The following is a 68756-nucleotide window of genomic DNA, read 5'->3' on the forward strand; positions in this document are numbered from 1 at the left end:
TTCTTTGTTTTGTTTTGATTTTGGTTTCTTGAGATAGGATTTCTCTACATAGCTCTGCCTGTCCTGGACCTCCCTCTGTAGACCAGGCTGGCCTCAAACTCATAGAGATCCACCTGCCTCTGCCTCCCAAGTGCTGGGAAACAATAGTCTTTTAAAGTGGGTTCAGGTGACCTATTCTGAGCCCAGAATACAGGGCCCAGGCCCAGCTTCTGGCAAAAAGCCAGACCCTGGTTCAGCTTATAAAATTTGCCCCAGATGTCTGCAGACTCTGCAGGGCAGGCCGGGCCTGTTAACCTGATTTTTCTTCTACCCTGGACTTGACTATCAGCCCCCTTTCTCCTTTGGATGTCAGCAGTGCCCTTGTCCACTGTCCTGGACACTGAGGACAGAAGGAATCCAAGGTTAGTCTGACCACTCCCTTAAGCCTGTAGAGACTAGAAGCTATGTTTCCAACCTGGGAGCTTTTTTCCATGACAGCCTCCTTCCCCCTTATTTGTTTGTTCTTACTCTGGAGGCTTTCGGCTGTTCCCTCCCTCCTTCCCGCCTGGATGACAGAAGACCAGACAGCACAGCTAGCCTGATTTGGCTCTGGAATGCTAATCTCATTCTTGAGTGACCTAGCTTTGCCTGGAAGCTGTTCTCAACATCGGCCTCTCACTCCCTCTTGTGGGTACAGAGAAAACTGCAGAGAGTCTTGGCCTAGAAAGCCTGGATAAGGCACTCCATGCTTTTCCACAGAGAACTCACTATACTGCTTTCCTTTTGAATTTTCCAACAGGACTGTGGCTCCTTCCCCTGACCCCAGCAAAGCTTCTGCAATCCACTGTCCTCATCCGGGTCCCCGCTGCCTTGGAGCTGCTAAGATCTGGCTTCATGTGCTCATTAACAATTGCCACCCTTTCCTTGCTTTTCTGGCTGCCAGGGGACAGGAGTTGGTCAGGAGGGGGTTAATTCGATACTCTGCAACTGAGGTACAAGCTTTTAGGTGCTGAGCCATCCCTCCAGCCCCTCCTGGTCTCCACTGACCCCAGAGCTCCCCAATTGGCTAGCCAAGTGCCAAGAACCATGCTGTTTCCGCCCCACCCCCAATCTCCCAAGTGCTGCCTTCTTAAGGGCATAATGCCACCCCTGGTGCCCAGATCCTCCATGAGGACGCAGCAGGCACCTCACCCACCGAGCTATCACCCAGTACAGCTGACAGACTTCTAAGGGAGTGGAAACGGGTTTGCAAAATATGCTTACCCAATGTTGGCCCTCAGCCCTTCTGTCCTGTTCTTTGGTGTTCAGGCTTGCAGCATGGAGTTTGGGCCTTTGCAGCGAGTCATCTGAAGCTGGCTTTCCGGGAATGTCATTTAGAATCAGAACCAGCCACACCCGGCATGCAAAGATGGCCTTTCTCACTGAACTTGAAGAAGCTTTGGTCTGTGGCCTAACACAAAATCATAAACTTGTTTTTTTTTAAATACCTTCTGTTAGGTTTATATTTGTGTACGTGTATATAGGTGCGTAAGTCCATGGGTGCACTTGGGTGTGGAGGCCAGAGGTCAGTCTCAGATGGGCCTGCCAGTGAGCCCCGGGGATCTGTCCCTGGCTGCCAGTGCTGGGATCACAAACACACATCACACCTGAACTTTCTTTTATGTGGTTCAGGGATTGAACTCAGGTCCTCATGATCATGCTTCTAGCACTAACAGGGTGTTGATGTCTTTATTGACTGTCCTCTATTGTCTCACTGAATGGGAAGCTTGCTTTTGTCTACACTAGCTGGCCTGCAAGCTCTCAGGATCCTAGTCTCCAACCCAGACTAGGATCTGGCTTCTGCACAGCCATGCCTCGCTTCCTATATGGGTGCAGGGGATTCAAACTCAGGTCCTTGTGTTTCTACAGCACAAGCACTCTTACCCACTAAACCACTGCCCTCGATGTGAGACTTTTTTATTGTGGGACATTTGAGCATGAACTTTGCAGTTGGCAAGGCCATGTCTCAGGGTCAGAAGTTTGAACACACTTGCTCCTTTAGCTGCCTGAAATGCTGTCTTCAAAGCTAGACTAGTGTTGCTTTCCGTGAAGAGACTGCCAGGAAAGACATAAGATTCTTGCTCTTCCAAGACACCTGGAGGTTTCTTCTCTGGAGCCCTGAAGTCCTGGCCCTTCACCTGCATTGCTCCTGCTAATTTTCAGAGTTGTCAGGCAGGGGCTACCACAGACATGCTGGTATTTTAACCTGTGATCCCAGCTCTCAGAAAATGGTGGCAGGTTTCTGACATCAACTTGGACTACAAAGTGAAACTGTCAAGAAAGCATCTAACCAGAGGATATAAAGGTAATTGTTTCCCTAGTCTCAATTATTCTGTGGATTTTTGCTTGGTGGTGGGTAAGGACACGAAATGTATTTGATACCTTAAAGTTTAATGCGGTGATGCGCCATAGCTGTTTTTTTTTTTTTCCCCCTTCCTCCTCTGTATGTGGCCCTGGCTGTCCTGGAACTATGTAGACCCAGATGGCCTCCAAGCCAAAGAGATTTGCCTGCCTCTGCCTCCCAGTGCTGGAATTAAAGGCGTGCACCCCATACCCTGCTACAATTTCTATTTCTAATGTCAATTCAATTCTAACTGCTCTAAGTTGTACGGACTTTGGGTCTGGTTAATTTTTGGTGTGTGATGCTACTTACTTGCAAGGTTTTTTTAAAATAATAAAGCCTATAGAAACAAAAGACTAACCAGGATTGGGCAGATAGTTCAGTCGAGTGCTGGCTAGCAATGCAAGTTTGAGAGCCTGAGTTTGATTCCCAGTACCTATCTTAAAATACGTATGTATATTTATATCTTTAGAATGTATTTGTGTATCTTTAAGTAGACGTATAAAGGCCTACAGATACGGCTCAGCGGGTCAGAACACTAGCTGCTTTCCCAGGAGCCTGAGCCATTGCTGGCATCCGTGGGGCAGCCCTGGTATTCGAGCAGTGACAGTCCACAACCACAATGTCACCTGACCTGCCTTAGACCCAACCTGTCAGGTGACTGCAAGGATCCTATAAACAGCACGTTGCCTAAGTCTGCAGTGTGTCAGGCACAGAATTGTGAGTCAGAAAGGACAACGAAGTTGGCTTTTTCCCTCCTGGAGCAGGACTGCACTATGTAGGCTGGGCTGACCATGAACTCACGCCAACCCTCAAACCTTTTATTTTTGATGGCGTTAGGGATTGAACCTGATCCAGTCTCCTTTCTGTTACTGTAACAAACACCAGGACCAAAACCACCTGAGGGAAGGCTTATGCAGCTTGCAGTTGCAGGTCACAGGCTATCAACACAGGAAACTCCTGCAGCCTGCCTGCTGATCCACACACTACCTCAGACCAAGGAACTCGCTTCACAGCCAAACAGGGCAGGAGTTCACTGGCTTATGCAGAGCCACATTTCTGAAAGACGTGTTTTGTTGAAACAGGGTCTTACTACGGAGCTGTCTGGCTTGAACTATGTGGACCAGGCTGAGCGCCACATAAAGATCTACCTGCCTCTCCTCCTGAGTGCTAGGATTGAAGACATGGGCCTCCACACCTAGCTCCTTTATCAGTATTTCTGTATGGGTATTTGCATCTTTGTCCAGAGGCCAGAGGCATTGTAAGACCCCCTGGCATTGGAGTTACAGGCAGTTCTGAGCTGTCTGGCAAGTGTGCTGGGAACCAAACTAGGAGGCTCTACAATAGTACAGGCCCTTAACACAGCCATCTCTCCAGCCCCACAGCGAGCTTTCCAATACAGCCCAGAGCCAACGGCCAAAGCCTCCTTACAGCAATTAACAATCAAGACAACCCCCTACAGACTTGCCAGCAGGTACACACAATCTGGACAACTCCTCAATAGAAAAACTGCCCTTTCAGTTGACTAGACTGTGTCAAATTGCAATTGAGCTAAGCTCGACAGAATCTAAGTAACAAGCTAGAAAATGTCCTACCCCAGCCATGCCCTGAAGGATCTCAGGCTAGTTAGTGCTCTACAGCTGAGCTCCACCCCACAGCTCTCACAAGCAGAGACAAGGTCTCTCTGTTGCCTGGGATTGCTCTCAACTCTGCAGTGCAGGCAGGCCTTGACCCTCAGCGCCATCCTCTATGGGGTAGCTGGCATGACAGGCATGCTCGGCTCGGGACTTCTAAGCTTCAGAGGACTCTAATATGTGAACAGCCTCTAGCTCTTGAAATTATCATCATTAATTTGTATTTTAAAAGGTAAGGTCTCCCTACATATCCTCTGTTGGCTTTTAGTTCAATATGTAGACCAGTCTGGACTTGAAATCAAAGCTCCTCTGGTCTCTATGTCTTGAGGGCTGGGACTAAAAGTGTGCACCACCATGGATAGCCATAGACTGTTTCTAATTCAGTACAGTGTGGTGATGAGGCCCTTGAGTGAGCTGATGGGGAAGAAGAGTTACAGAGACCTGAAAAAAAGAAAATCGGAGTCTGCTTTATTGTCATCGTTAACAGACTAGCCAAAATTCAGAAGGGATGTTGATGTGGACAGAACACCCTCCATCAAAGCAAATTAAGACTCTCCCGTGCCTTCAATGACATGATGCGGAATAAGTTAGGGTGCTGCTGCTCCAGGCTCAAAACGCTCACTCACTTCATGTTCTTGACAAAGTCCTCGCCTTTCTTGATGGAGGCTTTCAGCTCAGGTATTGCCTCGGCAATCATTTTCTCCTCAAAAGGAGTTACTTTACCAATGCCCAGGTTCTTCTCCAGGCCCTTTTTCTGGAAGAGATTGGGGAGATGGTAACATGTGAAACCACATTTCTAGCTTGGTTTGGCAGCACAAGCCTGAAATCCTAGCACCCCAGAGGTCAAGCAGACAAGCACTCTACCACCAAGCCATCACCCCCAGACCTCACTGGAGGGTTCTAAGCAGAAGCAGCTGCATCTTAGCTATGCGCCAGGCCAGGAGGCCTTTTCTTTCAATGCTCATCTGGCTTTGACAGCCATTCATACTTGTACTGCCCTGTGATGCCCTGGCTCTACCATCTAAGAGTGGCTCTCCCTTCCCCAAAGCCAAGCAGGTACCAGGCAGTAGACACAGAGGGAAAAGCAGAGAGTGGAGCCCCAAGAAAAACAACCACAGCCACGCTCGCCCTGGATACGCACCCCCAACAGCAAGGGTGTGGAGAAATAGGTGCATTCTGTCTCCTTGGACTGAACAAAAGAACACTCAACAACTCCTTCCTTCCCGTTCATGGCATCCACAAGGGAGAAGACAAAGCGGGCTCCGGCATAAGCCATGGACAGCGTAGCAGAACCTAGGAGAGAATGGTGGGTCAGCACCGCCAGCACCAGACCCCAGAAACCAGGGGGTGTGAATGCTAGTAAAGAAGCTGCACCCCACAGGTCATGGAGAATCTGCGTCCACATCTTTGCAGTTCACGGTCTCCAACTGTCAAGTCACCCTCACCCCATGGAAATCTCAGCTGCCTTCTAGAACCTTCTCTTCAGACAAAGGCAGATACACCACGGAGCCCCACTCCCTACCCAGGGACAAGCAGTCTTTCTCAGACACAGGACCAATCCCGCACTCAGTGTCCCCAACCCCAGGGATGCTCGGCACTCCACCTGCTCCAGCCTTGGCCTTCACGACTTCTGTGCCAGCCTCCTGGATCCTCCCTGTGAGTGTGGCCAGCTGGTCTTGGGGAAAGTCAACCTTGGGGGTACACTGCAGGGCAAGCCAGGGACTGTGTGAGCAACTTCCTGGTCCAACCCCCGCCCCCCCCAACAGGCCTGACCCAATGGCCCCTCCACAGTATGTTGCACCCCAGCACTACTGCAGAACAGGTTCCACCACCCCCATTTAAACAGTAGTGGGGATGCAAACCAAGGTCTCCATAATGCCAGACAGAGGTCTCCAGCACTCAACCAGAGACCCCAAAACCCTTTTATACGGACAAAGGCAAAACCACTTTTTCAAGTTTTTTTTTAAGATTATTTTTAGGTTGAGACAGCTCTTATGTAGCCCAGGCTGGCCTTGAATTTACAATGCAGCCAAGAATACCTTTGATTTCCTAATCCTCCTGCCTCTACCTCCACATGCATGGCAACCATAATTACGTGTGTGCATACTAAGGCCTGAGGTTGACGGCTGAGGTCAGCTGTCTTGAGATCAAAGGTGTGCGCTACCACTTGCCTGGCCAATACAATTATTTTATTTTTGTTTACTACAGAGCTTTGATGTAGCCCAGGATGGCCTCAAACTTACTACATAGCTGATGATAACCTTGAACTCCTGATTTTCCTGACTGCATCTCCTGAGAGTGGTGATTATAGCTGTGCACATCTGTCCTCCTATAGTGCCAGCTTTGATCTCACGAGACATTTCCCACACTATGCTGGAGCCTGCTATTTCTGACTACATCCAGACCCATAGGCTGTTGTCATGAAAACCCTAGACAGCTGGGCTCGAGTCTGGCAGGGATCCCTCCATTACAGAAGCCAGTTAGACTTGTCCCAGACTGTTCTGAGGGCTTCAAGAAGGTGTTTGTGATCTTACAGTGTCCCGTGATCCATCTACCGGTGACCCCCATCCCCACACTCATCTCTCATAGTCACTCATACCTGAGAGATCAACGGGATGATTGTCTTCCCAGCATGGCCACCAATGACAGGCACATTGACTCGAGCTGGATCTAAACCCTACTGACCAAAGCAGGAAACGTGGTTAATTGTTAACAAGTTCTCTGAGCAGAAAACGAGTCACAGTGCAAACAAAGTGCACACTGGAATCCCAGATGGCTCAGAACCAAACCAAGAGGACCCAGAGTCTGGTCCCAGCTGTGTTTAGCGCTTGGGTCCTATCATTTGTCGCTGTGAGTAGGTGCAGGGAGGGACAGCTTGTGTAGGTCACCACAGGCTCCTCTGTCACAAGGCCAGACTGTGTTGTCCACCTCTAGTCACCTGACATCCTCATGGAGCCAGAAAATAGCAATGTTCCTTCCTAGGGCTAACGTCCTTATTCATGAACAGACACAAATAGGTGTCCCACCACTCTGTCCTAGAGAAAGAGTTCTCAACTCAAGAGAAATGAAAACTGCCCCATACACTGGAGCTGGACAGCAGAACCGAAAGGCAGAGGGCAGCACCAGACACTGGCTGATATGGGTCAGTGATTAATAGTGCTTGATGCTCGTCCAGGGGACCATTTTGGGTCCCAGCTCCCACAATGCATGGCTCACAACTGTAACTAGAGCTCCAAGAGGATGTGCCACCCTCCTGTGAATACCTACAGCACTGCATGCAAACTGGCACAATTCCATGTAGACCCAGCATACAATTAAAAATAAGATAAAATTGTATCTACTCATGCCTATATTAAAAAAAGGGGGGGAGCTGGCAGGATGTGAATCCTTCCAGGTAAGCTACTCTAGGTTATCCAACAAGAGGTGGCAGAACTAGAGGCCCTGGATGACAGGTCAGCTATTTCAGGATTTCTGGAACCTTCCTAACCCTTCGGCCATGTTTAAGGACTGGCAGGTAAATCTAGTATTTCCAAAGCACTGTTAATGTGGCAGGTGGTTACCATCCAAGAGTGGACTAGATACAGACTGAACCCTGATACATTGGGAAGACGTGAAGGGCAGAGAGCATGCTAACCCAGGCAGTAGCCTGCCAGTACGAGCCTGTGGATCTACTGCCTATTCTCCTACGAAAAGCACTGAAGCTGGTTACAAAGACTGAAACTTTAGGTTCACGTCTTCTGCCATCTTCCGTGCCTGCCCACGAGCAAGGCTGGCTGAGTAGTTCAAGAGCTGCCCGCAAGGCCCGCACCTTCAGCTCTGCCACAAATGTGTTCGCTCTGACAATGTCAAGGGTCGTTACACCAAAGATCTTGTTGGGGTTATACACGCCATGCTTCTTGAAAACTTCTGCTGTGATAGGGATGGTGGAGTTAACCTGGAAAAATAAGACGTTAGCTTAGAGCAGAGTCCAGTTAGCTTAGAGCAGAGTCCATCGGTAGCCCTTCAGCTCCCTCATGCATACAAGACCAGCCCTGACTGCTTGTACTCACCGGGTTGGCAATGATGCAAATCATGGCTTCAGGGCAGTGCTGGGCACAGGCAGCCGTCAAGGTGGCCACAATGGTAGCATTGGTGTTGAACAGGTCGTCCCGTGTCATTCCTAGGATGATCCAGGGTAAAAGAGGCACACAGAACATGATAAAATTAAAAATATTCTATTTTCATTTCTTTCTTTCTTTGTGTATGTACATGTCATGGTTTGTGTGTGAGAAAGCAAGAGGGAGGAAAGGGAGAGGAAGAGGGAGGGAATGAGGAAGGAAGAAAGAAAGGACAACTCGTAAGAGCTAGCACTCACCTTCCACTGTTGAGGCGCAGGAGTCTTTGTACTAAGAGAACTAGAAATATTAATCATGCAGGGGCCTCTTCTCAGTGGAGGAGAAAAAATACCCATCTTCCCACCCCGAAGGCTGGTGGACTGTTAATAACCTGGTCACCTCTCACCTCCCTAACTAAGCGTTACCCATCCTTGGGGAAGACATCACGTGGACTCTGTGGCCTTTCAGCTCGACAACCCACCCTCGTGGTCACATGTACTTGTAGAAGAACATAGAAGTTTCTATGTAGCCACACCGTAAGCTTTGCTGTGCACCTGGAACTGGACTCCTCGTTGCCTGGAAACCTCTTCCCCAACTGTACTGTGTTTTAAATATGCTGACAGTGGACCACCTGCCATCCCCGAAGTCTGATCCGGGTTGACCAAGTCCATCTGTATTGGAATTTTATTCTTATCTCTTATTGTTAACTTCCCTGACTGGCACCTGCAGGACCCTCAGCTGAAGCCCAGTGCTGGGCACAAGACCCTCCGAGAAAGTAGGAAGTTTTTAATTTTTCCTGGAGATTAGGGGTTAAGGAATCCGGGGCCTCTCACTAAAATGGGGTCGTAACCTTCAGGTGAAAGTGGAACTAAATATGGGCTCTTCTCAGTCCTTTGAGACAAGGCATTTTGTACAATTACTGAAATATTTCTTACAATCCAAAGAAATAAAACATGCAGACATATATATATTTTATACACACACACACACATTTATTACTAAAGTAAAGACAGCCTGTGAAAAGGGGTTAAAATACGGTCCCTGTCGATGTGGGTACTAGGAATTGATCTTGAGGTGTCAGGCCTGGTGGCAAGCACCTTGACCCACTAAGATACCTCCAAACTATGTACATAGTTTTGAAATAGGTACTAGTTGCTAATTATTAAACTCAGCATGAGCAGCGACCCCATTTCGAGTAAATCCGTCTTATAAAGAAAATACTACACTATGGCAAATGGCAGTATAGAGAGGTCTTGGGGTCTGGGGATGGGAGCGAATCAATGAGGAAGATCAGGGGTTAGCAGAAGTCCCAAGATCACTAAACAGAGTGACATTTAGTGTCAACTTCAAGTTTTGTAAGTAGCACCAGAGGCAGCAGACACCTGTAGACTTAACTTGGCAGGCGGACACGTGACCGTTTTACCTCAGACAAAGAGAAAACCTTTGGAGAGCTTTGGAACAGGAGGGGGAGTAATCCACACATGTCAGCAGAAAGCCTTTCTCAGCTATGTAAGGACACTCCAGGTAAGGCTTTTAGAGTATGTATTTACTAATACGTGTGCATGTTTGTATGTGGTGGCCTACAGAGCTACAAGTTTGAGCTGCCCAGTGGGGGACACTGGGATTGGCAATCCTCTTACACTGCAGGAAGTGCCCACACAGCTGCGTTCTCTGTCTACCCCCCCCCCCCCCCCAGGAGGCTTCCACACACAAACCTGGCTTCCTGGGCACTCCAGCTGGAATCACCACCACATCACAACCTTTTAGACAGTCTGGCAGCTGCTCAGGTCCGAGGTAGCCTGGGAAGAACACCCCATTAGAGCAGTGTCACCTTTATGAGCCCAGGGAAGCCACCACATCTAAGGGGAGGGCACAAAGAGTTGGTGGGTCCCATCTGTGAAGTGATAGCTACTGTCTAAGAGGAAGAGGACCCTCCTAAGTGCTCAGGATCCTCCTGTCTCCACTTCCTGAATGGTGGAAACTGAACCCAGGGCTTCGTGGATGCCAAGGAAGCACTCTACCAAATAAGCCACAGGAGACCCTTTGTTCAAGGTCTCAATATACAGCCCAGGGTGACCCTGAACCTGTTGCCCCTTCTGCCTTAACTCCTCCAAGTGCTGGGATACGTGTATATCACCGCTTCCTACTTCTAAACAAATGGTTTATTATTATGGGGTGTGTGTACATCACAGCGCATGTGTGGAGGACAACTCTCGGGAACGGTTCTCTCCTTCCACCTTCATGTGGGTTATGGGGAATGAACCCAGGCCTCCAGGCTTACAGAGAAAGTACCCACCCACCCCACCGCACCATCCTGACAGCCTCAGCTTCTACAAGACACCACAGTCATTTGTGAACTTGCACTCTCCAATGAGCCTGGAGGCTCCAGGCCTGTAACCGTCCAGGGTTATCTATGACCCTGTTCTGTAACTTGGACCCTTGCTTACTACAGGGACACAGTGGAGTGTCCAGGGCAGCCACGCCCAGTACCTTTCACGTTTGCTCTGGTCTCAATGTGACTCAGATCTGCTGCCACACCGGGCGTGTGGGCGATATCGTAGAGAGTCAGGCGGCTCACTAAGGGGCTGTTCTTCAGGAGGAGCGAAAGGGGCTGTCCAATGCCCCCAGAAGCTCCCAGAACAGCTACTTTAGCATTGCTCTAGAAAGAAACAAAGAGGTGACACTTAAGACAGAACCGACAGGACAATGCAAAACGTAACACGGGGCTACTTTGGATGATGAAATGCCAAAGAAAGACGAAGCAGCCCTTTCAACGTGCTTTACTGTGGTAGAACTCTGGACTTCCACCCCAAAGTTCAAGTTCAAGTGGAGAGAACACAAGCCAAGAGATGGCGGGATACAGGGGTAACACTCCAAATGTCTTTCTTCAAGATAAGGCAGCAGCTCCACCCAGGCAGCCAGCTGGAGCCGTGTAGAGCAGTCTGTCCTTTGATCTATAGTTTAATCAATAGTTTAAGAACTACCTACATTACTAGAGATCAGCGGCCCCTCACTGTTCTAGGACTGAAGTAGGCGAGCCGAAAAACAAATATTCCTGTCAGCACAGAGGGCTTGTTCCAGGATTTCATCCTACAGCAACCAGCAGCACTGCACAGTACTAACATGCATCCTGTTTCCTCTTTATTCCCCTCTTCCGTCTCCTCCCCACTGCAGCTTTTGAGGTACTGCGAATTGAATCAAGAGCTTTGTTCCTGTTATTCCCAGCCCCTCTTCAACTGCACTCCAGGTTACTTGTAGGCTGGCAAGATGACCCAGCGAGTAAAGGTGCTTGCTGGAAAGGTGAGGACTTGAGTTCAATCCTCAGGACCCACATGTGGAATCAACTCCAGAAAACTGTTCTCATCTTCATGCAAACCCACACGTAACAAATAAAAAATGAAATGATTACTTGAAACACTTACTACAATGTAAATATGCAGAGAGCTGTGAAGACTATTGTTTATGGAATAACGGCAAGAAGTCCGCACATGTTCAGTATGCACATGATTGTGCTTTTGAAAGATTTTTATTATTTTTACTTATACATGTGTGTTATGTAAGTATGTACATGTCCATGGAAGCCAGAAGAGGACATCTGACCCTGTAGAACTAGAGTTACAAACAGTTGTGAGATGCCCAATGTGGGTGCTGGGAACTGAATTCATTCCTCTGCAAGAACAGCAACTGCTTTTAACCCTTGAGCCATCTCTCCAGTCCCTGTTTTTTCCTTTTTGGACATTTTCAGTCCAAGGCTGCTGGACCTGTGGGCGGAAGCCACATGGATACCAATAGGAAGTAATAATGGGCTTCAGTTATCAAACACCAAAGCCCAAGGTCGGGGTGTGGCTCAGTGATAAGAGTACTTGCCAAGCACAAAGGAGAAGACCTGGGTTCCATTCCCAGAACTGGAAGAAAAATAAAAAGAAGTGGGCACACACCTGTAATCCCAGCATTCAGAGACGCTGTTCTTCAGAAGGGAAAGACAGGAAAACCTTGGGTTAGAGAACAGCATGGGCTACACTGGAAGGCCCTGTCTCAAAACAAACCTTAAAAGGAACCAGTGCATGAAGAACTCAGTCTCTCTGGTCTCCCCTTGGCCTGTCTCCCACCCTCCACTTAGGCACCTCCAACTTGCCCTCCATAAGCATGCTTCCATCTTTTCACTTCATCAGAAATCTCTGGAAGCTCCTGGTGCCTTAAAGCTGACAGGGCAGTAGTGCTTCCACTGAGGAAAGCACCAGGCGATCCCAAATGGGGAATAGAAGAACACCATTTCCATGGCTTCTGTTTATCCTGTTGCACCAAGACAGTGCCTGCTATGTAGCCATGGCTGGCCTGGAACTCACACAGGAGTGGCCTGGGTTCACTTGTCCCATGACACCAGCTTAAAGTCGGCTCTTTTTAGCTAACAAGTAAAAATCTTAAATGCTACCAAGCAATAAAATGAACTAGTGCCCACCCTCGGGTCTTTAGGTGGCCCCGTTCCACAGTATTGAAGGGAACCCAGTGCGGGGAAAGGAGGAGAGAGGTTTTTCTCACTTGGTCCTATGCTGTGCACTGAGGTAGACTCTTGTTTGTAGGGCACCAGCAACTTTGCTAATACACACCCAAACCTGGTCCTCAAGACAAGAGCTTTAAAAAAAATTACTACATTTGATTTTCTTCTAGTCAGTAGACAACTTGGAGGAGTGGCTCTATCCTTTCAGTGTGAGGGTATCTGAGTGAAAGGGAGGAGCACACTCAGGTTGACAAGCTTGGGGGCGCGGGAAATGCCTTTATCTTGAGTCATCCAGCCAACCCAGTGGGGTCTTTCCAAGGCACTATCACAGTGGGTCCTTCCAACCCCGCTGACCTTTGCTGAAAGCCCAGAGTCACCAGGACAGTCATTGCTTAGCAACTATTCTGAGGATGGACATACTGGAACACATTTCACTACATCTTTTGCTTTCAGAATTTCGAAACTCCTATGTTAGTGTTTCTAGTACATGGACACGCACATAGATCAGAAAAACATATGTGGGTGCGGAGGATACACTGTGGCCCTTGGCTACACTTTACCAGCAAAGTGCAGGATCAAAGCCTGGAGCCCAAACATGCTTGGTTCCAGTTGCCTTTGGACTTAATCCACTGTTTTCTCAAGAGCTACTCTGGATGCCCAACTGGCATTTTCTTTTTGTATTTAGCTTTTCTAAATCTATCCACTGCTGAGCAACTCACTCTTGCTACTAATCCAAACTTGCTCTCCCAGAAGTCTTTACTCTATCACTGAGCTACACCCAGATACCCTCACTGGGCATTTTAGGCAAGTGCTTGACCACAGAGCCTTCACTGGGGGATTCCAGCCAGGCACGCTACCACTGGGTGCTACCTCTAGCAAGCTCTTCCAGAGCTCTTCCTCATTTCAATAAATACCAGTAACACTGCCCCAAACCTTGGCATTACCCATGACTCCACTCTCGCTGTCATCTCAGCAGCAATTCGGTTAGTTCCATCAATTTTCCCCACATCAGCAGCTGTCAAGGAGATTACAATGACTCCTTACCTGGTCTCCAGCTGCCTAAGAAATTGCTCTGTTCAAAACACCCTAACTCTTGAGGAAATGTCCAAAGATTACAAGGCTTGTTGAATTCTCTCTACGTCCCCTGATGTTCTCAATTCCAGGCCTCCCTGCCCCACACACTGTACTCAAAGTCTCCCTGTCTGGAATTCTTTCTACATGTAATCTATGCTTTCTTCTGGTCTTCACTAATATGTCACATTCCTGATGGTGGGCCTGTGACTGTGAGAAGCAAGTAAAATCACTTGCCTCAAAAGCTGGAGGACATGAATTCAATTTCTAACCTTTCCCACATGCTGGAAAGAGAAAACAAGACTGCAGGAACTTGTCCTCTGCATTTCACACTGCTGTGGAAACACACACACACACACACACACACACACACACACATATGCACGCACGCACGCACCCGAACATACCTTACCCTTCCTCTAATCAAAAATAAAATCTCAACTTCCTTCCTTGTCAACCTCTTCTCTCTTACCTCTGAGGCTCGCAACTAACTGAGATATTTTATAACAAGGGAGAAACAACATATCTAAACAACAGAATTCAGGGGCTGATGAGATGGTTCACCAGGTAATGGAAATTGGTTACCAAGCTTGATCACCTGAGTTCAACTCACAGGACCTACCTGGTAGAAGGTGAAAACCAACTCCTGAAATATGTCCTGACCTCCATATGCAAATCATGGCAAGTGTGCGTGCATGCGGCTGTGCACACACACGCTAATGAATTTAAATTTTTAAAATCAAAATACAGAATTCTGTGCTGTGCAAGGTACATAGATGCAACTATCAAAATTCAAATGGAAAGTGGGCACAGTTGTGCAAACCCCAGCACATGGGAAGAACAGAAGCAGGCGGATCTCTAGTTTGAGGCCAGCTAGGTGTATGTAGAGAGGTCCAAGACAACCAAGGATGCACAGTGATTCATTCTAAAAATAAGAACAAACAAACCCAACTGGGCTGAACGTGTTATGCCATTGGGTGGTACATTTGCTTAGCATGCATATGGCCCTGAATTCCACCCTCAGGACCATAAACACACAGCAACACTGAGCCTCGTTATTCACTCTCTGCGGAGCTAATCCTACTCTCCTCCTCTGCACTCATCTTCATCACCACCTACCACAAACTAACTTACTTCTGGCCTACCCCAGACTAATTCTCATTCATCGCTGAACCTCTGAGCATCCAGGGCCTTGTATACGCCTAAGCAAGTGTATACCACTGAACTATGTCCCGAGCATTTTGTTTTCTTTTCAGACAAAGCTCTCCTAAATCATCCAGGCAGGTCTCAAACTTTTAATCTTCCTGCTTCTAACTCTTGAGTAGCTGGGATTATAAACATGCACCACCACACTCCCCATGTAAGTATTTTTATCGGTTTTCCTAGAGATTTGTAAAAATACAGACCCTACCCTCTGGACAGGATCCTGGGACCCCTTTCTTCATTGATTCTGGATGATTCTGACGTGAACTAGTTAAAGAGCCACTGTCCCAGCAGATGACTAAAAATAGCTTAGCTGTAAGTGTCCAAGGCCAAGTCTACCCAAAGCAGGGATGCTTCTCCAAGAAAAAAAAAATTTAAGAATAATTTTTAAGAGAAGGAAGGCTCCGGGGGAGATGGTTGAGTGGGCAAGAGCATAAGGACCCGAGTTCAAACTCCCAGTTTCCCAGCCTTGCAGGTTCAGTCAAAGACCTTGTCTCAAAGAAATATGCCCTACAACAGTGGTTCTTAACCTTCCTAATGCTGCAACCCTTTAATACAGTTACTCATTTTGTGGTGATTCCCCCAACCATAAAATTACTTTCATTGCTACTTCATTACGGTAACTTTGCTCTTATGAATTGTAATGTAGCTACCTGATATGAACCCCTGAGAAAGGGGCATTCAACTCCACGGTTGTGAACCGCTGGTCTAGAGTGAGGGAGCAAGGCAACGTCCTTCTCTAGCGTGAGCACAAACGTGCACATACACCATACACACAGAAAAAGGATTTTTGAGAAACGAGTGACGGTGCACGGCGTTAATCCCAGCACTGAGAAGGCAGAGGTGGATCTCTGTGAGTTCGAGGCCAGCCTGGTCTAAATAAGTAAATGTAAAGAAAGCAAGTCCTTACGTGTAAGGACACCGGCGGTGGTCGGTAGCGCTGAGTTTCAAACAATTCTGCCAAACCATTGTGACCATGGCTCAGTTCTCTACCCTCAGCTCAGGCTGTCTGCACTACGAAGCTAACGTTATACGTTATTTCTCCTATCCATGCATAGCTCACGTGGACACTACGAGGAGAAAAGTAGTTACGTCGAAGCAAGGCAAAGTTACATATAATGCAATCTGCTTCCGGACAGAGCCTTGGCTTCTGCACCTACCGGGAGGGCAGACTCTCTGGGGGAACTTGGGCTGGGCTTTGCCCCTCTTCCAGGTAACAGGCTGAGCCCGGCCTGTTACGAGCCCCCACGACACCGGGATGCTGGTGCCGCCCCCGGAGTTCCCGCTGGGCGGGCAGCCTCCCGTACCTGGGCCGAAGTGCTGAAGCCGCGGCGGAGAGCCGCGCTGGCAGGCCGGGCGAGAGCGGACAGCATGGCTAGGGCGGGGAGGGAACGGACCGTCAGCTGCCGCAGCCAAGGTAGACCAGTGACTCCAACGACCTCCACTGTGCGCAGTGCCCGCCCGGTTCGGAGCCTCCTGATCTCGCGAGAGCCCAGCCCCGCGTCAGCAAATCTTGCGAGAAGCGCCGCCTCGTCTCGCAGGAAATGACCCGGCCCACCTCCAAGATCTCGCGAGAGAATGCTACGTCACTCCCCTCTGTTGCCTAAACCAAACTCTCCGCCCACTTTCGAGATCTTGCGAGAGCGGCTGCTCCTATCAGGTCTCCTGCTTTTTCCCCTCTCCAGGCCGCAGACCCGGCGTTAGGCCTTGCCCACTTTTGGGACTTCCGGTTCGTTCGGCCACTTGGATTAGTGGGAACCTCGGGAACGCCCCTAGCAACCTGGTGTTTGGAAGAGTTGGGGAGCGCGCACCAAGAAATCCAAAAAAGTACCTCGCAGGTGGGGCTCCAGACAGATGTCCTGCCCGGGACCCTGACCGAAGTCCCACAGCAGGTCAGGCGGTCCCCGAGCCCCTGACCTCAGCCAGGCCCAGTTGTGTGGGAATTAGGATATAAACTCAGATCTTCTGCAAGAGCGTTACACATAGAACATAGAACCCTCTCACCAGTTCCTCATCGCTTTTTAAAATTGAATTATTAGAGGATGGAAAGATGGCTCAGTAACTAAGAGCATTTGTTACTCTTGCCAAGATTCCTAACACCCACATGATGGCTCACAGCCATCCATAACTCCAGTTTCAGGGGATCCAACACGGTCTTCAGGACTCCATGAGCACAGGCATTCACATGGTACACATACAAACAGACAGGCAAAACACTCAGTGTTAATATAAAGTTCCTGTGGAATGTATACAATTTACCCTGTTCGTTCACATGCTGATTTCTCTCCCCCACTTGGTTTCAGTCTGGACATTGCATTGTGATAAGCATCGCCTGTCTCAAGTCTGTGTGAACATGCCACCATCTGTTCTCTGTATTACCAATAAAACAACCAGCCAAAGCTGAGCAATAGAATAGGGTAGGACATCCTGGTCCAGAGGAGAAGAGAAAGAATAGAGGGGGAGGAAGATCAAAGAAGAGAGATCAGAGAAGAGGACCTAGAAATACCAGGAGAGATGAACCGGACCTAAGATATGACTAAAAGCAAGTGTAATGTGGGAAATCTGAATGGGAGGAAACTATGCAGGCTTGGAGGTTAAAGATGGAGTAACTATTGCCCAGCATTGTCCTCTAGGCTAATTAAATAAAACTAGTCTCTGTGTGGTGATTTGGATATATAGCTGGTTTAGGAATAACCACTGTTTAACTAAAGATAAATCAATAATAAATATTAATAATCAGCAACAACTCAGAAAATAACCTTGGTTGTTTCTAATACTTGGCATAATAGATCATTAATTGTTTGCTAATAAAAAATAGAGCTGTTGTAATAACTCAGGGGCAGGGCATTTTCTTAGCATGTGGGGCTCAATTCCCAAGTGCATGTACACACACAGAGATTCAGAGAGAGAGAAAACAAACAAATGAAAAAGTAACTATTTATAGCCTCCTTGGTAGTATATGACTCCATATATTGTAACATGTTTACATATTCATATGTCATATTTGCATATTCAGATGTTGTGATTTACACATTAGGCAAACTCTGTCAATTGAGCTATATAACCCCAGCCCCCGATTTCCAGTTTTTGAAGTGTTTAATTCAGTATCTCATTTTCTGGTCATTTGTGTTAAATAGAGAGCTATGTGTTAAACTTGTACATTGTTGGTTCTTCCCAGTAGGATGGCTGACCTGCGTTTATGTGAGCCAACAGAACTCTATAACATCTTGAATCAGGTCTCCAAGCTGTCCAGATTAGCTGAGCCCAATTACCTCTGTCTACTGGGTAAGTAGAAAACAACAACACATCAACACACACCAACACACCAACCCAAACATACACGCCATCTCAAACACATACACCAACTCAAATACACACACCAACACCTCAACCCAAACACACATGCTGGGTTTCATTACTGAAGAGACACCATGACCATACTAACTCATAAAGACAACATTTAATGGAGGCTGGCTTAGAGTTTCAGAGGTTTGGTCCATTATCATTATGGTGGGAAGCATGCCAGAATCAGGCAGGTAGACTGGAGATGGAGCTGAGGGTTCTGCATCTTGATCCAAAGGCAGCAGAATAAGACTATCACGTGAGCATAGGAGACCTCAAAGCCCTACCTCCACAGTGACACACTTTCTCTAACAAGACCACACCTCCTAATAGTGCCACTCCCTATGGCTCAAGCATTCAAACACATGAGTCTATTGGGGCCATGCCTATTCAAACCAATATACCTACCAACACCAACATACTGACATATAACCCACAAACACACCAACACAAACACCCCACCCACAAACATCAGCCTACTGTTCAACTGGTATGTTGAGAACAGTTGCCTACAAACCTTCCTTTTGAAGGTCAGCAGTGTTTCCAGAGAGGGAAATGAAAGGTTGGTTCAAATCGTTGCCTGTGATTATGCTGAGGAGGTTAGGCTCAGTGCATAAGGCAATGGTGAACAGAGTTTGTTCCCAGCACCCATATAAAAGGCAGAAATAGTAGCCTGCCTGTAATCCCAGAACTCAAGACAGGGAACAGGATACACCAGGCAGGCAGGCTAGCTAGAATCTATGCAAAGATGAGCTCTGGGTTCAGAGACGCAGCCTCAGCAAATAAAGTAGAGTGATTGAGAAGACAGGCGTGTGCACACATGTACCTCCACACCCTTCTGCACATGCTTATACATACATTACACACACTCCTGCAAGAAAGAGAATAATGCTGCAGTCGAGTGTTCCACTACTTGAAAAACAATTGAAGATTGTTTTTAGATCAAGGAAAGTTCTGCACAGCATGGTGGCTCAGGCCTGTGGTTCCAGCACCAAGACAGCTCAATCGAGAGCTTCAGGCTGAGCTGGGTGCAGTGGCACACTTAGGAGGCAGAGGCAGGTGGATCTCTGAGTTTGAGGCCAGCCTAGTCTACAGAGCTAGTTCTAGGACAGACAGGCACCACAGAGAAACCCCATCTCAAAAAACCAAAAAAGAAAGAAAGAAAATGAAGAGATGGTGGATGTAGAAGTTCTGTTTTAAGACAGAGTCTGAAGACTGGGGAGATGGCTCTGTGGGTAAAGGTGCTTGCTGTCAGGCCTGATGACATGAGTCATCCTGGAACCCACATAGTGGGAAGAGAGACCTGTCTCCCACAGGTTATCCTCTGATCTCCACTTATGTATGGCACTTACGCTCCCTGCCCCCCCCCCCCCATACAGAAATTATTTATTTGAAGACAAGACTCTTATTGTGAAGCACTGGCTGGCTTCAAACTCAAAATCCTGCCTCCATTCCCCCTACACACACACTGGGTGCTGAGTTCACAGCTGTGTTTTGAGTGGACAATTATTCACCTACTCACTGGTGTTAACTATTTCATTTCTGAGTTCAACCCTTTACTTTGCCAGATGTTCGACCCAAAAGGCTGTATGATGAGAGCCACGTGATCACTGCCATGAGAGTGAAGAAGGTATCGGGCTGAGTCAGAGTTCGGCAGGCTGAGGGCAGGGAGGAGAGAGGGGTTTTGTCCTGGATCCAGAGTGTGGCTTGATTCTGACGGACAAGGTGGTGGGATGGTATACGTCCCATGAATCCTTCCCACATTTCCTAAACCTTTTCCTGGTAGACACTGCCTGTTCGTGCCGTTTCTAAGTGAGCAACATGCCTTCCAGTCAGTGGTGTCTGACACACAGCCCTGCACTTCTGCTCTGTCAGCCCTCCAGGCCTTGTCTGTGAGCTTGTTGGTGGGTCTGCCTTCTTTGTCTAGTCCTGGACAGCTGGTCAGTACAGATGGTTGGCAAGCACCAGTGACCAGAAAGAGGCCTTCTCTCTGCCCAGATCACTTTCTGACCTTTGTTTACCTCATGTGTATGTGTGTGTTAGTGATGTATGTGTATTATATGATCATGTGTGTATTACGTGATCATGTGTTTGTATTTGATCATATGTGTGTTAGCCAAAGGACAGCAGTTATCTTTTTATCACTCCATCTTATATTTTTATTACATTATTATTTTTTAAAATCATATGTGTGTGTACATGTGTGAACATGAGTGCAGTGTGAACTCTGCCTGCAGAGTCCACAAGACGACCCTGGATCCATTGACTTCCCTAGAGCTAGAGTTACAGCAGATGTGAGCCACGGAAGGGAGGTGCTGGGAACAGAGCTCAAGTCTTCAAGTGCAGCCAGTGCTCTTACCTGCTGAGTGACCTCTCCAGCAGTTTATTTGTTATATACTTACTCTATTATGCCTCTCTCTTTCTCTGCCTCCTCTCTGGAGGCAGGAGTGGGTATGTATCTGGGCATGGTCAGGCCACGTCACATGTGGAGATTGGAAGATAACCACTACACGTGGGTCCCAGGAATTGAGTCCAGGTCCTCAGGCTTATCAGCAAGCACCTTTACCGGCTGAGCCATCTTACTGGTCCTTATTCTTCCTTATTCTAAGCCAGAGTCTTAGTACGTAGTCTAGGCTGTCCTGGATCTCAAGATCCTCCTGCCCCAGCCTCCTCATGCTGGGGTGACATGTATGGACCCCCACCTGCCAAAAGACATCTTCCTGAATGTTCTCTTGAGCTTCTAGACAAATGAGATTTCTCCCCTTTGTGTTCCAGAGATCCTTGGTAGTCTGGACTTCTGCCCTTACTTCTTGCCTTGATGATATTCTGTAAGGAATGCTCGGGCACTTGTCACAGCCTCCTCCATGTCCTCTCTTGGGACTGCTGCATCAGATAGGCCAGGTTGCAACAGACATCGTTGGGCTCAGGTTCCCCTTAGCGATGGCAGCTTGTAGGGGACACTGAGAGCAAGTGAAGGCCATACCCTGAGCTGTCATCTAGTCAAGAATACTTGAGTTCTGCTATTAGGTACCTGTATGTGTCTAGTACTATGAGGCTACACTACACCCTCCCCAGGTGGGCTCTTTCTTCCTCCGGTGAACTCATCACCTCAGTACAGAATGCCTTTATTAGTTACTTTTCTTATTCATTGCAGTGATGAAAGCAATTGCAGGAAGGAAAGGAAAGGGTCTTTTGGCTCACAGTTTGAGGGATATGGGCCTGTCTTAGTGAGAAATGCATGGTGGCAGACATGTGAGCCAACAGGCCTCATTTCGTTCATAGTCAGGAAGCAGGGAGTGGACCAGAAATGAGACTGGACTATAAAACCTCAAGGCTCATCCACTGTGACCCACTTCAGCTGGCTGCCTTCACTTGCTTAAGGTTCCACAACCACCCAAAATAGTGTCATCCTCTGGTGATGCCTGTGGGATCACTTCACACGAAAGCACGACTACACCTTTTATTTCCATTTTTGGGACCTCCATTCTGGTGACCCCACTCACGACTCAACCCTTCACCAATGCTACTCCACCTCACGGCTTCTGCTTTGTCATTTAGATGAGACATGCATTTAAGGCCTATCACATGCCAGAGACTGTTCCCGAAGTTCAAAGTACATTAGTGTAATGGTTAATAACAGCTTCATGGTAGGCTTTAGTGCCATCTTGGAGACAAAATTCTCGGCACATCTGAGAGGGAGTTTCCAGAATGGGCTAAACAAGGTGGGGACACTCACCTAACCTGTGGTCAGTACCATCCCCTGGGCTGGACCAAGACCCAATAAAAATGGGAAGGTGCAGCTGGGCAGTGGTGGTGCACCTTTAATCCCAGTACTTGGGAGGCAGAGGCAGGTTTCAGGACAGCCAAGGCTACACAAAGAGACCCTGTCTCAACTCCCCACATCCCACAACCCCAAAAGAAAGTGAGCTGAGCACCAGCATTCATCTCACAGCTTCCTGACTGTGGATACAGTGTGAGCAGATGCTTCACACTCTAGCAGGCACACCTCATCTGCAACTGACCGTACCTCAAACTGTTCTCCTGCTGACGTCTCCCATTCATCCAGCCACAGTGACTCTGATGGGCTGTGAGCCCAATGATGCACCAGCCATTCTCCATCCAGGCCAGAGTCACCTGCTTCCATCCTTCTTAGTTGTGGGTAGGGGAGACCACTCCAGGATTCAGGAGACTCCTTTCTACCACTGGTGTTCCCTGGCTCATGAGTCATCAGGGGAAGGAGGACAGGATCCCCAAACCCTACCTCAGGCTCCTCTGGGATGCTGTGCAGGGACAGCATACCCAGCTGAGCTCCCCAGCAACACACCCTCATGGTTTCCTCAGAAAGATGATCAGTACCTCATCCCGGAGTCCGTGGATCTGGAGTGTGTGAGGTACTGCATCGTGTACGACAGCAATACCAGTTCCTTGGAGCTGGGCATACGACGGCATGAGGACAATGAAGAGGAGAAAAGCGATGACGAGGAGGAAGAAACTGGTAATCACTTTCCTCTTGGTCTTTTTTTTTTTTTCCTTTTTGGTGTTTATTCCCAGCATTCAGGAAGCAGAGACCAGCAGATCTCTGAGTTTGAGCCCAGCTTGGTCTACAGAGAGTGAGACAGACAGGCAGAAAGAAACAGACAGACATAATGTAGCCCTGGTTGTCTGAAAGGCCTGCCTCTGCTTCCCGAGTGCTTGGCTTACAGACACTACAGATAGGTGCAGTCACGCCCGAATCACACAATGGTGGGAATGGAGCCCAGGGCCTTGAGCATACTAGGCGAGCACTCTGCCAGCAGAGCCCCATCCCAGCCTTCTCAGGTAGGTTTTACAACCACAGGAATAATAGTAGAGACTGGCTATATTCCTTATTTTTGTGTGGTTGTGACCACATTGGCTGAGGGAGATGAAGAAGGAAAGAATGATTTCTCTATTTTACTTCTTTGTATGTATGTCTCTGTGTGTGTATAGGCCTGTGGAGAGCAGAGGTTAGCCTCAAGTCACTTTGTTTTTTTGAGACTGTCTCTGCTGGCCTGGAGATTGCCAAGAAGGCGAGGCTGGCCGGCCAGAGTCCCAGGGATTCACCTGTGCAGGTGGCAGCATTGCAAAAGTGTGCCACCGTGCCTGGCTTTTTCGTACCAGCTCGGGGGAAGAACTCAGGTCCTCCATTTGCAAGGCTGGCACATTACCAACTAAGCCATCTCCTGCACACGTGTGCACCTCCACACATGCAAAAATATGCACACACGTATATATCACATACATACACATGGAAGATAGAAGAATGTGGGGGAGAAGGTGAAATCACTCACATGCCTAGAGTAAGCTCTCTGCCTGCACTTGATGTTCTGAAACTCAGTGGCCCTAAATGTCAAAATGTTTTTCATCATATCTTTGGGTCCAAAATTCAGAGGCCCCTCATCCAGGAGAACCAATGTTTCTCCAGAGGCTATGATCAAAGTGTCAGCTGGGGCCAGGTATGGTAGCACATGGATATAATCCCAACACTGGGGAGGCTGAAGCAGGAGGGTTTCTTTTCAGGACTTCCTGGGCTGCAGAGAGAGACCATGTTTCAATTGAAAAACAAGAAAGTGGTCTGGGACTGGAGCTTGATTAGTTAGAGTGCTCACCTAGCATGCATGAAGCCCGAGGCCCACCCCAATACCACAGAAACAGGGTGTGATAGTAGGCACTTGGAGTGTGGAGGCAGGAGGAGCAGAAGCTCAAAACTGTTACCAGCTACTCAGCAAGCTCAAGGTCAGGCTAGTGAACATGAAACCCTGTCTCTGAATAAATAGTTGAGCATAATGATGCACACATTTAATGCCAGCGCTCAGGAGGCAGAGGCAGGTGAATCTCTTGAGTTTGAGCACAGCCTGGTTTACAGAGCAAGTCCAGGATAGCCAGGGCTACACAGAGAAACTTTATCTTTGTAAACAAATAAAACTGGACCAGAGCTATAGCTCAGTGGTATAATACTTGTTTCCCATGCATAAGGCCCAAGGTCCAATCCTCACCATTATGCAAAAAATAAAAAAAATAAAAAACCAAAATGCTAGGATGGCTCAACAGGCAGATACACTTGCCACCTGAGTTTGATCCCAGGACACACATGATGGAAGAGAATTTACTCCTGCAAAAGTTGTCCTCTGACCCCACGTGTGTGATGACAGACATGTACATGTATGCACACACACACACACACACACACATGAATAAATAAAGTAATAGATGTCAAGAGACTCTCAAAAACATATGTAGTCCGTTCCAAGACATTTAATTATAGTTTTGAATGTGGTTTATTATCTTTTCAGGCCATGGTTTTGGGATGAGTGTGGCTATTGATACTCTCTGCAACTGGGTGGTGCTATGGTTCCACTTTTAACAAGACCTGATGCCGAGACTTCCCAAGTGGTTTTTGGCTTGGTAATTTCTTCTTCCCTGTGTGCTCCTTTGGGCTACATTTGTAGGTATTTGCTAGTTTTGAATCAGAGTCTTGTGTAGCCCAGGCTGGCCTCCAACTCACTATGTACACATCACACATGTGTACACACACACACACACATACACACGAACAAATATTTTTTCCTTCCTTATCTGGGCTCCTTTGGGCTACACTTTATAGATATTTGCTAGTTTTGAATCAGAGTCTAGTGTAGCCCAAGCTAGCTTCCAGCTCACTATGTAGCTGAGGATGACCTTGAACTTCTGATCCTCCTCCCTCCACCTTCTGAGTGCTGGGGATTATAGGAAAATGCCACCGTGTCATATGCATTGCTAGGGATGGACCCAGGACCTTGGGCATGCTTGGCAATCTCTGTACGAGCTACATCCCTAACCCTTTTTGTTGTTTGTACATTTTGGACTAAAGAGATGGCTCAGCAGTTAAGAGCATATAATGCTCTTGTAGATGACCTGAGTTGTAGTCCCAGCATTTTTATGTATGGTGGCTCCTTGTAACTAGGGCCTCAGGGCATCCGACCCTCTGGTGTGTGAAGCACTTGCATTCATGTGCACCCCCACCCCGACACTTCATTAAAAGTTTTTTAAAATTCTGTTTTATGGGGCTGGAGAGATGGCTCAGATGTTAAGAGCACTGGCTGTTCTTCCAAAGGTCCTGAGTTCAATTCCCAGCTACCACATCATGGCTCACAACCATGAGATCTGGTGCCCTCTACTGGTATGTATGTGTATACGCAGGCAGAACACTATACATAATAATCTTAAAAAAAACAACAACTCTGTTTTATGTATGGTGTGTGTGAAAGAGAGAGAGAGAGAGACAGAGACACACATGTGGATTCTGCCATGTAGGTCATAGGGCTCCAACTCAGGTGATCAGGCTTGGCAGCAAGTACCTTTATTCTCTGAGCCACCTCACTGGCCTCACCTTTTTGGGACTGGGTCTCATGAAGCCCATGCCTCAACATCACTGTAGCTTGAACTTCTGATCCCCTGCTCCACCACCCAGTGCTGGAATTGCTGGTGCGCACCACAAGCACAGCTTGCTCATAGTTTTGGGACTGCAGACTGGGCCCTGGAGCCTTAAGCACGGGCTGGTGAGGGGGCTTGGCGATAAAGGTGTTCGCTGCCAAGCCTGACAACCTGAGTTTCATTCCTGGCACCCACATGGAAGGAGAGAACCATCCAGGAGTTGTCCTCTGACCTCCATATATGCTATAGCAGATGCATGCCCACCCACAAATAAGTAATGTGAACTAACAAATAACACTTGTGTTATATAAGAGGCACCATTGTGCTAATGAGTTTCCCACTCAGAAAGATGCCACAGTCAAATGTAACGTTTCCACTCGAGGCAACTTCCTTACTTACAATGATAATGTGTTTTGGGTTGGGCCTGGTGGAATACACCTTTCCTCCCAGCACCCAAGAAACAGGCAGATCACTGTGAATTCAGGGACAGCCTGATCCACATAGAGAATATGTAGGCCAGCCAAGGCAATGTAGTGAGACTTTTGTGTAAAACAAAAACAAAAACAAACAAAGCAAAAGTATTCCCTTGTGAAGCCAGGTGTGCTAAAATTATGTCTTCCAGCCAGGTGTGGGAGTGCACACCTGCAGTCTCACCATTGGTAAGGTTGAGGCCCAAGGGATCAGGATCCCAAAGCTGTTATTCTCCTGCCTCAGTCTTCTAGTGCTGGGACTGCAGGCATGCACCAACATGCCTAGTTTCTGTTCTTGATGAACAGCCTTTTCTGAAACAGTAAGTGTGATAGTTCCTGAAGCTTCTTGGTGGGGTGGCCAGGTTCCGTGGGAGTCCCTAGCTGTCTCTAGTGCTGACCCTGTAGTTGTGGACTCTAAGCTCTAGCGGTGGAGAGATAGACATCTAAGCTAAAGGTAACAGCATCACTGTGGCCTGAGACTTCCATCCAGCTCCCTTGTGGCCTCTGACTCACTAGTCTCTTGCTCAAGAGAGACATGGTTGGTGCCCTGTAAGCCACTGTCTGGACCTGGGACCTCTGAGCCAGGCCCCATAGGGAGAGGGGCTGACTTCCACTCGGACACCTGCAAGCTCTCCCATGGTTTACACACCCAGGTCCATCCTCCTGACAGGTCCCTGCCACTTATGTCCTGAGCAGTCCCTTCTGGAAGTGTCCCTTCTTCGGGAACGGAAGTTCTTTCCCTGGTTGATTTTATTTTATGTGTATGTGGGGTGCACCCATTGAAGCCAGAGTGCTGATCCACAGGTGCAGTCCTCCTTCTAAAAAGTTTTTTAAATTGCATTTTTAAAAATTTATTTAACGAGGATGGGAGTGTCACGGGACTCGTGTGGAAGTCCTGAGATTAAGGCCTGGGCATCTGATTTGGTGACAGACACCTTTAAACACTGAAGTGGCTTTCTGGCTCTACCTTAATTTTTGAGATTCTCTCATTATGTATAATTCAGTGGTTCAGCTGTGCTGGCCAGTGTGGGAACCCCAGGATCTGTCCATCTTTATTGATGAGATTGCAAGCACACACCACCAAGCCCAGAATTTTACGTGGGCTCTGGGAATGGAACTCATGTCCTCAGGTTCATGACACTCTACTGTCTGAGCCATCGCTCCAGCCCCAGAACGTTGGAGGACAGAAGCCATGCCCTTCTCCTGATGGTGTGCTCGTGAGGGTCTGCCAACCAGTTTTCCTGAGTCAGAGTATCTTGGCCGAGACAGGATATGCAGACTTTCGGTTGAAGCTGCATGAGGTCGGTATTAGTTACTTTCATGCCGTGACAGAATACCTGACAAAAACTTAAGAGAGCAAAGACTGATTTTTGGCTCGAAGTTTCAGAGGGTTTGGTCTACAGTCACTGGCCCTCTACTTCCTCTTTTTATTCTTTCCCAGCCCCAGCCCCAGCCCATGGAATGGTGCCACCACATTCAGGATAGATCGTTCCTCCTCAGTTCAATTCTCCCTAGAAGCATCCTCACATTTGCACTCACAGATGTGTCTCCCCAGTCCTGGGTAATCTTAAGTCCAGAGAAATGGATAGTGGATGTTAACTATTATAGAGCATAATTATGATTCATGAAGGGTTTAAGGTTTAAATATATATTAGGCCATAAAAAGAGGATCAATGAGATGATCTCTGGGACCCACATGGTAGAACAAGAGAATGGACTTTTGTAATACCCACACATGCACCATGGTATGGGTGCACATACATTTACAGTCTGTCTGTCTCTGTCTCTCTCTCTCTCTCTCTCTCTCTCTCTCTCTCTCACACACACACACACACACACACACACACGAAGCAGCCAGGCACAATAATTCATGCCTCTAATCCCCACACTGAGGAAGCTGAGTCAGGAGGATAGTGAGTTTGAGGCCAGACTGAGCTACGTGGTTCTCGACTACATAGACACAAGACTAAACTACAAGGATCTATCACTAAGCATTCACTAGGGTGGACATAATAATGATAAAGACAGATAATAACAAGTGTTGGCAATGTAAGGAGACTGGAAGCTTTGTACACCACTGAACAAATAGTAAAAGGGCCTGGGCATGGTGGCTTACAACTGTAATCCACTGGGAGAGACTGTGCCTGGAGGAGTTCTGCATTTTCAAGGAGTCTTGGCCACATAGTGAGTTCTAGGCAGGGCTCTCTACAGAGTGAGACCCTGACTCAGTACAACGGTAGAAAGCGCCTATAAGCAAACCCATAAGCTGAGTGCCAAAAGCAGGCAGGAGAGAGCCAGCCCCTACCAGTCGGCCTCTAATCACCATATGTGCATTGTGGCGCACTCGAACGCGCGCGCACACACACACACACACGTAAATTTTCAAAACAGACTGGAGAGATGGTACAGTGGTTAAGAGCATGTACTGATCTTGCAGAGGATCAGAATTAGGTTCCCAGAACCTGTGTAGGGCAGCTTACAAAACATTTCTCACTCTAGCTCCAGGTGACCTGTCACCCTCTTCTGGATTCCATGGGTACCTAAACTCATATGTGCACACGCACACCAAACCCAAAGCTGGGCAATAGTTTTACATACCCTCAATCCCAGCACTTAGGAGGCAGAGATCTTGGTGTACTTTTTACAATGTCTATATTTTTTATAACTCTTTCTCCCTACTAAACCCCAATCCTTTCCAACACCATATACCAGGTAGGAGAGAGAAAGGTTAGTGGGAGAGGGGCACAGTTCTCTTAGCTGCTTCCTGCTGTTAGGGTCGTCAGGTTCCTTGGAGCCAGTCCAGTCCTCATTTCAGGAGGTCTCCAACTTCTTGTTTCACTGCATCAACAGCCACCAGGAGCCACAGTGGGGAGCAGCAACACCTTGTTCTTTTTCGGAGCTCCCCAACACTCTCTGGGCTGTGGCATTTCTTCTCTTTCTAAAGTCCTTAGATTTAAACTAACTACAGCTGGTAGAGAGCTCCTCTCAGACCTGCATGAGGCAAATGGTCTGCTGCTGTGGACCATCTGAATCAGTCCCACATCCTACACCTGGGTTTAAAACAAAACTAGGCTTATATTTACAACAGAGGTATTGAGTTCTATTACAGCCGGGCTACACAGAGAAACCCTGCCTCAAAAAAAAAAAAAAAAAAAAACAAAAAACAAAAAACAAAAACACAATAAACCCCAACAAAACCAAATAACAACAAAACTAACCCAAACAAAACACAACTATAAGAACAGAATATAAAATGGTCTAGTAAAGATTGCAGTGGTGATTCCTCAGTGTTAAGGTACATACTCCAAGGAAATGAAAACACATCACACAAAAACTTGTACCATGTTCATAATAGCCCACAGTGGAAGCAGCACAGATGTCTTAATAAGCCAATGGATGAAACAGAATGCAGTACATCCACAAATTAGAACATTACTCAGCAAGGACAAGGTGTGCTGTGGCGCTGGAGAGAGGGGGTGGTGGTTAAGCACACCAGCTGCTCTCGTAGAGGGCCTAAGTTCAGTTCTCGGAACCCATGTCAAGTGGCTTAAAACTCCTGCAACTCCAGCTCCTGGGGATCCGGTGCCCTGTACTGGCCTCCATGGGCACCTGCAGCTACGTGCACAAACCCGAAAACCCACACATAATTAAAATAATAAAATTTTGGGGCTATAGAGATGACATAGTGGTTAAGAGCACTGGTTACTCTTCTAGAGCACTAGGGCTTGATTTCCAGCACCCAAACGGTTGCTCACGACTGTCTATAACTCCAGTTCCAGGGCCTCTGTTGCCCTCGTGTGGCCTCTGCAGGCCCTGCACAAATATGGTGCACAGACATACATGCAGGTGAGTTAAATACAAATCAGGTTTCCTTGTAGCACTCCTCTTTATCCTTTACTCAGAATTTTTCCTAATTTTCTTTTCTTTTCTGTGCTCTTTGACCTGGGTTTCTGAGTAACTGTTTCCAGGTGGAAGTGGCCATGCACTCTAACACGAGGCCAATGCTAAGCACACGGTGAACTTCCTTGGTCTTCACCTGCAGAATTGTTACCTGGACCTGCTGTCGAATTTGCACAAATCCTCATTCACTTCACCCGCCAACCTGTCTATGTCCTCAGAGGGGGCTATGAGTGCTTCTCTGGCCTGTACCACTTCTTCCGGACCCAGAAGATTATCTGGATGCCCCAGGTGAGGCAGGAGGATGAGTGCAGGCTACTAGGAAGTGAGGTTGGAGACTGACAGGTCGGTGGAGGTAGACAGAAGATGGGTTTGGGGGCGCGGGGGAAGTGGAGATGGAGAAATGAGCTGGAAATGCCTGGGGTGTTCAGTCTATAACGACAAATTCTGAGCTAACACATTATAGGAGGTCAAAAATGGGACTCTAGAGCAGGGGATGGTTTCTATGAGGGTAGGGGCAGTATGCAAGTCAGACGGTGTGCACTTCCACTCTGAGACACTCTCCCAGAGCTGTATCCTCTGAACACTGGTTCCCCAGCCAGAGCCCCACCTCAGGTGGCCGCAGAGCCTTTAGGAGGGGGGCTTGGCTGGTGAAAGCAGGTCCTAGGGGTGGGCCTGAAATGAAGCGTTAGACTCAGCCCTTTTCTGGGCTGCTAACTCTGCTTTCTGTTCTGTGCCATGAACCTTTCCTCACCACCATGAACAGGACCCCACCACTATGGCTTCCCCGCCATGGCAGGTTAATGGAGAGCCAATAAACCTTTTCTTTTCCAGTATTTTGTACCAAGAGCATTGCTAGATTCTTTTTTCTGATAACATTGATTTTTTTTTTTTGGTGTGGAGTATATATGTGCATGAGTGTGTGTGTGTGAGTGTGTGTGTGTGTGTGTGTGTGTGTGCACATATGTGTATGAGACGTGCCGTGATGCATGTATGGAAGCCAGATTTTCTTCTTCTAACGTGGGACCCAGGGATTCAAGTGCTTGAATTCAAGTGCTTGGCAGTAAAGACCAACTTCAACTGGACAAGTTTTGGGCCACAGATTGTCAAGCCTAACCTTTGTGTGTATGGCCAGGTACAGACAGGTGCCATGAGGGAAGGGGGCATCAGCATGGAGACCCGTCTCTGCAATGTAGTGCTGTGTACTACACTGTGTACTGCACTGTAGGGATGCCTGTGTACACCCAGGCATCTGACTTCTCAGGTGAGGTATTCATTGCCAATGTATTTGAAGCTCAGTCTCTCAGTCTCCATCTCTGTCTTGGGATGGCTCTTCCAAGCTTACCTCCAGAGCCACACCTCCAGAGACAGACCCCCACTTCTCAGTGAGCACATACTCACAACAGCCTTCCTTCTTCCCCATCCCAGGAACTGGATGCTTTCCAGCCATACCCTATTGAGATAGTTCCAGGCAAAATCTTCCTGGGCAAATTAAGTCAAGCTTGCAATGCTCAGATTCACAAGGATTTGAAAATTAAAGCTCATGTTAATGTTTCCATGGAGTCAACACCGTAGTAAGTAAAGGTGTTACTATTAGGGCGTGTATGTGTGTGTGTGCATGCCTGTGCCTTTCGAGGCCATATGTTGGTTTTGGTGTCTTCCTCTGTCACTATTTTTTAACACAGGGTCTCTCACTCAACTTGGTGCTCATGGACTGGATAATCTGGCTAGGCAGCAAGCTTGGGGGGAATCTGTCTCTGTGCCCCAGCCCTAGGTTTTCAGATGTGTGCCCCCATTAACCCAGCTTTTCATGCTGATGCTGGAGATTGTGACACAGGTCCTTATGCTTATGCAGCAGGCATATTGGTGACTGGGCCATTGCCGCTGCCCATGGTTTTTATTGTAGGTTAAGAGTCGCACAGTTACACATGCTTCCTACTGCCATAGCTTGTTGTGGCTGTTTTTTCCTCCTTCAGCACTAGGTCTGTCCCACACTGGCCAGGTTCTCTTCTGCTAAGCCAGGCCCCATTCCTCTGCTGGAGGATTCTAGCAGAGTGCTTCAACTACTGGGCCACACCTCCAGCCCCTCCCTGGCAAATTCCAGGACCCTGTAACTCCCTTCAGGACTCCCAGACAGCTCTTCAGGCTGCAAAGTCCCCTTTACCTGTAGTTGTTACTGCCTGTATAGCTTGGGAGAGGACCCTGTGAATATTGTAAATTTCAGGAAGTTGCTGGGGTTTGCAAGTTGCTTACTTCCTGAACATTGGAAGTTTTCTTTACTTCCTGAGTTTCAAGAAACCTTCCTTCTGGAAGGAAAGTGCCAATAATGAGGAAACAGATACTCAATACCATGCTGCCTTTTAAAGTTTTGTAGGTGATGAAAATAAACTCTTGCATATCAAGATTGAAGATTCTTCAGGTTCCAGCCTTTTCTCTTCTTTCCGCCACATATGTCACTTCATGGGTAAGGAGAATTTGCAGATCAGGGAATACCTTTCTTGTGCTCACCAGTCTCTGTCTGAGAACCTCGGGACTTGGGAAAGAATACAGAATCTAACACATGCAGCTGCTCAGAAGTCCTCAGCCATATTTATATATACATATATGACTAGCTTAGGAGGAGTGCCCTCCTGTGCCATGGGAACACCACACTGTATCTGAACCTTAGCTAGATGGCCATGCCTCCTGAGCCAGTCCTACAGTGAAGATAGCGGCCAAGCATGGGTGCATGATGTTTTGGGCGTCTGCACCTCTGTGGGGTCTGAGACCTCAAAAATGCTTTTCTTTTTGCTTTTGTACTCAGTGCTAGTCAGTAGAATGGGTAAGGCAAGAAAGGTTCCCCCAAACCCATCCAGATCTGATTCCTGTCATGCTTCATGTGTCCACTTGGCTCTGCTCTGACCTCCCACTTGCCACAGCTGCTCTGACCTCCCACTTGCCACAGCTCATCAGCTGCTTAGCACAATAAGTGCAGATCTTTTAGTCAGCCCCAGAGTTCACCAGGAAAAGCAAGATTCCTGGGCAAAGCTAGGCTGACTCAGGTCAGGAGTCTCTGCTACCAGCGAGGGACCAACATGGACCCCAGTCCGAGCTGCTGCTTAGATGGCTAAGAGTGGAATAGTAGCTTTCACCACCCCTCATTTGCCCACAACTCATCACTTTCACTTTTTATTTTATTTTTTTTCAACTTGAGGGATACAACCAGGGTGGAACACATATGTGGCTCTACCTCTAAGCCATGCCCCAGCCCCTCACTGGGTGTTTCTAGGCAGGTGCTCTACCACTGAGCCACACCCCAGCCCTTCACTGGGGGACTGTAGGACCTTCAGTCCTCTTTTTCTTTTTTCTTTTGACAGCATCTCCATAGGTTGCCTAGGCTAACCTTGAACTTTCAGTCTTTTTTTCTCTTAGCTCTTGAACATGTAGGATTCCAGACCTGTATTACTAGGCCTGGCAAGGTTGGTCTTCTGATGGCCACTGAGGTTCCCAGGATAGGGTGCCATGCACAGCCCCTCTTGCCCACTTCCTTTTGCAGAGCTTCACCTCCAGCTCCAATCTGTCATCCTGGTCTTTTCCACCCGGGGCATCAGCCGAAGCAGTGCTGCTGTTGTGGCCTTCCTCATGCATTATAATGAGGAGACCTTGAAGGTATGTGTTATGGGGTTGGGGCTGGGCTGGGGCTCCTCTGTTAGAATGTTCACCTGGCTTGCAAAAAGGTATGGATCTAAGCCAGGCATGGTGGCTTTGTTTATACATTTAATTTTAGCATTCAAGAGGCAGAGGCAGGTGGATTTCTGTGAATTTGAGACCAGTCTGGTCTAGAAAGTGAGTTCCAGGACAGCCAGGGCTATGCATTGAGATCCTGTCTCAAACAGACAAACAAACAAACAAACAAAGACTCTGGGTTCAGTTCCCATAAACACATGAATCAGGTATGTTGGGACATGTAATTTTAGGACTGGAACTGGAGAGGGAGGCAGGAGAATCAGGAGTTTAAGGTCATCCTCAACTACAGAGCAAGTCTAAGGCTTCCTGAAGGTAGCCTTTCCCCCTACTTCTGGTGTGTGTGTGTGTGTGTGTGTGTGTGTGTGTGTGTGTGTGTGTCTATGTCTATCTAGATCTCCTGGAGTTATAGGCACTGAGGAACTCAACTCCAGCCTGCTGCAAGAGCGGCATAGGCTGCTCTTAGCTGCTGAGCAATTTCTCCAGCTCCTAGCTTCTTTTTCTGTTGTTGTGATAACATACTCCACAATAGCAACTAAAGAGAGAAAGGGCTTGTTCTACCCACAGTTCAGGTGGGTATGGTCAAGGCAGCGGGCGCTTGAAACATTGAGTCCTGATGAGGAAGCCCAGAGCGATGGGTGCACACTGCGGCTGTGCCCATGGTGGGTACACACTGGGGCTGCGCTCTCTTTCTCCATGGCTATGCTGTAGAGTCCCAGCCAGGGAATGGTCTTGCCCGCCTTAAAGATGGGTCTCCCTGTATATCAGTTGACACAGTCAAGGCAGTCTCCCACAGACAGACCCACAGGCCAACCTGTTCTAGACAGTCGCTCATCCAGACCCCCTTCCCTTCTGGGTAATTCCAAAGCCTGCTGAGCTCAGAACTGAAGTTAACTACCACAGTGCACAAGTTAGTTTGGGTCTGTCCCAAGGAGAATTTCACGGAGGCACAAGCATGTGGCCTCAGCCAGTCAATTTTCCTTTACCTTGAAAGCAGAGGGATAAAAAAGCAGGAGCTTGCATAGCAGCACCAGGGCCTCATGACTAATGGCAGGCTGGAGCCTGCCCTAGAGTCTTCCATGCTAAACTTGGCTAGTCACAGCCTGCTTGCAGCCTCAGAGGGCATGGACAGAATGACTCTAAAGAGCCTCCAGATTCAACCTGGGGTGTGGTTTGATGGTAGAGCACTTGCCTAGAAACTCCCAGTGCAGGCTGTGGTTCAGTGGAAGAGTGCTTCAGAGTCCCCGGGTGAGGGCCTGCAGTAGTGGCAGGGGTGTGGTTGTGCTTGCCTTGAATCCACAAGGCTCTGGGTTTGATCCCTACCTAGCACTGAGAAAACAAAACAAAATCCCAACAGCTTTTGAGCCATCCAACGTGACAGTGTTAGTCCTTTCTGGCCACATCGCGGTAGTTCACAGGCTTCTAGCCAGGGTGGGTGGGGAGGAGGGTAAAGTGAGCCCTCTTCTGGTTTGGCTCCTAGCTAAGCTAGAGCCTAAAGGGTGTGCACAGCCCTTACTGCTTGCTTTGTTAGTCCCCGGCAGTGGTTGATGCCGGACCCGCTCAGGTCCAGGTGAGTCTGGACTCTGGAGGAACCCTAGCACTTATTTCTGGAGTAGCCATCTTTGTCCTCTGTAGGAAGTCTCAACACTGAGCATTCTTCCCAGAGATTCCTCCTAGGTAACTCTTGGCCAAAAAGAGCTGTTCAGCTCACTCGGCTGTGGCTAGGAGTGCTGATTCTCAGCTGCCATGGTAGGAGGCTCACTAGCATAACCTGGCCTGGGCTTGACCCCAGGAGCTGACATGGAGCTGATGTGCTGGGGCGGGCTCTCTGTCCCTATGCAGTGGGCACACTGAACCCTCTGTATCTGTCCATTAAAGGTGTGTAGAAAAGCAGCTGGCAAGGTGAGCACGCATGGAAACCCTTGCCTGCAAGCCTGGTGCCTGAGTTTAACTCCGGGAACCTAAAGCTGGAAGGAGACATGACTCCACACTAGCTCCACAAGTGTGCAGTGGCGTGTGTACGCCGCCATCTCCATAGCATGCACACATGATAATAACATGTAAATTTATTTATTTTAAGATTTGCATTTCTTTGTTGATTTAGTTTTGGGTTTTTGTTGTTTTTTTTTTTTTGTTGTTGTTTTGTTTTGTTTTTTTTCAAGACAGGGCTTTTCTATGTAGCTTTGGCTCCTCTGGAACTCATTTTGCAAACCAGGCTGGCCTTGAACATAAAGATTCACCTGCTTCTGCCTCCTGAGTGCTAGAATTAAAGGCATGTGCCAGCACCATCTGACTGCTTAATTTTATTTCATGTGTACTGCTATTTCTCTACCTGTGTGTTTGTACACAACATACGTGCAGTGTCCTCAGAGGCCAGGAGATGGAGTTAGATGCTCTGGAACTGGAGTTACAGACAGTTGTGAAGCATCTTATAGGTGCTAGGACTTGAACCCGTGTCCTTTGGAAGAGCAGCAAGTGCTTTTAGCCTCAGAGCTTTTAATCTCTCCATCTTCTATTTGCTGCATTAATTAATGTATTTATTTATTGATTTTTGGTTTTTTGAGACAGGGTTTCTCTGTGTAGCCCTAGCTATCCTGGATTTGCTTTGTAGACCAGGCTGGCCTCAAACTCTCAGGGATCCACCTGCCTCTGCCTCCTGGAGTGCTGAGATTACAGACATGTGCCACCGTGCCCAACTTTTTTTTAAAGATAGGGTCACTTTGTTGCATAGATTTTGCTATGTAGTTCTTGGTGGCCTGGAACTCACTCTATAACCAAGCCCATCCTCCATTGGCTATATAACTCAGGCTGTCAGGGAATCATGCTGCAACTCCAGGCTGGAGCTCACAAGCCTTCTTCCTGCCTCCTGAGTGCTGGGCTTATAACGGTGTCCCACTGTCTCTGGCTCTTTTAGTTTATTGTTGCTGTTGTTTTGTTTGTTTATGTAATGACATGTTCACAACAACCCTGCAGTTCAGATTTTTTCCCCCAGGTTTTTTCCAGGTGTGAGAAGTCTGGGTGCTTTCCCTGAGGCTGCAAGCTGCAGAGAGTACAGCTGGGATCCCAAACCATGGGCCCAGGTGCAGCACCCACACTTCCCACAGGGCCCCAATGGAACAGGAAGAACATGGCCTTGGGCTTGCTGACTCTCACCAAGTGTGCCCTGGCAGGTGCTTCACATTTCTATCCCAGGGTAGACAGGATGAGACCTTTCTGCCTGTGAGAGGCCCAGCAGCTATGTCAGCAGCTGAGGTGGGCAGTGGGTTCCTGGCTATTCCTTCTCTACCATCTCAGTGTCTTTTCATTCATATGGGATCCATGTAGCCAAGGCCTCAAACTTAGTAAATAGCCAAGGAAGACCTTGGACTCCTGATCTACCTCCACCCCCAGGAGGAATTGCAGGCTTGTGCCACTATGTCCAGTTTTACTATTTGTGTGTGTGTGTGTGTGTGTGTGTGTGTGTGTGTGTGTGTGTGTGTTTGTGTTTGTGTGCAGGTGCCTGCTGGTAGGGAATGTTGGATCCTCTAGAGTTGGAGTTACAAGTGGTTGTGAGCCACCCAGTGTGGGTTCTGTGAACAGAACTCTGGTCCTCTGCAAAAGCTCCTGAGTCACCTCTCCAGTTCCCATGCCCAGTGTTATATGGTGCTGGTGGCCAAACTCAGGGCCCAGTGTGAGTAGACAAGCACCCTGCCAATTAAGCCACATCCCATCCCTCTTTATGATTTCTAGACGTGTACTTTAGGGGTTAGTGCACTCAGGTTGAGAAACCCAGCTCGTAAATTTTCACATCTTGCAAAACTGAAATTGTGTGCTTAGTGAATGATAGCCCCTCCTGTTCTCTCCTAATCCGAGCCTCTGGCAGCCACCCCTGGGCCGCAGTTTGTCTACACCCAATACCTTACATAATTTATAATCCCTTCTGTGTGTGTTTGTGTGCATGTCGCATGTTGTAGGTGCATATGAGGGTGTGATATGTAGGTCAGAAGGCAGCTTCAGATAGCCATCTTCAGGCATTATCCACCTTGAATTTTTTTTTTAAGACAAATTCTTTCATTGGCTTGGAGCTTGCCAAGTAGAGTAGGCTGACTGGCCAGCAAGCTGCAAGGATCTCCCTGTCTCCAGGTTCCCAGTGCTGGGAATAAACATGGCTTCTGGGGATCAAACTTAGGTCCTTGTGCTTATAGGGCAATGGCTTTACTGACCCAGTGCTGGAACTGACCTCCTTCCTTCTTTCTCCCCTTCCTTCCTTCCTTGCTTTGTTTTCGAGACAGGGTTTCTCTGTGTAGCCCTGGCTGTCCTGGAACTTGCCCTGTAGACCAGCTGGCCCTGAACTCACAGAGATCCACCTGCCTCTGGCGTCTTGAATGCTGGAATTAAAAGTGTGTGCCACCACCACCCAGCTTCTTCTTGCTTTCTTAATATCTGAATGTATATATGTGTGTGTGCACACGCGCGCGTGCGTGCGTGCGTGTATCGTATGTGTGTGTGTGCACATGCATGCGTGTGCTTGTGTGCGTGCGCTTGTGGAGGCCAAAATCGTCTGCTCTGAAGGAACTGTCCTTACGAGTGGTTGGAATCTGCTACGTGCAAATTGGGGAGTGATCCTGGGTCTTCTGGAAGAGCAGCAAGTGCATCCCCGACCTAACTTTCCAGGCCCTTGATTTCTGAATTATTTCTCCTCTTCCTCCTCCTCCTTTTTGGCTATTTATCATTAGCATATAGAAATACACCTGGGAGTTATGTGTTGAATTTGTTATTCTGCCATTTTGCTGTGTTTATTAGCACGGGTGAGCCATCATTCCAGCCCCTAAGGTGTCATTTTGCTTTTACACTTCCTCCGTCTTTAACCCAGACAAAGGCCAGCCGCGTTCTGTCTGCACTTTATTGCGGATGCAGCACCTGGAGGAAGGCAGCTTTGCCTTTCCTCTTCAGAGAACCGGCTCATGGTTCTTGTCATCTCTCCAGTGATTCAGTCAGTCTCAATGCAAACCTCTATTGAGGCTGCTATGTGTCCCAGGCTCAGCCTGGCATTTTCATGCCCACAGGAGGTTGCATGCATTGTCTCACAGGAGCCATTTGAAACAGAACTGACTTCTGTGCCCTAAGTCAGAATCAGAGGAGCTTGTCCACAGCCTAGCCTGTGCACAGGGCTCCTTGCCCTGATGACCTCACCCGGGCTACTGTTCTGTCTGTGCTTAAACTCTTTTTTCCTTCTGTTCCTTTGAGTGTGTTTGTGTGTGTGCACATGTGTGTCTGTGTGTTTGTGCACATGTGTGTGCATATGCACTGTATGAGTCACTAGGATTAAACTCAGATCATCATCTTGGAGGGCCTCACCTTCTCTCTTTGTTCTCTTTCTTCTCTCCTCCCCTCCCCTCCCTTCCCCTCTTCCTCTTCCCTCCCTTCTTCTCTCCTCTCCTCTGCTTTCCTCCCTCTCTTCCTCCCTTCCTCCCCCTTCGATTTGGCCTGGAACTACACAATTAAGTTATGCAAGCTGGCCAGTGAGCCTCAGGAATCCCCCTGCCTCCACTTCCCCAGCATTAGGCACAAGTGTGCCACCACGAACAGTGTTTGTGCCTGGGTCCTGTGGACTGGCCTCATGCCTCGCCTCATGCTCTGAAAGCACACGGCCTACCAAGTGAACTGCCACCCCGGGCCCTGTCTCTGCATCCGATCCTAAGCCATCAGGTGGGCTTCTGGGAAGGGACCTCCTGCCCTCCCTGAACTGGCTGTGATCTGCTCTGGAAGGAGCCTACAGATGGCACCTGTCCTGAAGCCTTTTTTTTTATCTCTGCTTTCACAGAGGTCTTGGGCCCATGTGAAGAAGTGCAAAAACAACATGCGTCCGAATCGAGGCTTGGTGGCTCAGCTGTTGGAGTGGGAGAAAGTTATCCACGGGGAATATATCACTGACATCTCCAACCCTATCTACTGACCTTCACTTGTGGCCCAACCATGGTCACCACGCCATGTTTGGGGCACTCGGGGGTGGGGGGCTAGGGTAAATGGAATGGTCTAGAAAAAGAGCATTGTTGCTTGGAATTTGATGTGGTTCTTTTTGTGTTTTCCCTTCTATACTGGGGATTGAACCTGTAACAGTGGTTCTCAGCCTTCCTAATGCTCTGCCCTTTAATACAGTTCTTCATGTTGTGGTGACCCCAACCGCAAAATTGCTCCGTTGTTACTTCATAACTGTAATTTTGCTGCTGCTATGAGTTGTAATGCAAACATCTGTGTTTTCTGATGATCTCAGGTAACCCCTATGAAAGGATCATTGGATCCCTAAAAGGGTCTTGAGCCATAGGTTGAGAACCACTGACCTAGAGCCTCTCACGTGTCAGGCAAGTTCTCTGTCATTGAGCTATACCCTTGGCCTCTTTCTCTCTCTCTTTTAAGACAAAGTCTCATGTAGCCTGGGATAGCCTCAAACTCTGTGTATTGGAAGAGGACCTTGAACTCATGCTCTTCCTGTCTCCATCTCTCCAGTGCTGAGATTACAGATGTACCACTACTTCAGTTTATGTGGCACTGAGGATGGGCTCATCTTCCTGCATGTTAGTCAGACACTACCCATTAAGCAACACTCCCAACCCTGCACTTTTTTTTTTCCTAATCCATTCCACATACCCCTTTAAAATTTATTTTAGAGTTATTGGTTTTATCTTATGTATATAGATGTTTTGCTCACATGTATGTCTATGTACCATGTATATGCCTGGTGCCTACAGATGGCAGTAAAGGGCATTGCATCCCTTGGAATTGAAATTACAGATGGTTGTGAGCCACCATGTAGGTGCTGGGAACCAAACCTGGGTCCTCTGGAAAAGCAGCCGGTGCTCTTAACCATGGAACCATCTCTCCACCTTAAAAGCTGAGGCCTCTTTACATACCCTTCGCTGTCCTTAGCCATGCCATTTTCATGCCTACATCTTCTGAGTGCTGGGATTACAAGTGTGTTCCATCATGACTGGCCTTAGGCCCTGGTCCGGTCCATCCAACAGAGCAGAATCATGTTTCCTTCTTGCTGCTGGAGCAGCTGTTGAACACAGATGATTTGGACTCTTGGGAGGTTACCTGGGCTGGAGCGCTTAGCAGATTGCTGTGTCAGCCCATCCAGAGAGTATCACAGTGTTCAGGTTGGAGATCCTCCAGCCCAGCCTTAGGGATGCGCCTCCCAAATGCTGAGATGATAGACATGCGCCTCCGCATCAGGTTTACTATGCGGTGCTGGCTTGGGATTGAACTCCGTGCCTACATGCTAGGCAAGCACTCCACAGACTCAGCCGCATCTGGAGTCGCAGTGGTGAGGCTTCAGTAGGGACACGCTGGGGAGTTCAGTGTTCTACTTTAGGAGAGCCAGCCTTCAAGCTTAGGACAGGGGAGGTGAGTGCGGAGGGCTCTGGGACAGGAAAGGGTATCTGTAACAGCTGTGAGGCAAGGAATGTCCCTAGAGAGGCGCAGCTTCTCAAGGACAAAAGTGTAGGAAGCGCAGGGCGTGGTGGCGCACGCTTCTCATCTCGGCACGCGGGGAGGCAGAGGCAGCGCTACTTCTCGGTTCCAGACCAGCCAGGGCTACATAATGAGGCGCTCTCTTAAAAAACTAAAGTGGTGGCAGCACGTGCCTCCTTGCTCTGTGAGTAGTCGGAGGAAGTGGACCGTGCCGGGCGCCCAGGTTCGGTTACTGAGCTAGGAGACGCCCTGCCGGCGCGTGGCCCCGCCCAGTTCCCGTCTCCGGCCCTGATTGGTTGCTCCTAGGGGCGGGGCTCGCGCTCGGATTACGCCGGGCCTTTTCCCGTTGGCAGCCTCGGCAGCGCGAGCCCGGAAGCGGACGGGGGCGGTGGCGGAGGCGCCTCCGGCCCGCCGGGGTTGCAGCTCCGTCCTCCCCACTCGCGGCGTCCCGTGGCGTGGACAAAGACATGCAGTCCCCGCCCCCGGACCCGCTGGGCGACTGCCTGCGCAACTGGGAGGATCTGCAACAGGACTTCCAAGGTATCCAGGTGAGCGTCCCTGCGGCCATCCGTGCCCCGAGCCACGTCTCTGTCTCGGGGACAAGAGTCGGACAGTCCTAGGTTACACATAGGGTAGCTCGGAGGGGTCAGGGGTCGAAGCTGTCCCCCTCTTTTCCTCTTATCTGTCCGATGGCAGCCCCGATTCGGGTCCCCGGCGTGCCTGGGTGGGCCTTGTACTGGGCCATCTCGACTTTGTGCAAAGGCCTTGAAAACAGGTCAGGACTCCTCTTTTGCCCTCCCTCTGCACCGCTACTCGATCTGGGACCCGGCTCCCTTCATAGAGAGCAGTCGCCGAGGCAAAGCCCAGAAGGGCCCAGCCCTTTGGGTCAGTCACCCTGCAAACGTGCAGCTGGAAAGTGCCTTCCCCGCCCCTGGCTAACTCCTTGCCGAGCGCTGCAGGAAAGCAAGTTTAGGTAAAATTCAGGCCTGGATGGGGGTCTCAGCCACCTGAGACCAAGGAACAGCGCCCACCTAGGGACAAGGGGAGGCTTGACCCAGAGCATGTGGCTTTCTTGTAGGGTAGAGGTGGGCGGGGCAGACTGTAACGGGACCTCCCGGCTTGGTAGAGAGGCCACCAGAAAACCTCCTAGTCGCAGGATGAGGTTGTTTGTGGCCGCGCTGTTCCCATACCGGAGAGAAGGAAGCCGCCGCTTCCAGGAAGGCTGCCACTGGGCAGACATGGCAGTGCTAGAGCCCGAGGAGGACATGGCAGACCCAAACAGTGGAGCCTGGCCAACTGGAGACTAGGTTAGACCTTTCCCTCTCCTGGACTGCGTCCAGCCTCGTGTGGCCGCTGCAGGCCAGCTCTTCCCAGCCTGCTGGCACTAGGACTCTCTAGAGGCCTAGGCAGCCCCAAGTCTCCCAGTTTCGCCATCACTGTGATGGCCTCAGCCTCTGCCTTGATTTCCCCACATTGCCCCTTGTCCTGTCTTTCCGTTGCAACTTACAAGGTTCACCCACCAGGGCAAAGTGCTTGGGGAAGCTTTGGACCAAAGGTGGTTGCAGGCGGGGAGTGGATGGGAGGGACTGGCCTTGGGGCTGGAAGTCCGGTGACCTTTGACCTGAGAGGAAGCATCAGCAATGCATGGGTGGAAGGCATCTTGGATGTTGCTGTTTTCCATTCCTTCCGGGTGGGTAGGTCGGAGAACCGAGAAGGTAAGGGGTGGGTTCAGGCAGCCTCTTTGGTCTGGAGCAGCAGTTCTCAAGCTGTGGGGTTGTGACCCCTTTGGGGGTGGGTTGAACGACCCATTCACAGGATTCACCTAAGACCATTGGAAAACATAGTTATTTACAATACAATCATAACAGCAGCAATGAAAGTATCAATGAAAACAATTTTGTGGTTGAGGTCACCACACCATGAGGAACTAACTGTATTCAAGGATCGAAGCATTAGGAAGTTTGAGAGCCACGTAGAGTCCAGATGCCAGACTCAGGTAGCACAAAGAACCCATGCAGAGCTAGGGACAACTGACTGTTGTTGAGGACATGCATCAAGACACCTAGCTCCTGACTTGCCTCAGGGGAAGAGTAATCTCTAGGAGGTCCCTGGGCAAGCACAGAAAGTTCTGCCTCCAAGAGGGCTGGTTGCCTGCCCAGGCTAATGCCTTCTCCTCACGCTAGGAAACACACCGCCTGTACCGCCTGAAGCTAGAGGAACTGACCAAACTCCAGGACAACTGTACAAACTCCATCGCCCGGCAGAAGAAGCGGCTCCAGGAGCTGGCCTTGGTGCTGAAGAAGTGAGTGTGGGGTGATGCACCACGGGGGTGGGTACCATTGACTTGGGGTGCCACGGGGCTAACCCTGGCACGGCTCTTCTCCGCTTCCACTCCCTGGGCTCTGTTCCTTTTCTCTGTCCCGAAGGGTTCCCACAGGGGCTCCTGCAGGACTTGGGCTCCCCCACCTGCTCTGACTGACTCCTGCCGTACTCCCAGATGCAGACCCTCTCTCCCATCCGAGTCCATGGAGGCTGCGCAGGAGCTGGAGAACCAGATGAAGGACCGCCAAGGCCTCTTCTTCGACATGGAAGCCTATTTGCCTAAGAAGAATGGGTGAGCCCTCTCTCTTCCCGGCTCCAGGGCCATGGCGCCCTAGCTCGGCTTTTGGTCAGTCAGTGAAGGAGGCCGTATTGTCGGCCTGCTTGTCTGACAGCTTCTTGTACTGGGAGCTTCAAGGGGAATGTTCAGGGAACTGGGCCTCAGGAATGGACACCCAACCCCACAAGGCTAGGCACAGCCTCCTATATAGGGATACCTGAGTCATCTTCAGAGGTAAAGAAGGAGCTAGTACATGCCTGTGGTGCTAACACTCTGGAAGCTTTGGGAGGACAGAGAGTCCTCTTCGACTACATAGTGAGCTCAAAGTTAGCCTGGTCAACACAGTGTCTTTCAGGCTAGCTAGAACTACACAGTGAGACCCTCCCTCAAAAAGGGAAGAGGGGGGGGGAGATGGCTTAATGGTTAAGAGCACTGGCTCCTCTTCCAGGGACCAGGGTTCAATTCCCAGCACTGACATGGTAGTTTACAACTGTCTGTAACTTCAGTTCCAGGGGATCCAACACCACCTTCTGGCCTCCAAGGGCACCAGGCACACACATGGTACACATACATTACTGCAGGAAAAACACCCATACATATAAAAATAAAATATAAGCCAAAACCAAACCAAGGGCGGGGATGTAGCTGGCTTGGTAAAATGCTTGGGAAATATGATTGGTAACCCTGGCAGTGAGGCTGGGTCTGTATGGGGCAGCGAGTTTGTGTCCTGGATAGTTTTTATGTCAACTTGAAACAAGCTAGAGTCATCAGAGAGGAGGGAACCTCAACTAAGAAAATGCCTTTGTCCCGTTTGTCTGTAGGCAAGTCTGTGAAGCATTTTTTGACAGGGGAGGGCCCAGCCCATTGTGGGTGGTGCCATCCCTGGTCTGTGGTCCTGGGTTCTATGGAAAAAAAAAAAAAAAAAAAAAAAAGCAGGCTGAGCAAGCCATGAGGAGCAAGCCAGTAAGCAGCACCTCTCCATGGCCTCTGCATCAGCTCCTGCCTCCATATTTCCATAATATTTCCATATGGCTTGAGTTCCTTCCTTGGCTTCCCTCAGTGGACTATGATTCAGGACACGTAAGCTAAATAAATCCTGTTCTCCTCAAGTCGTATTTGGTCATTCTGTTTCATAAGAGTAATAGTAACAGTAATAGGACAGAAATTGGTACCAGGAGAGTAGGGTATTGCTGTGGCAAACTTGAGCATGTTGTTTTTGGGAGAATTGTGGAAGGACTTTGGAAATGTGGGCTAGAAAAGTCACTGGGTGTTGAGAACTCAGTGTGCTGTTCTGTTGGAGCTTGAAAGATATTACTGATAGCAGTGCAACTGATGGAGGCCAGGCTTGTGAGGTTCAGGAGGAAGTTTAAAGATTCTATCAAGGACATTTGCTATTTAGAATTGAAATTCCCTTAGGAAGCAGTCAGGGGGATCTCTATGAGTTTAAAGCCAGTCTGGTCTACAAAGCAAGTCCAGGACAGCCAAGGCTACACAGAGAAACCCTCCTTGAAAAGCAAAACAAAACAAAAAATTTAAGATTCTGCCATTCAGGTCAGCTGGGACTGAAGAATTAGCAGTGATTAAGAAGAGACCAGCGGCCAGGCAGTGGTGGTGCACACCTTTAATCCCAGCACTTTGGAGATAGGCAGCTGGAGCTCTGGGTTCGGGGCCAGTTTGGTCTATAGAGCAAGTTCTAGGACAGCCAAGGCTACAAGAAAAACCCTGTCTCAACAAAACTCCCCCCCCCCCCCCAAAGAGAGAGAGAAACCAGCATCACTGAGGTGAAATCTTCTGGGAAGCGTTTCCTCAGAGTCAGAACATGGAGGCTGTGTTGTGGCCGAGGTTGTGCCTTGAGTTGGCAGCTGCACTTGTAATGTGTAAGACTTTCGCAGGTGGTAGTGGTTTTGAAGGCATGATATCATGGAGAGCAGCTTGGTGTCGTGAAGAGAGCCTGGAAGAGGCTCTTAGAGAAAGTGCTGCCCATTTCAGCTAGCAGACCCCAGTAGACAACAGCAGCCATGGAGTGTAGCTGGCCTGAGCAGAGGAGACTTTTTGTGGGTTGAAGAGGGTGGGGCCAGAGAAGGAACCCAAGCCCTTTGGGGGCCGCTCTGAAGAGTGAGTCCCAGACACTGTGTACTGAGTTATTTATACAGCTGGAGTTTGGTTTTGTTCAGATTGTCACTGTGCCCTGGTTCTTCCCACTTAAATGTTTAATTAATTTTGATTTTATAGGAGCCCACAGCTGTAAGACTTTGAAAGAGATTTTGGGGTTTTACAGGGACTTGATTCTTAAAAGGGATTTTGTAAAAGAGGCTGAACTCCTGAAGTGTTTGAGTTTGTCAAGTCTGTACTAATTTCAAGTTGGTAATATGTTTTATATTGTGATATTTATTAATAGGCAATCTTGGGGATGAAACAGAAAGGAAAGGTTATTGTTAAATAGTGTTGCAGTGTCAGCTTGACAAGGGGTCAATTGTCCCGGCTAGTTTTTGGTCAACTTGACACAAGCTAGAGTCACCTGAGATGAGGGAACCTCAGTTAAGAAATGGCCTCAGGAAGATAAGACTGTGGGGAGGCCTGTAGAGCATTTTCCAATCAGTGGTTGAGGAGGAGGGCCCGCCCACTGTGGAAGGTGCCATCCCTAGGTTGGTGGTCCTGGTTCTATAAGAAAGGCTGAGCAGCCAGGCAGTAGTGGCACAGGCCTGTAATCCCAGCACTCAGGGAGGCAGAAGCAGGCGGATTTCTGTGAGTTCAAGGCCAACCTGGCCTACAAAGTGAGTCCAGGACATCCAAGGCTACACAGATAAACCCTGTCTCAAAAAACAAAACAGAAAGAAGGAAGGAAGGAAGGAAGGAAGGAAGGAAGGAAGGAAGGAAGGAAGGAAGGAAGGAAGGAAGAAAGAAAGTAGGAAAGAAGGAAAAAAAAGAAAAAAGGGAGGAAGGACGCAAGCAGGCTAGCAGGCTGAGCAAGCCATGAAGCACAAGCCAGTAAACAGCACTCCTCCATGGCCTCTGCATCTGCTCCTGCCCCCAGATTCCCACCCTGCCTGTTTTCAATGAAACTCAGTCCAGGATATGTAAGCCAAATAAACCCTTTCCTCCCCAAGCTGCTTTTGATCACATCGTTTCATCACAGCGATGTGACTGGAGTTTTGAAGGAAGCACTGAGTGGTTTGAGGTCTGCTGTGTGGCTGTATGGAAGCCCTGAAGGGACTGCGGCCTAAGCTTCTTTGGGTTGAAAAAGAAAAGAATTAGCTGGGGAAGGCTATGTTCGAGGGTGGGTGGGTGGGTGGGCAGCAGCGCATCCTTGATTCCAGCCAGAGGCAGGCAGATCCCCGAATTCATGGCCAGCCTGGTCCACAGAGTAGTTCCAAAACAGCCAGAGCTGCACAGAGAAACCTTGTCCCAAAAATCAAACAAAACAAACAACAGCAAAAAAGCGAAAGCAAAGAATTATGAGATAGCAATCATCAGCTCAGATGCCAATCCATGCCCAGGTCTGAGGCGTGATCTGACACTCGGGGATGGTTTCTCATGGGGAAGGATGGTCAGGGCTCTCAGGGTGCCAACAGGAGGTCCCAGGCTGGAGACACTGCTCATCCCAAGGACAGGGTTCAGGAGCAGGCAGGGAGAGAAGCAGGGGACAGTGTGTGTGGCTGGTCAGTGGCACCCCCTAAGTTTAGAACGACAAACCAAGGCTGCGGGGAAGGCAGCAGGTCTGTTTCTCTGTTACTCAGGCCTTCTTCTGTCCCTTAGGTTGTACCTGAGTCTGGTTCTGGGGAATGTCAACGTGACGCTTTTGAGCAAGCAGGCTAAGTATGTGCTGGTGGTGGTTGTCAAGGGCGGGGTTTCACCCAGGGTCCCCAGAAACCTCTGCCCTGACTTTGGTTGGTGAGGTCTTGGGTTCTAGGTCTTGTCCAGACTGGTCTGTGACCTCTGGGCATGGTGGCAAACACCCCTCCACCCCCCAGGTGGTTTGCTCACCATGAGTGAGAAGGCCTGTCCCTCTCCCTACCAGATTCGCTTACAAAGACGAGTATGAGAAATTCAAGCTCTACCTCACTATCATCCTCATTGTCATCTCCTTCACCTGCCGCTTCCTGCTCAACTCCAGGTGAGTGTCTTGGTGTGGGTTGGGACAGCATCAGGGACAAGGCTCTGGCATCAATTCTTTGTACCCTGCTCCCCAGGGTGACAGATGCTGCCTTCAACTTCCTGCTGGTGTGGTATTACTGCACACTGACCATCCGAGAGAGCATCCTCATCAACAATGGCTCCAGGTCTGCGTGCGCAGTGGGGCGGGTTGCGGCACACGGGTACTTTGTGTCTGTGGGAGCCACTCTGCATCGAGTAACTGTTGCCCTCTTACAGGATCAAAGGCTGGTGGGTTTTCCATCATTACGTGTCCACGTTCCTGTCAGGAGTCATGCTGACTTGGTGAGTGACCAAGAGCTCAGCTGGCATGGGAGTTGGGGCGGGGGGAGGCCCAGGCTCTCATACCTCCCTTTCTCTGCTTTCCCCCTAAACTTAGGCCAGATGGCCTCATGTACCAGAAGTTCCGGAACCAGTTTCTATCTTTCTCCATGTACCAGAGTGAGTTTCCTTGCTAGGGAGGGGACGAGGGGGAAGAGAGCCTGTGGCCCAGAGCGGGTCTAACATGGCCACCGGCCCGGGCCACCCAGGCTTTGTGCAGTTCCTGCAGTATTACTATCAGAGCGGGTGCCTGTACCGCCTTCGGGCCCTGGGCGAACGACACACCATGGATCTCACTGTAGGTGAGTCTGTTGACCCTGCTCTGCCTGGGCAGAGGGCGGGAGGGGGAGGGGGTTTCCGAGTGAAGGAGCCCTGTCCCTTCCAGCCTGTCACTACTTCAGCTTTCCCTTCCCCGCCAGAGGGCTTCCAGTCTTGGATGTGGAGAGGCCTTACCTTCCTCCTTCCGTTCCTCTTCTTTGGCCATGTAAGTCCCACCTGGGTGTCCCCATCCTCCCCGTGGGTGTCCACCTGCCTCTGAGCCCCAGCGACACTGCGCTCACTGACAGACTCCCTCCTTTACAGTTTTGGCAGCTTTTTAATGCGCTGACATTGTTTAACTTGGCCCGGGACCCTGAGTGCAAGGAGTGGCAGGTGAGCCAGGGGTCTGGAAGGGGTGCCCAGGAGAACCCATCTTGACCCCGCCTGTCCTGACCCTGGCTTCCCTGGCCCCTGCAGGTACTCATGTGCGGCCTCCCCTTCCTCCTCCTCTTCCTCGGCAACTTCTTCACCACCCTCCGAGTGGTCCATCAGAAGTTCCACAGCCAGCAGCACGAGAGCAAGAAGGACTGAGACTGATGTGATGCCAGCCCCAAAGGGGCTTCTGACCTGTGTGCCAAGTGGGGTGGCAGGCTGGGGTGCCCTGTATGTATTGAGGTTTCCCTTATGTGCCCCCTGGGCTTCGTGGGCTCTGTGGGCCCTGAGGAAGGCCTGGGCCTGGAGCCCAGCGTGCAGGATTTGGGCTCTGGGCCTCAATAAAGGAAGAGAGGCATGGACATGCCTGATAAGTTGTGGATGTGTCTTTCCGGGGAGGTGGCCGGGCTTGGGCCCCCAACATGGCACTGATTCTTGGCTTCTGGTCTAGGGGGCTGTCTAACTGAAACAGATCCCAACACAGACCCCATAGCAGCTCAAGCAACACTAGGAAAGTACAGAAAACAACTTTATTCCAAGGGCCAGGTTATTTAAAATTATGTACACTCATTCAAAATCACATAGTGGGGCTGCACCCCAGGTCAGTGGAGAGAAGAGCCCCTTCTGTACAGCTGCCGAGGGCCTAAGGCACCCATCACCCAAAGGTGGGTCCAGTCCCTCTTGCCATATGCCTGGCTGCCTGGTACAGTGGACCAGGCTCAGCCTAGGCGCCCAGGAGGGCATCACTCAGGCCAGGAGGAGTCTGTCTCTGGGCCTCCCTGTGTTGAGGCCAGGCAGGAACCACCAGAGGCGAAGGTTGGCAGAAGGGAGTAAGGGAAGTGATTACAGGGAGCGAGGGGCGGGCGGGCTGCGGCTCCTAGCTCCACACATCCAGTGAGTAGCGGCCCTTGGTCATCAGCTTCTTAACATAGTCCACAGCCTGGGTGTGCTCCATGGGCCCAAACTCAGCCACAATGTCGTAGAAGGTGTTCTGCACATCTTTGGCCATATTCCGAGCATCCCTGGGTGGAGAGGGGACAGGAAGGTGTGACGGGACTCGCTGGAGCCACCCTGTAGGTGGGTGGACAGCACCCTGGGCCCAGTCCTTTTTACTCACCCGCAGACATAGATGTGGGCGCCACCTTCGTGGATCAGTTTCCACAGGTGTTCTTTGTCTCTCTTCAGCAGGTGCTGGACATAGACCTGGGGGAGGGGGGCAGCTGTGAGCAGGGTCTGGACCCCACAGCAGCGCCTCTTCCCAGGGCAGCCCAGCACATCAGCGCAGCCTCACCTTGTGGGCCTGTTCCCGGGAAAAGGCCACATTGAGCTGTGTGAGGGTGCCGTCCTTGTGGAACTGGGCCAGCTCTTCTCGGTACAGATAGTCCTCATCCGAGCGCCGGCAGCCATAGTAGAGCAGCGTCTCTCCAACCTCCTTGCCTGGGCAGGGGTGAGGCTGTGCTGAAAGGGAGCTCTCTGGCCTGGCCTGGCTGAGCACAGAACCAGAGCCTCATGGCTTACCTTGCTCCCGAAGCCAGGCTCGCTCCTGGATGAAGCCCATAAAGGGGGCAATCCCAGTGCCAGGGCCCACCATGATGACTGGTGTGGTGGACTTGAAAGGCAGGCGGAACTGAGATTTGCGCACGAACATGGGTACCAGGGCCCGGTGGCCATTTTCTCCTGCTGGTTCCTTGGCCCGAAGCCAGCTGGTGGCCACCCCCTTGTTCACTCGTCCAGACTTAGCTTCATACTCAACAGCCACGGCGCAGATGTGCACGGAGTTGGGGTGGACCTGGAGGAAGGACTGGTGTGAGCCTGGCTTCAACCCCCTAGAAGCCTTTTCTCAGCGGCTCTCCTTGCCGTCTCCAGAGTCCACCGCCCTGCGTGGGGCCTCCCTGGCAGAGCTGGTGCCTTTCACCTTAGAGGATGAGGCGATGGAGTAGTAGCGGGCCTGCAGCCGCGGCAATAGCTCGCATAGGTGGTCTATGGGTGGCCGCAGCGATGGGTAGTCTTGGAGAATGGCTAAGATGTGCCTCCGGGCCTCCACCACCCAGCTCAGGTACAGCTCCTGAGGAGACAGGGCGGGAAGGTGTGGGCAGCCAGGAGACTGGGGAGAGGTGTGGATACACGGCATGAGGGGAGGCAGAGGGTGCGGGGCTCACCTTGCCCTCGCCTGAGGATGACGCCATCTTGTGCAGGTGCTCCTGCTCCGAGGGCTCCGAGGCGTACTGCGCCAGCTCATAGAGCACATTGGTGCGTGGTGGGTTGGTGATGTCCAGGTAGTAGGTCAGGGCTGTGCGGTAGGTGGTGGGGCAGGGGAATGGATGCTTCTTGTTGGACTCCTCTGCAGCAGGGAAGATAAATAGGATTGGGGTGAAGTCACCCCCCGGGCTAGGGTGGAGTGCCAGGGAGGGTAGGGACACTTGCAGGCCTTTGTAGCAGGAAGCTGGCATCCCAGCCTGCTCTCTGTTGCCTCTTAGACACTGTCAAGACTCAGGCTTTCTCCAGATTTGAACTTCAGGCCAGGCAGGAAGTGCCCATTGTAGGCTGCCGGGCCTTAGAGGCAGTATGTGTGTGTGTGTGGCGGGGGGGAGGCAGTGTAGCCAGCTTGAACAGAAACCAGCTCCTGGTTCATGTGTTCTGACTGGAAGTCACTGAGGGCAAAGGCAGGACCATGGTGGGTACAAGATGCCGTGTCCACAGTGAAAGGCACTAAAGTCCGGCAGCATGCAGCACCTCTCTAGGAGGCTGTGCCGGCTGTGTGGCTTCCTAGCTGCCTGGGAGCAGGGCTGGCTCTGCCTCCTGGCCGCAGGTGTCCGCTATGACCGGGACGGTGAGCAAGCCGACCTCTACACATGGAGATGGTGTCTCGGGGGCTCGAGCCGTTAGCACCTGGGCCACAGACCACAGCAGAAGCTCAGCCTTCAGGCCTAGACACGGCCCTGGATTCTAGAACTCACCATCAAGATTGTTCAGAGACATGACGACATCCAGGTCGGCCCCCAGGATCTCCCCAATCTGGTTGACCAGGGTTGAATCATTGGCTGGGTAAACAGCCACGTGATCTCCAGACTCATACCTAGATGGAGGTGCAAGGCTTAGGAGGAAGCCAGCAGCTGACTCAGTGCCAGGCTTGCCCCAGGAGAGATGGGAGGCAGCAGGTACCTGATCTTGGAGTCTGAGATGTCCAATTCCAGGTGCATTAGATGCCGCTCAGTGCCCTGGTTCAGCTTCCGGTTGGTGGTGACAGCAGCCAGGAATGGATTCTTGGCATCGAAGGGGCTGATGGAAAGAAAGGAGATCAAGTGATTGGCTTGTGACCTGCTTATACTAAACACTGTGAACAAGAGCTGGTGGAGGCGGGGGGGGGGGGTGGCCTCTCTGAGCCATCAAGGGATATGAGGGAGCCAAACTGAATATGGCAAGAGCTGTCTCAGCCCTGTAAGTGCAACGAGGTGGGCAGTGCAAGGGGACACAGGCATGAAAGTAGGCCCTAAGGAACGTGTAAGACACTTTGCGCTCTGCCTCAGGGGTCCTGGCCACAGGGTGGAAGCTACCTAGGCCCTGCCTATCTGCAGAGCACTTGGCTTTCCAATCACATTCAGAGACCATAGCGTGGCTAGAAGGGACAGGTGGAGGGGTCTGCCCCAAGCAGGATTGACTCAGTGTGAGCAGGATGTCTGGGAGGCTCCAGCATGAATCTGGGCAGCACCCAGTTGAGGAACCTGGACTTTTGATCTGATTTCCTCCAGTCCTGTGTGCGGAGCCTACAGGTCTGTGCTACCATGCCCATTTTATACAGCCCTGGGGACAGAACCCAGGGCCCCACACGGTAGGTAAGCAAGCACTCACACATGCCCAATGGCAGTGGATCCTAAGGAAAGGTAGGGGGCTTTCTGCCCAAGTCTGACCTGCCAGGGCATGGTTCCTGAGGCCTGGGTGGGGGGTACCACCTGTCCCTTGGGCAACCTGTGCCCTTCTGGACAGTGGCGATGAAAGCACGGCACCCGGACTGTGCTCACGCACTGAGTCTAGTGGGGCACACATCTACCTGGGATGGGGGTACACAAGGGGCCCCAGAGCTGTCTGCCCCACTTTCTTCCCCTACTCACGGTTTCTGGTTCTCATAGCTCTTCAGGCGGCCCATCTCACCCGTGTAAACCTTGGTGGTGTCCATGTCTTCATGGACCACGAGCTCATATTGGCGAATGCTGGGAATGGGAAACCAAGGCTGGGGTCAGGGCTGGGAGGAGCGAAGCTTCAGGGTCAGCCATAGAGAAAAAGCTTGAACTACAGAGGGGACACGGGTACAAGACATATGACCGTAGGATGCAGGGGACCCTGAAGCAGACATACAGAAGCACAAGGCAGGAGAAAGGCTGAAGTTAACCCCCAAGAGCCTGAGAGAACTGGCTGGCCCTGACACACAGGAAAGAGGGAAGCCAGGGTTTTGGCGATGCTACGGAACAGTAAGGGAGACCCCACCTCACCCCCTCACCTTCAGGGAGCCCCTTCCTTTGGAACAAGGATCTCCCAGCTCCTATGCCTGAGCTGTGGCCACCATACCGTGCTGTGTCCCTAGGGCCACCCAGCCCCAGCTGTGGCCCTCCATGTACCTCGACTCCTCCCCAGTGGCTTCCACCCCGAAGAACTCGCACACGGCTGGCCAGAACTGCTCTCTCCATGTGATGAAATCCTCTTCCAAGCTGGAGAGAGGAGAGGTTTAGCGAGCCTGCTCTCACTCTTGTGGCTCCTAACTCTGCTAGGGCAAAGAGGGTGGCCCAAATGCCAGGCGGGGACCCGTGCAATTGGGGTGGGGCACTTACTTGCCATCATCATCACCAAGGCCCAACTCAAAGATGCGCTGGGCGCCGAGCTGCTCCAGCCGCTGGTCCACATACTTGCCCATGGCGTTGAAGTGCTCATAGGTTTTGTTCCCCAGCCCAAACACCTGTGTGGGCAGCAGGGGAGGCTCTGAGGTCAGGACTTCAGACCGCCGGGTGGGATCTGATGTCCTTGGGCTACACTGTACCCTACATTGGGAGCCTGTAGCACGTGGGCACTGACAGGAGCTGATGGCTTTATTTAGGGGACCTGCAGTTTACGGTGGCTCTTTATAACCAGCTCTGAGGTCTCAAACCCAAGTAGCCAGCTTAGCTGGAAGCTCCAATCCAATTTACAGTTTTGGCCCTTTGTCCAGTAACTAATGTTCCCAGGGATCACCCAGCAACGTGGGAGGTGATGCTGTATGGGAGACTCCAGCAGAATAAGGACCAGGCCCTCTGCTGGAAGCCGCTGCGCTAGAAAACCATAGAGAAACAGAAGAGGCAGCTTGCACAGGAGAATCCTAGGGTTCTGGAGAGCTGCCAGAGGCCAGCATGTGCCCACAGGATTCTGTAGAGACTCACAGCAAACTTGACCCCAGTGAGATCCACGTCAGTCTCCTGCAGCCAGTCATAGAAGTCCTGGGCGTTGTCAGTGGGGTCGCCCTCACCATAGGTGGCCATGCAGAAGACTACCAGGGATTTGTCGATCTCAGGCAGGCTGCTCAGGTCGGCCTAGAGAGACAGGGGTGTCACCACTGTGGCCTGAGCCTGCAGCTGCTGATAAACAGAACAGCAGGCGAGAAAGCCTCTCACGAATTTAAATGGAGACGGAAGAAGACCCCTGTGGAGGGAGAGTGGATGGGTGGAAGGGAAGGAGTGGGCATTCAGGGGAGGGAGACTCTGAGAGAAGGCACACCATACTGGACATCTCTTCAGTTGGGCAGTGCTTGTGTGTACGCTGCCAATGGCCTTACAGGAGAACCAAAGAGGCAACTCCAAGGCCATCTGCTCCCTCCCTTCTACCCCTGGCTGGTGACAGTTTGGTGCCCTGTACAGAGCCACTCTTAGGGATGGAGGCAGACAGTAAACAGGCAGGCAATCATGCCCCTGGCCCTTGCCCTTAAGGACATGGCTGGGTCTGTCATATCCTATATTGGCTTAAGAGGGACAATACAGGCAGGATGACCATCCCGGCTTATGGATAGGATATGGGACTCCACTGCCCCTAACCACAGACTCTGAGCAAATTGTCAGCCTTGCCCCCTCCATGGCTGTGCCCACTCTTCCGTCGGCTTTAACGTGCCTCCACATAAGACAGACTTAGAGCTCTTTGAGATGACCCCATCCAGCACCTTCCAGAGACAGGGAAGAGGCAGCATGGGGCGCACAGAGCTCACTCACCAAGTCATAGTCTTCAGGGTCTGCGGACATGCCCCGCATCCCATAGCGATGGGCATCCTTGGACAGCCGGTTAGCAAACTCCTCAGCGGTTCCCGTCTGGGAGCCATAGAATACGATAATATTCCTTCCCTGGGTAGGAGGTGGACACACAAGATCAGTAAGGGGCCCAGGACAGAGCAGCCTTTGAATTCCAGGAGACACAGGACAAGTGGACACAGGCCTGGCAAGTGGAGCCCTCGTAAGGGGCCCCTCTCTCCTGGCCCCAGTTCTTATCTGAGATCTGGGTGTCATAAATGCTAGGATGAAAGAGGACAGACATCACCTGAAGGACTCCAGCTGGAGTCCAAGTAATCTCACGCATAGCACTAAAGCTCATACCTTGGAAAAAAACACAACCTAACATCGAGTATAAAAAAGGAAGGTGACTGATAAAATACAGATAACAGCCCTCCTTCTTGCTTTACGTATGTTTATATTTACCCACAGGCAGTGAATGGGATCCTTTGGTGTCTGTGGGGTTTCATGATCCCCATTCACACACAGGATAACAAATTCTGCTGGAGCTAAAGTCTCTTGTAATAACACAATGAGGTTGAGGCTGGAAAGATGGCTCAGTGGCTAAAGGCACTTGCTGCTCTTGCTGAGGAACCTAGTTCAGTTCCTGCACCCATGTCAGATGGCTCACAGCTACCTGTAATTCCATCTTCGGGGTCCAATGGCCCCTGGCCTCAGTGGACACCGACACTCCTGTGCACATCCCTCCTTTACACACGCAATTTAAAATAATAAAATGAAGCCAGGCAGGGGTGGCACACACCTTTATTCCCAGTACTTGGGAGGCAGAGGCATGTGGATTTCTGAGTTTGTAGGCAGCCTGTATACAGAGTGAGTTCCAGGACAGCAAGGCTACACAGAGAAACCCTGTCTTGACAACCCTCCCCGCCAAAAAAACAAAAACAGATCTTAAAACAGGCATTTTCACAGGAGCTTTATACTTCTCAAACTTTTAACTATACTTCTTTTTGTCTTTGGTGTGCATCAGGTGTACTCAGGAGCCTTTGGAGGCCAGCCGTATCTAACCCTCTAGAACTGAAGTGACAGACAGATGGTTGGGAGCTACCCATGTGGATGGTGGGAATTAGGCCAGGTCCTGTGCAAGAGCAGTAAACACTCTGAATCACTGAGACATCTCTGGTCCTCTTTTTAAAAATTTTAGGAGTTACTATGGTATTCCAGGTTGGCCTCCATATTTGATTTTCCTGCTTCAGCCTTAGTGCTGGGATTACAGGTATCTATCACCATACCTGGCTTCCAATTTACCAGACTTGTGTGTGGTGCTGGTATGTATGTGTCAGCATGGACCTGTGGATGTCATTCTTCAGGTGCCATCACTGTTTTGGGTTTTGTTTTTGGGATTTTTTTTTGAGTCAAGCTCTCTGGTCTGTAGCTACGGGCTATGCTGACCAGTGCACCCCAGGAATGCAGAGTATTGGGGTTACAAGCGCTGCCAGGTCTGGCTCTTTATGTGGGTTCTAGGAAATGACTCAAAATGTAAACTCTGATAAGGAAGGATGTGTTCTTTTATCTCAGTTTATTCAAGAAAATTCCAGCAAAAGTAGGGGCCCTTGTGCAGTGGTAAGACGAGGATGCCCTTAGTACTCTGGCCTGCTTTGCTCCAACAGCCCTCAGACCTCGTGTCAGGAAGACTAGTGGTACCCACCAAAGCCAGGTTCTACTAAGCAGAACAGGACTCTCACCGTTTTCTTCATCTTTTCCACGAAGCTGCTCTCTTTGACAGGTGAGGCCCTGAAAAACAAGACAGTCTGATGGGCACAGATACAGCTGTAACAGGATGGGTGTGATAGGCTGTGACAGTCGGTCAGGGACAGCCCACCTGTGCTAGGCAGTAGTGAAGAAGCCAACAGCTGGGACTGTTCTACTTACTCCTCTGTGTGCCTTGAATCATCAATGAGCTTACAGAGGTCAGTCAGTTTCAGGACCGCTCGGGTCTGGCCTGCTGATTTGCTCATGTTCTCCCTCTCAATGTCTGGCTCTTCTCTCCCTCTCCACCTTCTGTCCCTTCTCCTCCTTTGCCTTCACCTCAGGCAAAAAAGGCACAAGCTGAAAGATGCTCTAGCTCTAGCCTGAGACACTAAGCCAGTGGGAGACTCTGTCAAAAAGCATGTTTGGGGAGGCAGAGAGCCCAGCAGTTAGGTGGGCTTGATCCGCACTCATGAGGACAAGAGTCTGGGTGCAGCACCACTCGACAAGCTGGGCATCCTGTGCGCCCTTTCAGCCTTTGTGTGCAAGCTATGGCACTTGAGGGGACTACTGGCCTCTACAAACCTGCATCACATTCAGGGACATGAACACCCATCCTCATACAGACACACACAAATGCATAAGAAAATAAAGACAATTACAGCTGGAATACAGAGTTAATAAAATGTAACTAATAAAATAATAGTAATAAAAAGACAATTAAAAGTGAAAAGCCACCTCATGTCTTTAATCCCAGCACTCAGGTGGCAGAGGCAGGCGGATCTCTATGGGTTCAAGGCCAGCCTGGGAGGGGAGCGAGAGAGACTGGGTAGAGACTGGTGTGACAGAAGGTATTCCAGAAGAAAACCCCAGCTCCTGAGTCTCTGGCCGGCCAAGCCACAGCCTCCCTATACCCTTGTGAGTGGACACGTGGCCTTGATGTCTCCTGGGCTTAGCCTGGCCTTCTTTGACCCTTTCCAACCAACTACCACTGTCCTTCAACACAACATCAGAGCTTCCTCAGAGCAACCCTTCTCTGCCTCCCCACAACATCAAGGGCACTGTCCTTGACAGCACATAGGTCCATGGAGCACTTCCCACCACATATTCAAATCGCTTCTCTTGAGAACTGGCTTGAATAACTTGAGGGGAGGTGTCTGTGTGTCTGCCTAGTACTCGGCACACAATTCATGGCTTTCCCAAATGGCTGGTCTCCCACCCAGCATCTGGAAGACAGAGGTAGCCAGAGGCCTCTGGGGACATTTCTCACTCCCTTCCCATTCTGGGCTGAGAAGCCAGCTTCTGGCTTTTCTCGTAAGACAGATGTTTTCTTTAGGACTCACGTCTCCAGCCCAGGCACGCAGGGCGGGAACGGGCACCATGCCAGATGCTGAGGGTGGGAACTAGAACATGCCAGTGCCATCTCTGTCTTACAAGGGCCTGTCCTATCCCTGAACTAGAGCCCAGGGGAATCACAGCAGAAGAAGAGAAGCCACATTAGGGATAGAGCTGACTGCAAATCTAGGTCCTGTCACCACATAGGCATGTGACGTCCCAGCCCAACTCTCTGAAGGTCTCGGCTACTTACTGAATTTGATTTCCACAGTGTCTCCTGTGCCCGGTCAGGCACCTGGAACTTGGGTGACACTCAAGAGGACAAAGGTTTTTCTTGGAAAGTGAATAGCTGTTTGGACCAGTCTGTGATTTCAGATACTCAGCAGCCTAAGGTGGCACAGGGCCACAAAGGTACTGGTGCCCATTGCCAAAGACAGGAAAGGCTGGGCTCCATTCTCAAGAGACTGAGCAGCAGGCTCCCAAGGGCCTGGGATACAGACACATAGCTTGGGTGGACTGCATAGGGCCTGATCTTAGTCTCCTGATACAGGTGAAAGGCCAATCTCCAGGCCAGCTGTCACTGGCCATGGTGAGGGGAGAGCCCTGGACAGGTCTGCTTGGAGACACTCTCCTTGACCCTGGGGTCGAAGACTATAACACTGAGAACTCCCTTTGTCCTCATGTGTGTTGGGGGTGGAGGCAGGTCAACCTTGAGTGACTATCCTCAAACCCTATCCACCTTTGTTCAAACGAGGTCTCTCACTTGTCTGGAGTCCAACGTTCTGGTTAGGCTGACTGGACACCAAGCCCCAGGGAGCTGCCTGTCCAGAGCCTTCCAGCTCTGGGATTACAAGCCTGCCATCCACGCCCAGCACTTTTACACAGGTTCTGAGGATCAAACTCAGAAAGATCCTCATGCTTGTATAGCAGGCGTTTGCTTTACAGAGTCACTTCCCCACCCACCCGAGCACTTGAGGCCCAATGTCTGTCCCTTGATTAGCTTTGCTATGGCCCTGGGGGGACAGGAAGAACTCTCCATCTGCTTCCCTCACTCACGCAGATCTACAGGGGCAGTAGAGTCAGGGGACCCTGTGTTGGGCAACCCCATTATGTCCCAGCCCTTCCTGAGCAGCTCCCCACCAGCTCAAGGAAGCAGGGCCAGTAGCACCAAACTCACAGCAGGCCATTTGACCCTAGCCCGGAGATCTGCCTCTCCCTTTGGCAATGGATGGCAGCCACGTGCCCCCTGCCCGTGGGCTACCCACACATCTGCACTAGGGCTGGAACTGACCTTCTCAGGGTGGGCTCGTCCGGTGGAGATGAGTACGCACACCCCATGGTGCCCCTGTTCCCAACAGAGGTTAAGGAAAAAGGAGGGTCCCACACTGAGCTCTGCTGCAGCTGGCTGGGAGCCCACAGAAAGGAAGTTCAGCTCTGTCCATTCTCAGTGTGGTGGGGTAGGCTGCTTGAGCGCAGAAACTCCCAAAGTGCCACCAGATATCCCAGAAGTCCTCTCAGAATCCTTCGGCACCTCTGCCTGCCTCTGTCCCCACGAGCCTGTGAACTCTGTAACATCTGGCAGCTCCAGTGGGACTCGGAACTGAGACTGCAGCCTCCCATGATCCCCTGCGGCAGGGGTAACCCCCCCCCCCACCATGGACTGAGGGAAGCAGAGAACCTTTCTACACACAGCCCCACTCAGTTTCCTTGGTAACTGTTTATATCAAAGCCCTGCTCCCCACACCCTCCCCCTTTCCCATTAAGAGAGAGAAAAAAAAAAAAAAAATAAGATGGAGAACAAAGCTGTCCCAGCCCCGACACAGAGATGTGTGCATGTTGCAACAATAAGAGCCAAGGCAGCCATCGTTGCTGCCAGACCCCCAAAAGACAACTGGGACCCCGTCATCTGGGGATATCTTGAGCACTATAGGGAGATAAGTTTTCCCCTCCTGCCCCATGCAGCAGCCGACACAGGGTTACATGCCTTAAGAAATTCCTTTCTCTGTACCCAGGCTCAGACCCCAGAGCACTATGCAGGTGGCAGCTGGCCCAAGTTGTGGGAACCCAGACACCACATGGCTTTGAAGCAGAGCCTGACCGGTTCCAATCAGCGCCCCCACACCAGCCCTCCACCGGGAGCAGGCGCCTCTGAAGTCAGCTGCAGGCCACCAGAGTGGGCCAAAGAGAGGAGGGGGAGGAGAGGGGCAGGGAAGGCAGAGTCACAGGGTGAACCCAGCTGCCTCAAGAGGGTGCATTTTTTGCCTCTGTCCCAGGCAATGAGGAGAAGCGCTTCTAAAAGCTGAGGCAACCCAAATTTAATTTTCTGTGTGGTAGAACTGATTCTTCCTGGGATCTGCCGAGGGGCAGGGAGGGGGCCCCTGAGAAGCTGCTTTTGAACTTATAGAGCCAGGCTGTCTGGCAACGACTGTCTCCAGGTCACAAGGTAAACAGGCAGAAAGGGGATGACAATGGTGGCAGCAGAAGCAGCATGGCAGATCCCAGCAGGATAGACCGCCAGTTTCTGCTGTCACCAGGTCTGTGCAGTGCTGAGAGAAAAATGAGTAGCTCTCCATAGGGTCAAGCGCCGCCAAGGGGAGCTGGGAGCTACCCAAGGGCAGGTGGAGGGCTGACAGGGGCCTCAGGCCAAATTCAAGAAAGGGCTGGGTCAGGTGGCAGTGACCATCTCCAATCCCAGCACTCTGGAGGCTAAATCCAGAGCACAGAGTTCAAGGCCAGCCTAGACTATAGGTCTTGTTTGTCTCAAAAAACCAAAGATAGCTGGAGGTGTAGCTCAGTGGGCAGAGTAGTTCTCTACCATACACAGAAGCCCAGGGTCCCACCCTTAGTACCACGTAAACTAACAAAGGGATGAATGGGAATACATTGTGATTCCAGCACTCAAAGTTGGAGACAGGAAGAATGGGAGTTTAATGTCGTCCTCTACACAGGTACACAGAAAAGGACAGGCCAGCTTGAGCTAATGAGACAACAAAAGAGGAAAAACAAAAAACCAGGGACAGTGTGCTGGCTAATTTTATCAAGTTGACACAAGCCAATGTCAACTGAAAGGCAGGAACCCCAACTGAGAAAATGCCCCCGTTAGATCAGACCGTAGGGAAATTTGTAGGGCATTTCCTTAGCTCGGGATTGCTATGGGAGGGCTCAGCCGCTGCGGGTGGGGCCATCCCTAGGCTGCAGCTCCTGGGTTCTGAGGAGCTCAGGCTGAGCAAGCCGTGAGGAGCAAGCCGTGAGCAGCAAGCCTGAGGAGCAAGCCGTGAGGAGCAAGCCGTGAGCAGCACTTTCCTGTAGGAGGGCACCGCACACCCTGCCACCCACCAGAAGGCTGATGAATAAATTAGCCTGGTGAGCTTTTGTGCCATCTGTGGGACACAGGCCACACCAGATCCACCAGAGAGCCTTATTAGACACAAGCATGTCAATTACATGGAGCCTACCGTTATGAAAGGTGTCCCACGGAGTCAAATCTACAGAGCCCATCTTTATGGAAGCTGTCACATGCACTTTCCAAAGAGTTTCCATGCAGTCATGTCTTAAGCTTTGAGGTATACATGGGACTGAGTTAACCGTCAATAGAAAAGTTTTTCCTGTACCTAAATGTGCCTAAAGCAAACCATTCCGGGTCAGACTCCCTAAGTCTGACTCAACCCTGGCTGCTTAGTGGTGTTGAATCTTTGCTTCCTGTAGATCATTACTCTGCTGGCTGCGGTGGCTGGTCTCAGAGACCCCTCCCTGCATTACCCCATGGCCTCTGCACCAGCTACTTACATTTTCCTCCCTTTTGAGTTCTTGCGTGGCTTCCCTCAAGGGATTGTGATTCAGGATATGTGAGCTAAATAAACCATTTTCCTGACAAGTTCCTTTTGGTCATGGGGTTTCATCACAGCAGTAGAAATCCCAACTAAGAGACTTAGTGGGTTAAAATGCTTTTGTTGCATAGTTATCCTGAGACAAATGTGTCAACAGAAAGGGCAAGAAGGGCAGACTTCACTTGATAGGAGGTGGCAGCAGAGGTTCCAGACCTGTGCTTGCAGAGGGGCCCCTTCTAGCCACTTCTGGGGCAGACACTGTGCTCTGCCCGCCCTTTATATGGACAGGTACCTCCTAAGGACCCCTCTCCTCTCCTCTTCTCTCCCTCCCTCCCTTTCCCTCTCCTTCTTGTTTCAAGACAGGGTTTCTCTGTATAGCCCTGGCTGTCCTGGAACTCTCTGTAGACCAGGCTAGCCTTGAACTCCCAGAGATCCGCCTGCCTTAGTCACCAGAGTGCTGGGATTAAAGACATGTACCACCACAACTGGCTTTTTCTCTCTTAAAAATATTTTTTAGATTTATTCATTTTAGTATTTTATGTGTACGAGTGTTTTACCTGCATTTGTCTGTGTACCATGTGTGTGCCAGGTGCCCTACCAAGGTCAGAAGATGGCATCAGGTCCCTTGACACTGTGAGCCCCCCAGGTCCCCTGCAAGAGCAGCCAGTGCTCTTAACTATTGAGCCACCCTTCCAGCCGTGCCTTTTCTTTGAAAAACACATGTGTAATTTTAGCTTTGTGGTCACTAGTACAAGGACATAAAAAGGGTGGCCCTGACTCAAAGTGCAGGAGCTCCCTGATATCCCTCCATCTGCTGACGAGCCAAGATAAAGACAGACGTAAGAGCTGCCCACGGCCTTGACTCTCGGCTGCGCTGTGATTTCAAAGGAGAACAGATCTCAAAATAAAGGTCACTTGAGGAAATGAGATTCTCTGCGGCTTTTCTAAACAAGCCCCAGAGGGGCACCCTTGGCCAAATCCCGACCGTAGGAAACTATGAAACAGCAGGCTGGAGTTCTTTCATCCAAGTATTTCAAGGGAGAGAGGAGAATGGATGCAGCTGAGGACTGACATGAAATGGAGGCTGTGTCTAGGAAAAGTTGCCATCCTCAGACAGGCAGCACTGGAGATCTACTACAGCTGGGGGCTAGCTGTAGGTACTGCGGGACACTGCTGACTGTGATACTGGTTTCGTAACTGTGTATATGTCAAGACTCAACCAGGGGGCTGTCGAAGTGACTCAATGGGTATGGCACTTGCTGCCAATCCTGCTGATCTGAGTTCAATCCCTGAGACCCGTGTGGATTGTTAAAGAGGGGGCTTAGAACTGGGTGTGTGACCCAGAGGTAAAGCACTTGCTGAGTGTACACAACTCTGGGTTCCATCCCCATCACTGAAAGATGAGAAGAAGGATTTTTATTATATGCAAATTATACCTGAATATATCTGATTCCCTTCCAAGAAGAGAGAGACATATGATGTATTAATCAACTGCAAAAAATGGGGTTTAGATGCTAAATTTTTAAAAAATCCAACCTAAAAAATCTAAAAACAAAGCTCTGATCAGCCAATCAGAGCTGAGAACAAATGCTGCCTGGGGAAGAGCTACTGCTCTTGTGAGGGCAGAATTAACTGTGCGATGTCTAAAGCGGTGTGAGTGAAGTGATGTCTAAAATGGCTAGTGAGACACTCACACTCATCACCAAGCCTGATGACTAGTTCAGTCCCTGAAGCCCACATGGTAAAGGGGGGAGCCAATTCCTGGGACCTGTCCTCTGAGCTCTTGGCAATCAGGGCAGAGTGATGCCTGGCCATGCCTGGCTTTCACTACACAGGGAACCTGTGTAACCACGATTACACATCAGGCACTGTGGCCCACTGAGTCATCTCCTCACTCTCTTACCTGGGGTTACGGGTGTGTGCCACCACACCTGGCTTAACTTGTTTTCTTTTAATTGGCCCTTACCCTTTCCCTTAGAACCCCCCTATTCTCTTCTCTCCAGCCATGCCTTATCCCCCATTGTTTCTGATAGTGGGAGAATCTCTGAAATATGGGGTTTCCTCAATCCATAGTCATAATAGGCCATATGCAATGTTCCAGGGGATCCCCAAACTCTACCTCTCAGACCCTCCTTCTCAAACCTGCTCCAGCCTGGACACCACAGCCAAGTCCCTCCTATCTACTCCAGGCATCCACAGCTCAACCTCAGATGCTCACTCCTGGAGAGACAGCATCATCTCTACAGAGACGATATTCTGGAAGGGCTTCTCCAGCCTCCTCTATCACCTGGATGCAGCCAGGATGTGAAATCAGGGTTGGTCATTTTGCTGCTTCCACAGCCCTCTGGTGTCAAGCCCCAACCTGCCCCTTCTAACTGCACTTCCCACATTCCCCCGCCGCTCCCCAAATAAGCCTGTCACCCCAGCATTTCCTCCAACTTGGCTATAGACACTATCATTGCTCCCAAATCTTGTGCTCTGCGTCTGGAGCTAGAGTCATAATGCAACCCTTTCTAGACCCCTTTTCCCCATCCCCAGTCAGAATCTCTCCCCATCTCTTAGGCTCCCTAAGTTTGTGCACCTTTGGCTCCAGTACAGTGTACCCCAGAGGATCTGTGTGCAGGACTGGGACTGCTCTGCTCCGAGGCTTTGGCACAGATGTCTGCAAGTGTGTCCCAAGATTTTCAATAGCACCTACCATCTCCACCCTCTCTTTGTACCAGAGAGGCCTGGGATATGCTCTATACTCCATTTTGTTGTAGGTGCCATTTTGTAGAATTCTCAGCAAGAGTTCTGCCTAGGGTTCAAGGAAAGTTCAGGACAGTGTGCCATCTCTCAGCCCCAGGAGGGTGAACTAGTCCAAGTGGCTTCCTGGCACAACGATGCTGACCTGGCCCAGGAAACAGGTACTTCCAGGCTCTGGGTGCTGTAGTGAGAGTTTGGGTTTCTTTTAAAACCCACTTATATCATGTGACTATGGTTCCGTTTCAATCCCAGGTGGGAAATAAGAGGCTGCTTAACAGCAGATGATTATGATTTGCCTCATGCACTAGCAGGGGTCATGATTTTTGCCAGCTGCAAAAAGTTTAATTCTGGGGACGCTGGAGGGGTAAAATGGGAGAGCCCCCAGAGGGGTCAGGGAGCACGCCAAGGAAGAAGAAGGAAGTCGCTGCTGCTCCCTTCCTGCTGCTCTTGGTCTGTGCTGTTGCAGTCTGACGAGAAGTTTAACATGTCTTGATACGGAGTTTGGACTTTCCCCAAGGAATCCAAGACCCCCTAATCAGCAGGAAGTAGTTCTAAAGAGGTCTACATCTCCTTTCCCCTTGAAGCTTCTTTCTCTCCTACTTAGTGTTGGGGGATTGCAAGGAATAAGGGTTGGAGGGGAGGTAGAGGTACGCCAACAGGGTGCAACCTGCAGAAGGCTCCCAGCTGGTGTCCTGACCTGCCACACCTGGTCGGTGGCAGCAGGGACTCTGTTCAGGCTCAGAGACTCAGAGAGCTACATTTAGATCTGTGGCAGAGTCGCCTGGGCAGCCAGGGGCACCTCCTGACTTGTTTTGTACCTTTTGCACTCAAGAGTGCTTGCTGGCCAGATTACAGCTGTCTCATCCTTTTGGCTTGTATAAACAGCCATACTCTTGAGGCTAAGGATGTAACTCAGTTTAAAAGTGTTTGCCGGTTATGCACAAAGCCAAAGCCTGGCTTGGTGCTGAGCATCACATAAGTCAGGCGAGGTGGTGTACACCTGTAACACCAGCTGGTGGGTGGAGGATCAGAATCCAATAGAGCAAGTCAGAGGTTACATAAGACTTGTCCTCAAAAGGTAAGTAAGATCAGAGAGATGACTCAGTGTATAAAGTGCCTGCTGAGAAGCTGAATGGCCTGTGTTGGACACCTATGATCCCCCATGGTGGAAGAGAACTGACTCCTACACACTGCCCTCTGACCTTAACATGTGCAACATGGCACACACATATGTACACACACATACATACACACGTACATACATATACGTGGATGACACCCTCCCCCGCACACACACACACGAAAACACTCATAACCCAAGCTTGATGGTTTCATGCACCATGACTTAAGGCTTTTAGAGACCTTATGAGACCTCATTTCTAGAAATCACCAGAAGCCATGATAAGAATGTATGATTTGGGGGGGGGAAGGAGACTGAGAGGTGACACATGCCTTTAATGCCAGCACTTGGGAGGCAGAAGCAGGTGGATCTCTATGAGTCTGAGGCCACGGAGGCCAGCCTACTCTAAAGAGCAGGTTCTAGAACACCCAAACCCTGTCTTGAAAACCCATAAATAAATAATTCTTGAAATGCACAATAGACCAGGTGGCACATGCCTTTTTTCCCAGAAATGGGGAGGCAGAGAGGTTCACTGATTTGAGGCCAGCCTGGGCTGTACCATGAGACTGTTTAAAACAACAAAGAACCCAAATAAAGATGTGTTTAATGTGTTTTAACAAATCCTATAAACTCACTCTGATATTCACAAAATAAAACAAACAAAAACAAAAAACCCAAAACCAAGAACCAACTCTGCTTCCTAGGTGTTGGGATTAAAGAAATGTGCCACCTTGTCTGAATCTTGAACTCTTGATCTTCCTATATCCCTCAAATGCTGGCATTATAGGTGTGTGCCATCTAGGCTGGCAACTTTTGATTTTTGGGACAGGATCTTGCTGAAGTTGCCCAGGTTAGCCTTGATCTTGCTCTGTAGCTGAGCCTATCCCCTAAAAAAGGTTGGGCAGTTCTGCATCTCATATCCCTTTTGAGGAACAGCATAACCTCCATTTTATAAATGGTGGAACAAAGCCAGCTTGTAGGGTGGGACCAGGCTACTGATCCCTTTATCTCCAGGTGTGGACATTTTCACCACAAACAGTGTCCCCACCACAGGAATGTATCTAGGGCCAGCCCACGCCAGAGAGGCTGGATTCCAGGTCCTCCCTTAGTCCCAGCAGTCTAGGTGTGGCTCTACCCTCAGGACAGGGGCCTGGATTCTTAAGCAGAAGGAAACTCTTTCTTTCTCATTCCAGGAATGTGTCTCCTAGTTTCACCCTCAAGATTCCCCAGGCAGCAGGAAGAGGTTCTGTCTGAGCCTCAGGAAGAGCCTAGATCAGGGCTGTAGCACCAAGGCCCTATTTAGACAGAGCACACTAACATTTTATCACCTGTTTCTACAAAGCACCTTTCATTACCCTGGCTTCTCAGCTGCCTGCAAACTCGCTAGGAAGAGCTGAGAATGACCCTTACCTCCTGATCCTTCTGCATCCACCCCCCAAGCTCTGTAATGACACATGTGCTCCTGGCCTTTTACTTTACATTTATTTATATATATTGTGTGGGAGAGACAGAGGAAGAGAGAGAATGGTGCTGAGCATCAGTGAACTAGTGGAAGTCAGAGGACAAACTGCAGGAGCCTGTTTCCTCCTGCCAGGTGGGTCCTAGGAAGTGAACTCAGGTTGCCAGGCTTGGTGGCAAGCGCCTTTACCCAAAGAGCCATTTTCCTGACCCTACTTTTTGTTTCTGAGACAAGATCTCTGTAAGCTGTACAGGTAAGCCTTCTGTTCTCTGCCTCAGTCTCCCGAGTGGATGGTATAGAGCCGGGCTTCGAGGCTGGGCCATCTTACAGGGCCAAAGCCAGTGATGGTGAGAATAAATGGGTGATTAAATAAAGAGGCAGCTCCCGGTCCCACAGTCTTGTTCAGAGAAGATGGTGGGGACAGCCTGGAAGCTGGGACCAGATAACCGTTCCTCTTCTCTTCAATAGGACACATTTTCACCACAAGCCCTGCCCTCCTTCCACCCACAATGCATCCTGACTAGCTGTTCCAACTCACTTGCCCTTCCCCAGTCTCCACTGTGACCAAACCTGTAGGACAGGGTCCAAGTTCCTGTACAGAGGGAAGTCCTGGAATGGGTCCCTTAGTCTAGCTCTTCTAGTTTTTAGCCACCTGGGCCTGTCACTGCCTAGAGAAAAGGGGCAGAAGGTGAACTCCCAGGCAGATAGTGAACAGTAAAGCATTCCATAAACTACTCTCTACAAATACTACCATCACTCTCAACCATCTACATTTTATGTGTGGGTGGGAGAGTTTGAGACAGGGTTTCTCTTTGCAGCCCTGGCTGACCTGGATCACGACCAGGATGGCCTCGATCTCAGAGATCTGATCTGCCTGTTTTTGCCTCCCAAGTGCTGGGATTAAAGATGAACACCATCATCACCCTGGCTTTTTTTTTTTTTTTTTTTTTTTTTAGACTCTGATAGCTCAGGCTGGCTGGCATACAGCTTAGGAGGATGACTTTGAACTCCTGATCCTCCTGCCTTCACTTAATTGCTGGGACTGTAGGCCTCAGCTTTCTCTCATGTGATATAATCTTAGTCGTCCTTAGGATGTCTTGTTCAAACTATACCCTAATGCTAACATATGCAGCAGCAAGGAGATCCCGGCTCAGTGCGTAAGTTCATGCCATGACCTCATAAAGTGCTCACAGAGCCCAGGAGAGTGGCGCTTTGGGCCACTAAGTAGACCAAATCACAGAGAGAGAATAAGGTCCAGCAACTCACCAGGTTGGTCTATCAAGAGATCATAAACAAAGAAAGACAGAAGTCTACATTAGTCACAGCCACAAATCCTAGAAGGATTTGGGACA

General features: G+C 50.0%; 4 protein-coding genes across 10 annotated transcripts in view; 2 read left to right on the plus strand and 2 right to left on the minus strand.

The window, feature by feature from the left end:
* Positions 1-4435: 4435 nt before the first annotated feature.
* Positions 4436-16355, minus strand: Mdh2 (malate dehydrogenase 2). The gene is made up of 9 exons (XM_055606013.1): positions 16167-16355; positions 10578-10746; positions 9803-9886; positions 8043-8152; positions 7802-7927; positions 6593-6670; positions 5597-5696; positions 5135-5286; positions 4436-4747 (listed from the first exon to the last, which is right to left on the minus strand). Exons 1-9 carry the CDS (start codon positions 16230-16232, stop codon positions 4616-4618), a joined length of 1017 nt encoding a protein of 338 aa, XP_055461988.1. The 5' UTR covers positions 16233-16355; the 3' UTR covers positions 4436-4615.
* Positions 16356-16638: 283 nt separating this feature from the next.
* Positions 16639-39978, plus strand: Styxl1 (serine/threonine/tyrosine interacting like 1). 5 transcript variants are annotated; one of them, XR_008720003.1, is made up of 10 exons: positions 16639-16751; positions 18038-18144; positions 19770-19831; positions 22543-22696; positions 30145-30290; positions 31428-31573; positions 32366-32463; positions 33535-33647; positions 39208-39410; positions 39526-39587. XR_008720003.1 is itself a non-coding variant. In XM_055606100.1 (9 exons), exons 2-9 carry the CDS (start codon positions 18042-18044, stop codon positions 39655-39657), a joined length of 954 nt encoding a protein of 317 aa, XP_055462075.1. In that variant the 5' UTR covers positions 16639-16751; position 18041; the 3' UTR covers positions 39658-39978. The 5 variants fall into 5 exon arrangements, 1 of the variants encoding a protein (XP_055462075.1); XR_008720002.1 differs by having other exon boundaries at positions 18041-18144; XR_008720004.1 differs by having other exon boundaries at positions 16645-16697.
* A 1551-nt stretch (positions 39979-41529) lies between these two features.
* Tmem120a (transmembrane protein 120A) lies at positions 41530-49295 on the plus strand. Of its 3 annotated transcripts, none has more exons than XR_008720022.1 (12): positions 41530-41719; positions 43355-43473; positions 43669-43785; positions 47527-47586; positions 47789-47884; positions 47961-48050; positions 48142-48207; positions 48302-48363; positions 48453-48545; positions 48629-48727; positions 48826-48894; positions 48979-49055. XR_008720022.1 is itself a non-coding variant. In XM_055606434.1 (12 exons), exons 1-12 carry the CDS (start codon positions 41639-41641, stop codon positions 49090-49092), a joined length of 1032 nt encoding a protein of 343 aa, XP_055462409.1. In that variant the 5' UTR covers positions 41530-41638; the 3' UTR covers positions 49093-49295. The 3 variants fall into 3 exon arrangements, 2 of the variants coding, with proteins under 2 accessions (XP_055462409.1, XP_055462410.1); XM_055606434.1 differs by having other exon boundaries at positions 48663-48727; positions 48979-49295; XM_055606435.1 differs by having other exon boundaries at positions 47961-48207.
* A 154-nt stretch (positions 49296-49449) lies between these two features.
* Positions 49450-68756, minus strand: part of LOC129675744 (NADPH--cytochrome P450 reductase) — a 47909-nt gene continuing 28602 nt past the window's right edge. The window contains exons 3-16 of the mRNA XM_055605761.1: positions 56915-56963; positions 55158-55286; positions 54339-54488; positions 53757-53881; positions 53547-53636; positions 53043-53141; positions 52096-52212; positions 51891-52009; positions 51093-51274; positions 50849-50998; positions 50452-50722; positions 50225-50370; positions 50051-50136; positions 49450-49955 (exon numbers count right to left, since the gene is read on the minus strand). Coding sequence (XP_055461736.1) covers positions 49811-49955; positions 50051-50136; positions 50225-50370; positions 50452-50722; positions 50849-50998; positions 51093-51274; positions 51891-52009; positions 52096-52212; positions 53043-53141; positions 53547-53636; positions 53757-53881; positions 54339-54488; positions 55158-55286; positions 56915-56963 — 1858 coding nt within the window. The 3' untranslated portion in view covers positions 49450-49810. The remainder of the gene's footprint in view (positions 49956-50050; positions 50137-50224; positions 50371-50451; positions 50723-50848; positions 50999-51092; positions 51275-51890; positions 52010-52095; positions 52213-53042; positions 53142-53546; positions 53637-53756; positions 53882-54338; positions 54489-55157; positions 55287-56914; positions 56964-68756) is intronic.

Source organism: Psammomys obesus, unplaced genomic scaffold (assembly GCF_907164565.1).
Source record: "Psammomys obesus unplaced genomic scaffold, mPsaObe1.curated_primary_1811, whole genome shotgun sequence".
Classification (NCBI taxonomy): Eukaryota; Metazoa; Chordata; class Mammalia; order Rodentia; family Muridae; genus Psammomys; species Psammomys obesus.

Coding starts and splice junctions, on each gene's coding strand:
- Mdh2 (XM_055606013.1), bottom strand. CDS start 16,232: ATGCTGTCCGCTCTCGCCCGGCCTGCCAGCGCGGCTCTCCGCCGCGGC. Junction 10,747..16,166: donor GCTTCAGCACTTCGGCCCAG/GTACGGGAGGCT, acceptor GTTTCTTTCTAG/AGCAATGCTAAAGTAGCTGT. Junction 8,153..9,802: donor TGGAGTGCCCAGGAAGCCAG/GTTTGTGTGTGG, acceptor GGATCATCCTAG/GAATGACACGGGACGACCTG.
- Styxl1 (XM_055606100.1), top strand. CDS start 18,042: ATGGCTGACCTGCGTTTATGTGAGCCAACAGAACTCTATAACATCTTG. Junction 19,832..22,542: donor CTGCCATGAGAGTGAAGAAG/GTATCGGGCTGA, acceptor TGGTTTCCTCAG/AAAGATGATCAGTACCTCAT. Junction 32,464..33,534: donor CCACATATGTCACTTCATGG/GTAAGGAGAATT, acceptor TTCCTTTTGCAG/AGCTTCACCTCCAGCTCCAA.
- Tmem120a (XM_055606434.1), top strand. CDS start 41,639: ATGCAGTCCCCGCCCCCGGACCCGCTGGGCGACTGCCTGCGCAACTGG. Junction 43,474..43,668: donor CTGGCCTTGGTGCTGAAGAA/GTGAGTGTGGGG, acceptor CCGTACTCCCAG/ATGCAGACCCTCTCTCCCAT. Junction 47,587..47,788: donor CTTTTGAGCAAGCAGGCTAA/GTATGTGCTGGT, acceptor TCTCCCTACCAG/ATTCGCTTACAAAGACGAGT.